The sequence below is a fragment of the Dipteris shenzhenensis genome, chromosome 26, assembly GCF_047967505.1.
Source record: "Dipteris shenzhenensis isolate YYH24624 ecotype China chromosome 26, Dip_SZ_1.0, whole genome shotgun sequence".
NCBI lineage: Eukaryota > Viridiplantae > Streptophyta > Polypodiopsida > Gleicheniales > Dipteridaceae > Dipteris > Dipteris shenzhenensis.
This window is the reverse complement of record NC_141621.1, coordinates 4,226,837-4,298,925: the sequence shown is the minus strand read 5'-3', so window position 1 is coordinate 4,298,925 and position 72,089 is coordinate 4,226,837. Positions and strand designations below refer to the sequence as shown.

General features: G+C 44.7%; 1 protein-coding gene and 2 pseudogenes across 1 annotated transcript; 1 reads left to right on the top strand and 2 right to left on the bottom strand.

Annotated features, from left to right (window-relative positions):
* Positions 1-22,329: 22,329 nt before the first annotated feature.
* Positions 22,330-58,973, top strand: LOC147884559 (vesicle transport protein GOT1-like). The gene is made up of 6 exons (XM_087397454.1): positions 22,330-22,573; positions 22,874-22,965; positions 23,106-23,186; positions 23,341-23,438; positions 58,111-58,192; positions 58,387-58,973. Exons 1-6 carry the CDS (start codon positions 22,543-22,545, stop codon positions 58,423-58,425), a joined length of 423 nt encoding a protein of 140 aa, XP_087253580.1. The 5' UTR covers positions 22,330-22,542; the 3' UTR covers positions 58,426-58,973.
* Positions 35,156-36,756, bottom strand: LOC147884561 (uncharacterized; annotated as a pseudogene).
* Positions 39,841-42,069, bottom strand: LOC147884560 (uncharacterized; annotated as a pseudogene).
* Positions 58,974-72,089: the final 13,116 nt, after the last annotated feature.

The window sequence follows — 72,089 nt, the reverse complement described above, 5'->3', positions numbered from 1 at the left end:
TCGATACGGAGGCTAACAATTTCTTTAATCATAGAAATAATAACAATCAAGGCAGGCGCCCCTTGTGAAAACTCAAATTTCCCAAATATAATGGTAGGGGAGATCCAACCTGATTCCTACAGCATTTTAATGCCACATGTCGAGCAGGTGGAGATCAATCCAATGAAACCAAGGTGGCCTAGTTTCCCATGGCCTTAACTGATGAAGCGTCAAAATGGTACCTAGACCTCCTAGTGGAAGAGAAGCCACATGGGACCTGCTTCAAACATAATTCAAGAGGCTCTTTCAAACAAAGAGACTACAAGATGATCCCGCTCTCCAACTAAGCAAGATTGAACAAGGCCGTCGAGAAGATGTACGCATGTATCTAGGCAAGATAAAAATATTAATTGCCAAATCTAACCCATGCCCTGATGCAAAGTACCTCATGGTCTGGTTCATTGCAAGACTAAGGAAGAAAATCTACAAGGATTTGAAAAAGATTAGAAGCTACAAAACATTCAGTGCTACTCATGTGGCAACCATTGACATCGAGGATGGCATGACCGACTCTGACACTAGCAGTGATGATGGAAGATGTAGTGCACAAGATAAGCACTCTAAAGAGGAAAAATCCAAGCTCACTACCAAAATGTCAAATGAAGATCGCCTAGAAGCTAAAAGATGAAATGTTGCAGGCCATGGAACAAAAGCTTCACTTGTCTCAATCGCCACCTCAGATTTATCCACAGCGAGAAAATGTATATGGTGCCCACACTGCATGGCCAATCATCAGCAAATGAGTGCCCAATCCTAAGAGCCAGGATCACTGCACAAGCAAATCTGCCACCAAGTTTGTGGTGCCATAAAATTAAACCTCCAAAGTTGAATAATAGCAGAAGATCCTGCAAGAATGTTGAAGGAGGAAATCGCAAAAAAGCCAAGGCCGAACACTTCAATGAATTCGAACAAGTCCAAACAAGGATCGTCAAATTGTATCTTGCAAAGCCAGCTCCCTCAAAATCAAAACCACTGCCTCTTGAATGGTCCCCTGAGGGACTAGAAGGTGTATGTGTAGCAAATGAACCCTTACTTGGGAACACCTTACTAGTGGAAAAGTTACCCCATAGTTCTCAATTTAAGAAGTTTTAGAAGTATAAGCCACATGTGCGAATGAAGCTCGATCAAGAGACTTCAGAAAAAAAAAAGAGCCTAACAAATTGGTAAATGAAACTATGCCACCCAGTACACATGGCAAATGTCAAGCTAGTTCAACACCATCAAAGGTCAATCTTCAAGAAGTGTCGGAGTACTTCAAGAATTACACAAGTGGTAGTGTCCCCATAGCAATGCCAAGACCACTAAGAGTCTCTGAAGTTTAAGAAACCGATAGCATTGGAGAAACTCCAATCTATGAGGGATCAGGAAAAACTTGCACAATAAACCTTGCCCTTGAAGGGGAGGAAGAAAAACTGGTTTTCATTGGGAAATAGCTTTGAGAGGAAGATGAAACCAAACTCAAAGCACTCCTAATGGAATTACATGACTGCCTAGCATGGTCATACAAAGAGATGAAAGAAATTTCACCAGACGTGGCAGTACAGATGATACCTATAAGGGAAGGTGCAAATGCTAGTTTATGGTCACCCATGGAGTTGTTTTGGGATGCATCATTTCTCAACATGGGATTGCCACTGACATGGACAAAATCAAAATCATCATGGAATTGCCTCCTCCTACAAATTCCAAAGGTGTACAAGTCTTTATGGGACATGCCGACTATTATAGAAGATTTATCTTACATTATGCCATGATAACCAGACCACTTTACAAATTATTAGTGGAGGACAGAACTTAGAAGAGTGCAACCAAGCCTTTGAGCTTTTAAAGTGGTGCCTAATCACAACACCCATCCTTATATCTCCCAATTGGGATATTGATTTTCATGTTCATACTGATGGATCCAAGTATGCAATTGGGAGTGTGTTTTGTCAACCTGGTGAACATAAGAAAGACTACCATTCTACTTTGCTAGTCAAGAACTCAATGATGCGGAGATTAACTATACCACCACAGGAAGAGAATCCCTAGCAATGGTGTATAGTGTTAAGAAATTTTGGCACTATCTACTAGCAAATGATTTTGTCTACACTGACCATCAAGCATTGCTTTATCTTGTGAACCGTCTATATACGAGCTATATACAATAGGAAGAATAACCGGATGGCTCCTCTTGCTTCAAGAATTAAACTTCAAAATAGTGGTCTACAAAGATGCCCAACACTACATTGCCAATCACATGTCTCATGTCAAGTCGGGAGAAGCAGCCACTAAAGTAGAAGATGACTTACTAGATGCCACCTATTTCAGATAGATGTTGTTCTAGATTGTGTGGAGATATCATTGGGTACTTCATGGCAGAAAGACCACCCCCTGAAATGAAAACAGTGGATGCCAGAAAACTTTGGGGGCTCAACTTTTGGGAGCTCGACTACCATTAGGGCATGCAAAATAGCTACGTCATTATCAAAGATTGGATCTTCAATTTTAGCATTCTCAGCCTCAGTTTCAAGGTTCCAAGTAAAATCTAAGTCATCATTGGTATGGGTACCTTCTTTAGGTTCATTATTCCACTCGAGATCAGCCCTAAAGGATGGCACCTCTAGATCGATTGGTAGTTTCATGTGTGAGTGGAGGATCTATCTATAGCACCTTAGCATCTATCTATGAGAAGACGAGGTCTAATGAATGGTAGTTGTCGATGGTTGCCAATGTCTTTATCCAATTATTGACATTGCTTTGTGAATCACCCGCTATGGCATGTTGTTGCAGGGAAGCTGATTTGCTTGAGATTGTTGTTGAAGATGTGTCATCCAATGCTCTAGGCACAATTGGTTTTATAGCTCCTATCCCCACATTCACCTTGACTATGGTGTCGCGATTCTAGATTGTCAGTCTATCAGTTCCCTAGTCATGGAGGACTGATGCTTCCTATAACCAAGGATGTCCCAATAAGATTTGATAGGATTTTTTGGAGAGATCCAAAACTATGAATTGAAGGGAAAAATGGACTCTTGTGACCTTTATTGACACACCATTCACTATTCCCAAGGGTTTAGCCCATGAATCATCGCCAAGGCGTATGTTGAAATTAGCCTTTTGCATTGGTGGGAGACCCCATTCATCATAGAGCTCCTTTGATAGGACATTTACACCTGCTCCACCATCCACTATGGCTTAGACTTCATTATATGCCTTGTGGATCAAAGGCACAGCTATGTTAAGTATGTCATCTCTCTCACCCATCCACACAGGGATATCTTTGATGTCATCCATAGGTGGAGGGGGATTTGTGAGTTCAATCCATCCTTTGAAACTCTCGCAAAGATTGGGACAATTTTTATAGGAGGATTCTGATGGGAATTGACACAGGGAACCTCAGGATGCTAGAGAGTGCGGCTCCTTCAAGTTGACATGGCGTTACATTATGTTGTGGAGACAGTTGTTGGAATAGAGGCTCGAGTACAGTATCAATACTTTGTGGGGCCAATTCATGGATTGGACCTAGTGCTTGGTTCTCAGCCTCAAATTGAGCTTGTTCCTTTTGTACCTCATCATCCAGCACCCCCTCTAGTAGAACTATTGATATCCTTGTCCCTAGACTAGACTTTGACATGTACATGGAAGAGAGTCTTAACCATGCAAGAGAGGAGATGGAAGCAGCTCAGGCATTGAGCCTACTTGAAGAGACCCTAGTAGAGCAAGAATCTGCATCAGAGACCACTGACCCAGACCACTGACCCAAAAGCAAAATTTTAGTCCTTGTCCCCCCTCATCTTTGATGGAGAAGAGTACGTATTTCTCCATGACATAGGGGTTCTTTCTGGACTATGAGAGGATGAGGCACTCAGAGTCCTATTTGGGTCTGATGTTGACACAAATGTCAAATATCCCATGGTTTTAGGTTCATAAGACCAGACAATGGAAGAGTTTCTCTTGATGATGTTGGTTTCAATGAGGGATGCAGACCTGTCCATATATGATGCACAACCCTCTCATGTAAAAACTTCCACCTCCAAGACAAGTTAGGAGAAAGCATCCACCTCCCAAATGGAACATCACACAGCACTTTGTTTCATCAACATTGCAAATGAGGAAGGGATAGAAGCCGACGACACTGTAGTGGTAAGTTCAAACAACTCCATAATATCCCATACACAAATAACTCTCACCCCATACCAAGGTATTTATAATTCATACCTATGGTATTTAAACATCCTCCTCTCCTACTACCAAAGACATAGCTTTTCCCATCAATCCCCTGCCGTGAATGTTCGATCCAAAAGCATTTTTTATAGAAGCCAGGCAGTGTACCAAAATCACTTTGTTGGCATTCCGAGTAATGTTCGATTATTCGATAGAGCACGACAATGCCTTGCACTTCAGAAGCTCCAAAGGCCATTGAGGAGGAAACTTATTGTGGAAGACCACAAGGTGCTCTGCGACTTTGCCGAGGTAATGGACCAAAGAATGATCTCGCCCAAATGGGCTACAAATATTACCTCATCGAGATGAGAATTCATCAAGCTAAAATGCATCTTGCAACTACCAAAAAGCTCACAGAAGGGGAGACTGTTGAGACATTCATCACAAGGATCAAGAATCTGCGTGATCAAATGGCTACCATGGGCATTGCAAAGACTAGCAAAGAGCTAGCATGAAGGTGCATTCTAATTCTTCCATAGAAATTTGATAGCCTAGTAGCTGCACTCAACACTCAAGTTTGAACTCTTGCACTTAATTTTGAAGAATTTTATACATTACTAATTGAGGAGGAGATGCAGCTGAAGAGTTGTGATGGTGAGAGCTATGCTGATTTCACTACTATTACCAAAGGCAAAAGTGCCAATTCTTCAAAAAAGGAGAAGTCGAAGAAGAAGAAGTTTCAAGGGTCATGTTACTATTGCAGTAAGAAAGGTCATGCTACAAAAGATTGCAGACAGAAGCAATACAATGAGAAGAATGGGACCTTGAAAGCTTCAAGGAAGGGCAAGGACATTGTCAACAATGCTGAAGTTGAGTTTGAGCTATTTGTGGCCATTGGGAAGATGTGCTCCATGACTCAACCTTCACCAGGCAACACTTCATGGGTATTGGATAGCGGTGTAACCCGACACATGGCAAGTATGAAAGAATGGTATAGTTCTCTTTAGCCTCTACAAGAACCCACAAATGTTGTGGTTGGGAATGATGAATAATGTTGTGGTTGGAAATGATGCAAAATGTGCAATTCAAGGGACCACTACCATCTCACTTGTGGCAGCCAAAGGTGAGTCTAAGAAGCTGATTGATGTACTTTTTGTTCCACAAATCAAAAGAAGTCTACTTTCTATTGCTGCAATAACTAACCAAGATCTTGAAGTTCACTTCTGAAAATCTGATGCCTAGATATTAGATGCAAAGGGCAATGTCATGGTCACAGGTTCTAGGAAAAGAAACTTGTATGAGCTCACTGCACTTTTAATCACTTCAGATTTGGAGACAGGAAGGCTTTTACACGAGCGGTTTGGCCACATAGGCTGTGCTGTGTTGACAGAAATGCAAAATAAAGGGATGGTTGCACATTTTCTTGCACTGACTACAAATAAGTGGGAGCCATGTGAAGCTTGTTTGATGGACAAGCAAGCCAGGAAGCCATTTCCACATGAGATGAGAAATTGAGCAAAGGCACCTCTAGAGCCGGTACATGCTTATCTCTATGGTAAGATGTCTACTACTACTTTGGGTGGATCTCTCTACTTTATGCTAATAGTTGATGATTATGGTAGAAATATGTGGGTGTATTTCCCTCGGGATAAGGCTCAAGCTCTTGAAAAGTTTAAATTGTGGCACAAGCTTGTAGAAAATGAAAGAGGAAAGAGGGTCAAAAAGTTTCACACCGATTGAGGAGGAGAGTTCATGTCAAAAAAATTTGACAAGTATTTCAATGAGCATGGCATTAAGCGGCAACTCACTGCTCCCCATACACCTTAACAAAATATTGTTGTAGAATGTCGGACTTGAACAGTCGTTGAGATGGGATGCTGCATGTTGAAGGCAAAGGGGCTGCCCAACACATTTTGGGTTGAGGCAATAAATACAACAATCTATATTCTCAATCAGTGCTATACAAAGGCTATCAAAGGGATGAGTCCACAAGAGGCCTACTCGGGTAAGAAACCTTCAATTTCTCATTTTCATATATTTGGATGTGACTGTTAAGCACACATTCCGGATGCAGTGAGAACCAAAGTAGATGCCAAGAGCAAGAAATGTATCTTCTTGGGATATAGCATGGAATCAAAGGCCTATCGACTCTATGATGTAGAGGCAAAGAAGATCATCGTAAGCTAAGATGTGGTGTTTGTTGAGCCACCACACATAGTGGTGGATACAGTTCCAGCCACTTCATCATCAACTGAAGAATAACTCTCTATTTGATGATCCAAAAGTACAAAGACACTATCAAGGAGGAGGTGTTCTCTAATAGCGAGGACCAAGAAATCCAGCCTGTTGCACCAATCACACCACAACAAAAGCCACAACCAAGGTGGGTGCAGCAACTCTTTGATGATCAGAACCCAGAATCTGTGCAAGAAAGTCCACAACCCGATGTACCTTAAAGATCAAAAGAGAATAGAGGAGTAACACTGATCAGCTGGTCTCATATAGTTAACATGGCATTGATGGCTGAGATTAAAGAGATAGTCAAGGAGCTAGCAAACTTGGAGGAGGCACTAGCAGATCAAAAATGGAAGGTGGCTATGCAGTCAAAATATGACAGCATAATGAAGAACGACACTTGGGAACTTGTAAGTTGACCTGCAAAGAGAAAGGTAATTGATACAAAGTGGGTATGGAAAGTCAAATATAAAGCTAATGGTAGTCTAGAAAAGTGTAAAGCTCATCTTGTTGCACAAGGCTTCTCACAGTTGGAAGGTTTTAATGTAAGTGAAACTTTTGCACCCACAGCCAAAATGACCACTATCCGTACGATACTTGCTATCGTTGCTCATAACAAATGGGTAGTTTTTCAAATGGATATTAAATCTATATTATTGAATGGGCATCTCAAGGAGGAGGCGTATGTAGCTCAGCCACCAGGTTTTGAGTTTCCCCATTCATAGAATAAAGTGTGCAAGTTAAAGAAGGCATTGTACGGGCTAAAACAAGCCCCACAAGCATGGTATCAAAGGATAGATAATTTTTTCCTAAACTGTGGTTTTCTGAGAAGTGATCCTGATGCTAACCTCTATGTAATGAAGAAAAATGGAAAACAAGTTGTTATAGTCTTGTACATGGATGATTTTGTCATCACCAGTGACCATGAAATGATGATCCAGCAAACATGCCAGCTATTGAGCTCTGAATTTGAAATGACAGATTTGGGGCTCCTGCACTAAGGAGGATGCCAACCCATTGGTCAACATCAAGAGTATAGAAGGCTTGTGGGAAGTCTAATTTCTCATTGCAATACCAGGCCTGACATCAGTTATGTAGTTGGTGTCTTAAGCAGGTTCTCAAATCATCCCCGAGAGAACCATTGGAACGCAGGCATGCGAGTTCTTAAAAGTACCTCAAAGGAACTCTTGAGTATGGCATCACTTATAGATTAGGAGACTCCTTGATTGGCTTACTATGACTCAGATTGGGCAGATGACGTTGACTCTAGAAAGTCAATTTTTGGATATTACTTCTTACTTGGATCTGGGATTTGTTCTTGGGTAAGCAAGAAGCAACCCACAGTGGCCCTCTCTTCTATAGAAGTAGAGTACAAGGCAGCTTCATTGCATGCGAGGTAGATTGGCTTTGAAGGATCTTAGCAAACATAGGAGTTACAGGGAGAGAGCCTACATCACTAAGGTGTGACAACCAAAGTTGCATGGCCATCTCTAAGAACCCTGTGTTTCATGCTCAGACAAAGCACATCGAGATTTAGTACCACCATGTATGAGAGCTGAGATCATTGATCTAGAGTACTGTTGCACTGAGAAGAACTGTGCTAACATCTTCACAAAGCTCTGGGGAAGGAACATCTTATTCAGCATCTTCATGAGCTTGGCACTGGGCCAAGAACCTAGTTCACCTTTGGGTGGACATTGAGAGGGGGTGTTGGTATATGTGCAATCCCCACCTCTCATATGTAACCACCAATGTTCCATAGTTCCCTTTTGTAAGGCCCCCATTATAAGGAGAAACAATGGTATGAGCAATGGACATTGGTGGGATCCTAGTTTTGACACTAGGTGAGGTCTTAAAGTGACTGGAGATGGTAGAATGAACATCGTACTCCATGGCGATTTGGGGGCAGCGCCCCCGATCTTGGGGTTCTAGGGGCCACACCCCTAGCGACGAGGTTCAAGGTCTACCACCGGTAGGCCCTAGCCCACGATTGTATGCCCTCCATTACATGCGTGCGAGCATTCACATGCGAATTTGCTTACGCGTGCATGGTCGATGGTCAGTGGTCAATGGTCTTTGGCCGGTGACGAAAGTCAAGCAAACATGTGCCACTGTCCTCACACTTAGTCAGGCAATGTGCTAAGTCAATATGCATGTGCCACTGTCAACCCACTAGTGTGGTGGAATTGGTCTACTATGAAGGGCTATATAAGGAGGCCACTTCTCAAGCCTCAACATCGCATGCCATCGTCTGTTTAGATCACCATCGAAGCTCTGTTGGAGAGCACATGGGTGGAAAACGCCATCAGTTGTATCTTATTTAGTTATACAAAATTTTATTTTTCTCTATTGTGTCTATTCTTTGGTTATCATACTATCATTTTTGTCAAACAATCTCTCTGCCCCGCTGTGTCGTATTTCTATAGCAATTAGAATGCAAGAGGACACAAGTGTAGTACAATCAGGAATCTTTATCCGATAGAAGAAGAAGTGGGCACAACAACTCACAAGCAAGGTAGAAAACAAAAAAGGTGTACAAATCATGCACACAACTTGTATGCAAGCAAGATAAGAGATGCCTTGCAGTATGCTTGCTTTAACTGGTGCTGTTGGTGTGACATTCCTTTCAAAATCAAAGGAAATGGCAAATATAGTGAAACAATTTCTTAATAAATGGTTGACATGGGATATTCCATGATGACATGCTTGCAAAAGAAGGGTTTGTCCACTATGTTTATGTCAAATCAAGAAGAATGAAGTCCCCCAAAGATGAAAACTCAATTGAGTTATGTCTAGTGTCAATCATAATTCCTATTGCACAAACTTATGAATTGAACTTCGATGGCCAATACAGCTTGCATGGGATTGTCATGAATGTCTTTGTAGATGTAGACATGGCACAATGTGATTCTTGATAGATAGTGCAATTGTTATGGTTGCATTGAAAGGGAAGCTTGAGTACAATCATAGTTACATGAGTGCCTCGTTGGACCAGCATTAACAATAAGAGAATTTCAAGAACTCATTGTTACTCCTCTTTACAAAGACACTAAAGTGAGGTTTAACCCACATAGCAAACTTGCAACGGCCACTAGAAGTACAGGAAAATGATCCTACTATTAAATTACATTAAATTACACAGCGCAGCGGAATAGAAACTGAATAAAGAATAGAGAGTACACAACAAACTGGAGAGGAACAAACTTTTCCTTCAATACTGATGTAGTACAAATGATGGCTCCGTCCACCCGTGCACTCCCACAGTGGAGCTTAGATGGTGATCTAGACAGATACTAGGTGAAGAGCTACTAGCTGGAAGATTTGATCTGATCTAAACTAATCCCGCCCCTGAACCCCCCACCAAGGGGGCCACTGGCAATCACCTTTCTACCATCAACAGTCTCATTGACCTCATCTGACATACAAGTCAGGATCCATCTAGTGTCCCGGGCTCACACATGGCTTCTCCTCATATGGGGGCCTTACAACTTGAGCACCTTGGACCACTAGTGGCTACCAGGAGGGTGGGGCATTGAGCATATCTAACACCCCCCCTCAATGTCCAGGTGAACTACCTTCTCGACCCAATGCTGAGTCTCTGAAGATGACCCTGAAGCTGATCCTTCTTGTATGTTATGTTGTTGTAGTGTGGTACATAATGTAAGAAAACAATACAACGTTTGTGCTCAACAGATACCAGGATCTCGTATGCAAGAGAGAAAAACAGATAGTATGGAGAATAAAAAATTTGATTACTGTAGAACTGATACAATAGATGGCGCTGCCTCCCAGCCATGCGCTCCTGTGAAAGAAGCTTCGATGGCAAGCTGGAAATAGTAGAGGACAGAGGCTGGATGCTAAGGAATCAGGGTTACTATAGCCAGTGATGAAATGGGCTTCACGGGCTTGCTCTTATATAGCCACCAGTCATAGTCGGTTAGACCCAATTGGGTGACCGACCCAGTCCACACAAAACGGCCGACTGGGGGTCGAAATAGGCCACCGACCACACGATAGAACCGGTGCACAAAATAGAGCAACTTACCTATGGTCTCGATTCGGTGCTATTGCAACTAGGTTTATATCTAGGAATCCACTAAGGGATTATCAATGTACTCAAACTAGCCAAGAAGAAAGATTTTTTGTGAGACCTTTTGTAAATATAAACATACATTTCAATGGATACACGACTTTAATGACTACATGTCTTTATTATTTGTTTTAAGTCATCGTTGCTCGTCATGAATTCATAATATTTATTCCATTGTATTTTTTTTAAGTCGTTGATGATATATTTTCTCCATACTTCTAATTGTGTTAATTTAATGCATTTCTAGCCAATTTATATGATTTTCACCAATTTTGGATATACAAACTTCAATTCTTGACAAATCCTAGAGGAATTTCATCGTGGCACAGAAGGGAAAAGTGTCTGAGATGTTGCGAGGAGCCTAGAATGCCTAGAACCCACCATGGCATAAATTTGGAATGCCCAAATTTGTGCCGTGGTGGGTTCTAGGCATTCTAGGTTCCTCGCGATGTCTCGGATATTTTCCCTTCTGCGCCATGGTGAAATTCCTCCAAGATTTGATAGAATTCAAAAGTTACATTAAAATGAATAGTAACTTTAGTCATAAACATGGAGTGAGAGTGCTCTCAATGGAATCAATAACGGAAGAGGGAGAGAGAGAAACAAAGAGCCACACAAGTTTTGGTGGGTGCAAAACACCCTATTGAGGTTGAGTACAAATCAGCATGCTTTGCTTCTTGTGAGGCAGTGTGACATGGGTGCAGTGCAGAACAAGCCTAGCCAGTTATCATGTGACAATCAGAGTTGCATGGCGATTGCAAAGAACCTTGTGTTCCACGCTCGCACAAAACACATTGAGATTCAATATCACTTTGTACATGAGCTCATAATGGATGGAGAGGTCAACTTGGTATAATGTCACTTGCGGGTGGACATTGAGGGGGGGTGTTAGATATCGATGCTCCACTCTCGTGTAACTATGCGGGAACCAGCTAACTCTACTTGTAAGCCCCCCATATGAGCAGAAGGCATTTGAGTAGCTCGGTTATCCGGTAGGTCCTGGTTTGGACACCAGATGGGGGCCATGTGTGGCCTGATGGCTGGACGACTTCAGATAGAGTTGGTACATTGTCAACTAGGCTACATGCAAGTGCAGGAAGGCATCCCATGACTGACCACATTGAGGGTAGATGGAGCATTTCTTGGGGTAGCCCACTCTCTGGTTGCGGGGCCCGTTTGGAGTCCCAGATGATCCCGAATGGCTATGGGCATATCACTCAGGACAAAGCACATTGATATCAGAGAGCACTTCATCAGAGAAAGAGTGTTACTTGGTGACATCACACTGCAGCATTGTGATATCAAAGAAAATGTTGCAGACATCTTTACCAAACCACTCGGTAAAGAGCTATTCGAGAAACACTGACTAGCTCTTGGTTTGATGCAGAGGAAGGACATTCCCATTAAAGGGGTGTGATGGAATATAATGCTCAGTCCTTCTTCGATTCCCCAGAATCATCATCTTGAGGGAAGGCCTACTTCATGATGTTGATCTTGAGGGAAGGTGTTGAGAGTTCACGCTCAACATCATGTGATCATGTGTGCATAGCACCATCACGTGATCATATGTGCATAGCACTAACCTTATAGAGTGCTATAAAGGAAAGGGTTAGATCCCCTAACCCTAACCCTAAAAGGGTTTGTATATATTCTATTTTTTCAACTAATTCTAGTGTACAGTTAGTCATTTGTGGTGTGCTCTCTAGCTGTGCCCTCTCTCCTCATCTCCACTCTTCTCCTCTCCCCTCTTCATATTTTGTCACAAACCTTTGAGACCCTCAAGTATAGCCCTACATACAAGCCATAGGTTTATAATTGGTGGATGAAAAGTTGCCTTGCTATTGCGACATGTATCTACTCAGCAAATTCGTCTCCACCTACGAAACAACCAATCAAGTTGCCACCATTCATGACAAGGCAAACCAACCCTGACAATACCAATTCAACATCAACATGATGCGGGTAGCTTTGGACCTCCCAGTGATACGAGAAAAGTATACCAACCAATGCGGCCTAGAGACAAAGCTGAAGGGGGTTGCCCAGTACTACTCAAGGAAAAACAGGGGTGAAATCTCATTTGAAGAGATTCTATGAAAGGCATTGGAGAAGGCAGCAAGGGTGGTGTAGCTCCTAACAAAGGTGGACCACACAAAATGCTAGTCTGAACAACAAAGGTGGAATACAAAAAGCACATGTTTTGTCCAATTTGCTAGAATGGATATCACTAGTAGTTGTCACACCAAAATTTGATATCTTTTATTTGGCTTTGATGTCGCTTTTAATTATTTGGATTCTAAATTGGGCACTTAATGTGATTGTCCTAAACTAGCTTGATGGTTGGAATATCATGCAATCGTAATTGGTTCAAGTCAAATACTAGTTATGTGATTTTATTAATCTAACGTGTTTTAACATATATAATTAGCAATATATTTCATAATAGAACAACAATATATTATTATTGTCTAATTGATGACTAGTGCGGTGGTTAAAATTGCTATGTTTTTTGGTAGTTAAATTAGTTTAATTTAATTTAACTATTGTAATACTATTTACTATACAATATTATAATTATATTATTTGTTAATACTATTGTCAAGAAAATACTCTACATCCTATTCTTTAGTATAGTACTATTGTAGATACCAGGTTTTACTATAGCAATACTATTTTTCTAGAGTAATATCTTTTTTATCGTAGTACTCTTGTTTATAACTATTGTTATACTCTTAACTATTTTTTAATACTATTTTTATTGTAGTAATACTATTATTTTATTATTATAATAATGTTTATTGTACTAATACTATAGTAATACTATTTTAATAGTAGTTTTTGCATTATTAAGAATACGATTCTTATAAATAAGAAATACAAATTTAGGATTTAATAGTAGTTTTTGCATTATTAGTACAACATTGTAGAGAAATATTTTGAAATGTATTATGTGGAAATGACAGTTCTAGAAAGTAAACTTTTGATTCTCAAATGAAATTTTCATAAAGTAAACTTTTCATTTGGGAAGGATTTTAAGGAATAGTCCAAAAGTAGACATATGAGTCCAAAATTAATGAAATAAGTAAGTGCACTGATACCTCCAAATTCTTTGCAAGCGAGCCCATATCCCTTGGAGTGGGAGGTTTTTCCCACGGTGAACATGTTATACAATTGGGATAGCCACAGTTGCTTCCTCATTTTGGTTAGAGACAATTAGTTGTCTCGAGTATTCTACGGGTTTATACTCCTATGGAGATTGTTGATGCATCTTCTATGGATAGTTATAGTTTGCTCCTAGGATGTGGAGCGCCTCTTGTAGATGAGGATGAGGCTATGCATGGTGAGCAGGATACCTGGACTAATGATGCCCAGTATGATCCATTGGCTAGTTATGCCAGGATAGATGTGGTTTCTACAATTATTGACTCAGGTCATATTGTGCATGTGCGAGAATCATTGATATGTTTGCTTCATAAGTGCCTCCATGGCCAGAAGCAATCCCCTTGAGCTTGGCTTCATAGGTTTGACACCATTATGAGAGCTCAAGATGTGATGCATAGTGAGATAGGTTATGGTCTCAGTATTCAGGAGGTTGCTATCCTTCTGAGGTTACTTGCCATATGGTCCTTTATGGACAGGGATGATTTGCAGTGGGAGCTGCATGGTCTTGATGATGTTTGTCTTCAGATACTTGGTTGTTTCAGTATGGAGAGGGGGAAGTTACTGAGTACTCCATTGCCTGCATTGGCTCCATACTTGAACGACAGTAGGTTCGACAATCATAGATCACTTGAGCAGTAGGTTATGGTTGATATGGTAACCATATTACTTCATGCATCCATGATTGAGACTTGGTTCTCACATGTTTGCCATTGCGGGTACACTTCCAGTTCTTGCTTTCATTGTAGTGGGAGTTGGTAGCATGATTATGGCAGATTTTGGTAGTAGGGAAGCGGTTGTGGACATTAGGTCCTTATGCTTCCAGGAGTAGCATGCAAGTGATGTAGGTTGGGTAGATCAGCAGAGGTCTACTGTAGGACATGTGCTTATGGTCACAGGTGGTATAGAGACATCTTATTTGCATAGTGATAGTGCAGGTGCTATGGACTTATCATAAGAGCACATGGTGGTGAGAGTTCACTCTCCCAGTGAGATCTAGCATGAGATCTTGGTTGACAAGCATCTACAGCTTGTTATTTTCTAGTTTGTAGTCCTGATGTCTGTTAGCAGCTTATCCTCTATGCACTTTGCACATTGTAGAGTGCTGATGGGCATAGGATGATGGCTTGGTCATCTTATTTTTTGGCCTGGGCTAATTGTATTGTATGTGTACTATACTCCCTTAAAGGCACATTACCTTTAAGTGGGATGTTGTTGGGGTAAAGGGCAGTGTGCCCGCCCACTTGTACAGTGCCCATGTATACTCATATATATACCAGAGAGGAATAAGCTATAGTAGCTTTTGCTCCACCACTTTTGGTGTCTCCTTATCTCTTCGTGCGTGCTCTCCTCTCCCTCAGATCATAACTCGAATCTAGCTTTTCTCTAAATCTCTTGGGCTCTCTTATATTTTGCAACCTTAATGTCTGCATCCAGAATCTCTATAAGCTGATGCAGAAAGTTCTATGGATTCTTGGTTTATATTGTTCATCGTTCAAAGCATTGCTGAGTTCCACATTTTTGTCTATGTGCTACATAGAATATTCCATTACTCACAGTCTTGAAGTCTTTGTCTCCTCTTCACTATGTTGGGCATCTTCATCTTTGTCTCCTCACTTTCCTTGTTGTCTAGAGTCCCAATCCTCATGGAACATGAAAAGAAACCCCAATCTAGCCCCACAATGGCAAATCGCTTGTGTTGTGTGATAGCTTTTAATGAAATTATAGATCTTTCCAAGTACACTTCAGTAGCCAAGGGAGCAAGATCAAGAGGAAGAGAGGTTTACAAAGAATATTACTATCTCCTAAGTGTACATGAAATCTATAATTTCATGGAAGCCTATGTTGTGTGCTAGCCTTTGATGAAATTATAGATCTTTCCAAGTACACATCGGTAGCCAGTGGAACAAGGTGAAGAGGAAGATAGGATTACAAGGAATATTACTATCTCCTAAGTGTATGGGAGATATCTATAATTTCATGAAAGGCTATATAGTGGGTTTCTTTTCATGTGTTGAAGATGTGGACTGGCATATGCTAGTTAATGCTAGTTAGGACTTGAAGTATGATGCTAGGGACTTTCTTTTGAAGTCCTTGAAAAAAATCATCATATCAAAAGCTTTTTGCCCAAGTCCTACCCTCTCCAAGTTAATTGTCTCTACATCATTCAAAGTCACAACTAGGAAATGATATTTTGTTAGCTTGACTAAGCAATTGATAGTGGGAACAATGAAAGTTAAAGCCTTTTGAGGTACGACTTGTGGGCTGAATAGAACAAATAGTGTGCTATAGAGCATACACGGTGTGACATGTCTATGTATATTGAAATTATATGCTATATAGGCTTGAGTAACACAAACAATGAGCTATACAATATACATAGTTCCACATCTATGTGTGGACTCAAATCATGCACTATGTAGTAGATTCTGTGGGGTGTATAGCCTTGTATAGCACAAATAATGTTGTATAGTGCATACATGTGCCCCATCTCTTGGTTCTTGTCTAGTTACCTCCTCAACTTCCTCATTGATTGTTCACAACATCACCAAGCTGAATTTCGTGCCTTAGTGAAGATATCTACTCCATTTTGTTTTGTTGGACAGTAGACCGGATAGTAGACCAATTCCACTATCCCGTCCTTGATCAAATCATGCACATAGTGATACTGAATCTCTATATGTTTTGTGCGCACATGAAACACTAGATTTTTAGCAATGGCCATGCAACTTTGATTGTCGCACCTCAGCACAGTTGCCTCATCCTCTTGCACTCCCATGTGCCATAAGATCCTCCTTAGCCACACTGCTTCACATGCAGCGAAACATGCTGCCTTCTTGTACTCAGCCTCGGTAGAAGACAATGCCACTGTTGGTTGTTTCTTACTGATCCAAGAGAAGATACTTGAACCTAAAGAGAACCTAAAGAGAAACCTCCCAATGTCTGCTAGTGGTGAGGCATCCTCCATAGACAACCTCACATTTACCTCCATAGGTGTAGCTATCTCCTTACACTCGGACATACCAAATGCCTTCAAGATCTCCCTTGCATATTTTTTATGCGAGATGAAGATCTTGCTTGGCTCTTGCCAAACTTCAATCCCCAAACAGTAGCGCATCAAGCCTAAGTCTGTCATCTCAAACTCCGTGCTCAATGCCTTTCTAGTCTGTTGGATCATGTTTTCATAGTCACTTGTAATAAGGAGATCATCCACATGTAGAACAATAATAGTAGTTTTTCCACCTTTCCTGTACACATACAAGTTAGCATCTGAGGCACATCTTTTGAAGTTTAATTTATGAAAGAATTTGTCTATCCATTGGTACCATGCTCTTGGGGCCTGTTTCAGCCCGTATAGAGACTTCTTTAGCTTACATACCTTGTTCTCAAAATGGGGGGCCTCAAACCCAGGTGGCTGAGCCATATACACCTCCTCCTTGAGGTCACTATTCAAGAATGCTGATTTAACATCCATTTGATAAACTGGCCACTTTTTATGAGTAGCGACTGATAGTACTGTGTGAATAGTGGTCATTTTGGCAGTCGGAGCGAAAGATTCTTGAAAATCAAACCCTTAAACCTGTGAAAATCCTTGTAAGACCAATCTGGCTTTGTACTTTTCCAAAGTCCCATCGGCCTTGTACTTTACCTTCCAAACCCACTTGGTGCCAATAACCATTCTGTTAGGTTGTCGATCTACCAGCTCCCAAGTTTCAACAATCTCGGTCTGCAAGTGCTTCCTCCAAACTTGCAGGCTCCTTTACTTCAGTAATAATCTCAGCCATCAAGGCCATATTGACTGTGTGAGCAGAAGCCCTCCTTTGCTCCTTTTACCCATCGCATCAATGGCTTTTCTGGTGGTGTAACAACAGGTTGGTGACTTATACCTTCATCATCTAATATTTCCTCCTCCTTTATAGCTCTTGGGACAGGTCCATAGTGAATTACCTCTTCACTTGATGATAAAGTGGAAGAGCTCTTCTCTGCCTCCACTGCATGTGACTGCTCCCTGAACACCACATCGCGGCTCACTATGATCTTCTTTGCCTCTTGGTCATACAACTTATAGGCTTTCTTCTCATCACAATAGCCTAAGAAGATACATTTGGTGCTTTTTGGTTGTAGCTTGTTTCTGTCGTTGTCTGGTACATGCGCATAGCATTCACACCCAAACGTTCTGAAGTGGGAGATAGATGGCTTCTTACCACTATAAGCCTCATGTGGTGTTTTACCTTTGAGTGCCTTTGTATATCTGCGATTAAGGATGTAAACCACAGTATTGACAACCTCAGCCCAAAAGAGGTTTGGCAGTCCAACACCTTTCAACATACACCTCCCCATCTCCACCGTGGTCCGCATTGGGCGTTCAACAACTGAATTTTGCTGAAGCATATGTGGTGTCGTCGTTTGTCGCTTGATCCCTTTGCTCTTGCGAAAATATCCAAATTCTGTAGAAACAAACTCACCACCACCATCCGATCTGATTTTCTTCACTTTTCTCCTTGTTTCATTTTCAACAAGCTGTAGCCATTCTTTAAATTTACCAAAAGCTTGAGCCTTTTCGCGAAAAAAGTACACCCACATCTTCCTACTATAATCGTCGACAATCGATAAAAAATAGGAAGATCCCCTCAAGGCCTGTGTAGGCATCTTACCGCACAAGTCAACATGCACCAACTCTAGAGGAGTGTTTGCTCTATTCTTGCTTTCTTGTGGGAATGCCTTTCTCTGTTGCTTGCCCATCATGCAAGCTTCACACGGTTCTTTGATTTCTGTGATTGTAGGTAAGTGAACAACCATACCTTGCTTCTGCATCTCCTTCAGCACTGCAAATCCAATGTGGCTGAATCTTTCATGCCAAAGTCTGCTTGTGCCCACTCCAGTGGTGGCTGTAAGAGCACTTAGCTCATATAGGTTGTTTCTCCTTACTCTTGTGCCAACAAGATTGCCTGCACTATCTATAATTTTTGCTCCTGTCTTGTTGAACCTCACCTCATAGTCAAGGTCAGTTATGGAAGCAACTGATAGCAAATTTCTCTTGATTTGTGGAACATATAGCACATTAGATAGTTTCTTAACATCTCCATTTATAGAAACAAATGAAACCGTACATGTACCCTCAACATGGCATTTTGCGTTATTACCAACCGTCACGGTGATGGGTTCCTGTAGAGGCTGCATGGAACAATATAGACCCTTCTTGCAGGTCATGTGACAGGAGGCACCACTATCCAACACGCATGAATCAGTGGTTGAAGCTTCTTGAACTGAGGAACACTCTTCCTCAATGCCCAGAAATAGATCCAACTCTACTTCTGCTGTGTTGGTTGTCTCTTTCCCCTTATCTGTCTTCTTCAGGATACCATTCTTTTCATCTGCTTTCTTGATCGGGCAATCTGCAATCATATGGCCCTTCTTTTTGCAGTAGAAGCATTCTCCCTGAAAATTCTTCTTGCCGCCCTTCTTCTTTTTGTCACCACTAGTAGAGGACTCATCACCTTTGATGGAGGAACCACCCTTGCCTTTCGCAGTGGCAGAGAAAGCAGCATCCCCATTGCTGCCTCCATCTTGAGCTTTAAGCCTCAATTCCTCCTCCATAAGTAAAGCACATAACTCCTCAAATAACAATGGTTGGGGTCTCACCTGAGTGTTAAGCGTTGTTACCAGCCCATCAAACCTTGGTGGACATATCCGGAGACACCGGCGAGCTAGCTCTTCGCTAGTTTTTTGTATCCCAGCACCAGCCATCTGGTCACGCAGATTTTTGATTCGGGTTATGAACACCTCCGCTGTCTCTCCTTCATTAGACTTCTCAGCTGCGAGCTGATTCTCCAGGTTCTGGATCCTTGTCTGATTCCGTGTCTCATACTGACTCTTCAATATGTTCCAGGCCACAGTTGCCTTAGATGTATGCTGAATCAAGGTTAAAACACTATCAGTAGTACTTGTAACCAGGGCACATAGGGCATCTGTGTTCCTGCGTTTCCAAGCTCGTAGAAGGTCTACATTAGGAGGTATCATACTCCCCGGATTTGCTGGGTCGGGGGTTCCTTGTGGTTCTGGGTCAGTCCCTAGTACTGTCTCCAAAAGCTCATATGAATCTAGAATAGCAGTAATTTAAAACTTCCGTAGAGTGTAGTTCGTACCATCTTGCTTGCCTTCAGTGAAGGCTGGTGGGCGAATCCTCAACGCTAGATTGTTGGTGCAGTAGCAGCTACTGAACCCGAGCTGCTTCCTGTTGCCATCACTCCGTATGCTGTTGAAGCCCTCGCCTCTCTTCTATTCTTTGATCCTTAGAGCCGCCTGGGCTCTGATACCATGTTAAATTACATAGCGTAGCGGAACAGAAACTGAACAAAGAATAGAGAGTACACAGCAAACTGGAGAGGAACAAACTTTTCCTTCAATATTGATGTAGTATAGATGATGGCTCCGTCCACCCATGCGCTCCCATAGTGGAGCTTAGATGGCGATCTAGACAGATACTAGGTGAAGAGCTACTAGCTGGAAGATCTGATCTGACCTAAACTGATCTAATACAATGGACTGGGGAGGTCACCTCTTTATAGCTATGAGGGCGGTAGTCGGATCAATGTGGTCGGTGGAGTCGACCAGTCGACCTAGTCGGTGGAGCCGACCAGTCAATCTAGTCAGTGGAACCGATTAGTCTTCCATGGAATATTCAAGGAATATTTCCTATAACATCGCCTCAGGGGCTCCCGCCCCCGAACCCCCACTAGGGGGGGGCCGCTGGCCCACCTAGGATCCCCTAGCTGGGGGCCAACTGGCCCCTAGGCCCTAGCAAGAATAAGGGGCTCCCACACAATCACCTTTCTACCATCACACAATCTCATTGATTGACCTCATCTGACATGCAAGTCAGGATCCATCCAATGTCGCGGGCTCACACATGGCTTCTCCTGATATGGGGGCCTTACAACTTGAGCACCTTGGACCACTGGTGGTTACCAGGAGGGTGGGGCATTGAGCATATCTAACACCTATAAGCACAAAAATACATTCGCAAGAGGACGTGAAAATAGACACTCTTGTCCATGCATATGCACAACCCAACAAGTCATTGACTTTAAGGACAAAGCAATACATATTGCACCCTCCCAAGGCTTCACATCGTACGCCTTTTAAGACATAGCATGGTACAATACCTATTGCACCCTCCTAAGGCTTCACATGGTATGCCTTTCAAGACATAGCATGGTGGGAGCTTACCAATAAGAACCAACACCTTGTAATGGCAATTGCAAATATTTTCTTCAAAACAATGAAAATATTTTTTCGACAAGTTCTCTCATCCTCATGGGTGTGTATGCAAGAAGGATAGCTATGTGCACAAACAATACAAGTGAAGGACGCATTACAGGACACACAAATGTGGAGAGGCTACTACAATCATAAATTGGCTCATCCATGGAGACCTTCAGATGACTTGTGCAATACTACATGCACAGAATTCAATCCATAAAGCGTCTTTTGAAACTAGGAATAATCAAGGCCTACTTCTTAGTTCCAAAACAAAGGAAGTCAACATAATCATGGATTGATTTGGGCTCAAAGTCTCCGGTCTACAGTGTAGCATCCAATGGCGACATATTGAAGTTGTTGAGAAATACATCACAACAAACTCATCATTATTACAGGTGGCAACCAAGGACCTACAAAATCACAATCACAAATGTCAATTTGGATTTTTGCATCCCCCAATGCGTACAACAAAGCTTGACAATGTAAAGTGCTTGACATCACGTATAATGGAGCTTACGACATTAATGTTAGACTTTGATAATTTCTTAGCACAACTATCCATCAATAAGTACAAGTACAACAACATAACTCCATAAGAGGGACCCTCAAAACATATACACAAAAAATTTTAACTCGTCAGTATCATGATTGTGAGTGGATGTGTAGTTCATATTAAACCCACATAGTGCTGCATCGTACAGCACTTCGCACATGACTGAACAGGACAAGGCCACTACTGAAGCCGTGAATAATGCCTTGTCACAATATCTTAAAACAAATGCACGTGCACACAACACATCAACTCATAGCAAGCAGTACATGCAAGACAAACTCGAAATGCATGGGAGCACGGATAGAAATGAAGAAAGAGAGCACAACCATAAGAGGCCGACACATGAATTGGTAGCTTTGATTTCCTTTCAAACATGACATCATTACCAAGATTGTCAACAATAGGGGTCGACAGAATTGTACTCTTGATCGTCGATCTGGGGGACCTTTAATCATGAGAAAACATGCGTCATACTTTCACCACCTAAATTACCTGCACTGGATAATATTGACCGACAAAACATTAAATGACAGCTGCCATGCCTACCACGCCTAATTAAGCTGTTAGATCCAAGAAAGATCTAATAGCGCACATACAATGTTTTTTTTAACGGCTCACATGATTCTCGGGGTGATAGTCGGTAATCGCCTCTGGTCGGTGATTAACGCTCTGAACCGGCTGACAACATACCGGCCGGTCATAAGTCCAGCCACACTAGTTTCCTCATGGGAATCGCCTCTCCTTCCGAAAGGTGGGCAGGCCAAAAAATTCCACGTGAAGAAGAAGTCCAATACTTAGTCCTCAAGGCAGGCTTAATGATCTTTAGTATAAAAGTATATTAGGTGGCATATTAGAGCCACAAAGGATGCTGATGTGGACATGTAACGGAGAGATTATAATTGGTGTTCGTGAAAACCCATTCATACATGTAGATCGCCTGAACTTCTGATGTGCTTTGCTGAATTGTGGAGGAAATTCTCAAGCGATCTGCTCTTCTTTCTTCCATCACGACACCCCGCTTTCTCCTTTGCCTGCTCATCTTGTTCCGCATTTGTTCGTCATGGTTTCCTTCGATATGAACGATCGTAAAAGTAAGTCGGACGCCCGGTTTCAAATTACACAGTAGATAGTCTTCAAACTAGGATGGATTGCGGATTCTTTCTTTTGGGAGCTTTCGTACTGCATCTTACGGTTTCAAACTCATGTACGAACATTCACTGCAGGACTACATGTCACATTCCACAAGTAGCTTTAATGCCCGTATAGATCTGTGCGCATGATCTGACCCGATGAACTTGTCGAGTGTCCGTCCAGTACTTAATGAATTGGGGCATGATCCATTCTGTAGAGAGAGGACGGCTGACATGTTGGCTTCAATGCTTTGCTTACAGAAATTGGGATTGGTTTGACTGGTTTCGGCATACTATTCACGGTTCTTGGAGTAATATTTTTGTTTGACAAAGGCCTTCTAGCTATGGGAAATGTGAGTAAGTGAGAATTGTTTCAGCTAAATGGTTTTAGGCAATTGAATATTCTCGATCATGACTGAGAATGGAATTTGTCGAGTCTGACAGCTGCGAGATGACTTCTACTGATATTGGAATGCTAAAAATGAAACATCAGATTCTTTTCCTATCAGGGCTGGCGCTTACCATTGGGCCCAAATCTACAGCTTCTTTCTTTATGAAGCGCAGTAACTATAAGGTACTGTTGATTTTATTCTCAATTCTCACAGATTGACTCCATATGTTGTTCTTATGTTGGCAGCTTTGAACGTTGCTTTTGATCGCTTGCAGCGTTTTCTGTATCAAATTCTAACGAAAGAAGAATCATTTAACAAAAGGATTTGTATTTGCAGGGTTCTATTTCGTTTCTGGTAGGATTTTTACTGGTTATTGTTGGATGGGCTTTTCTTGGCATGATCATTGAAGCTTACGGCTTTGTCGTCTTGTTCAGGTAGGCTGCGTTGTATTTAAAGCTTCCTTCATTGTCATGAAATCTAAGATCATTATGATTTTGTGGATTATTCTGATGCTTAATCTGGACGATGCTTGTGTGTGTTCATGTGCATGTGCACATGTGTGGGTGTGCATGACCGTGTGTGCACGTGTGTGCATGTATACCTTTGAGTGTAAAAATAGCTCCAAAGGCTGAATTCAAGAAATCTTTCTACATCTAACCTATATACCGGGCCTGAATATTTAAATAAAGCTCCAACAATTCCGAGGTTCTCTATTGTTAAGTCTAATGCTTCCGGAGGAAGTTGAGAAAGACAGCTTAAAGAAACAGTTGACTTGCAATGTAGCGGTCAAAACTGACCATCACACTCTTAAATACTTCTATCGCAGTAGTTCAGACAAAAAGTTGGCCATGACACCCAAAAGCCTTGGGATATATGGTTATGCTTGGCAAAGTATTGTTGTAACAGTACCAATCATACGTTGATCGGTTATGAGCGCTTGTATGGCTGCAAACCTGTATTCCCTTTCAGCGTTGGGAATCGGGCCATTAGGATTCCCTTTGTGCAGGAAATATTGATTGAAGGAAAGCATTGCTTCAACATGCAAAGCAAAATATGGCCAGGTCACAAGAGAGGATGAAGAAAAATGCCAATTTGACGAGGAGGATGTGAAGTTTGAAGAACAAGATATGATAAATCTTGGACTGCACAAGCATAGATGTACATCCTTGAAGGGCAGCAGTAATCTCATGCTAGCTCACAGGTTTTACGGACCCTATTTGGTGATTAGAAGGCAGGTTTAGTAGCTTATGAGATCACCACCAACATAGAATATTCATGATGTGTTTCATATCTCTCTCCTCAAGAAACATATTGGGCCTGATTTGCCAATTTTAGAGGAGCTGCCATCTATGGATAATGATGGAAACATTCAATTCATACTGAGAAGATCTTGGGGTTCAGAGATCATATCTTATGGAGCAAAACTGTTACTTTAAACTACTGGGTTTAAAGTTAAGTGGCAGGGCTTACCAAGGACAAGGCTATGTGGGAACCCTCTTCTATTGAAAATCAAGACCCTGCTCTACTGCTGTCACATGCACCCCTGCACTTGGGTGCAAGGTGACACACTGGCTACATCGACAAGTGTATTATAATTCCCAGATAGGAGATTTTGTTGTATGCTGTGACCCTTTGTGAGCCCTTGTCCAGGGACAGTCAGGCACAAGCTACGTAGGTCAGTCTCTCAGCCTTAGGTCAAGTGAGTAGTCAGTTCTTGTTCACTAGTACCCACTGTAGAACAGTAGGTTAAGTGTTTCCATCTTATAGTTTAGGTCTTAGCCTAGGTTAGGAGTCCCTTTAGGGTCCCCAAAGGCTGGACAGGTAAGCAGGGAAAGCAGCCTGCAAAGGCTGTCCAAAAACTCCCCTGGCAAATGAGCTAGGGAGGGCTTTTTATAGGCTGGTTGTAGGCCAGCCAGTCTGTAAAACAGACTGAGTGTGTAATACAGACTGAGTCAGTCTGTTTACAGACTGGGTTGGCTCAGTCCAGCGCTATAAAAGCGCCCCTTGGCTGCCCTGTTTTCTTATTCAGTTTGCGCCTGCCTTCAGTCCTCCTACAGCTCCACTTCAGCCTCCTGTGCAGCCCCTGAGATCCTCAGATCTGGCCCTGCTCTAGCCTCAGTCCCTTGGCCATCAGTTCAGCCTGATCTGAAGGTGACCACGCAGCACAACAGTCAGAGGTTTGGACCAGCAAACGGAAAGAGGTTTGGACACTGTTTCCTCAGCTTTCTCAGCTCTCTTTTACAGTTTACACAGCTCACTCTCAGCTCTATATTTCCGTCATCTCTTAGTTCTCTCATAGGATCTATCACTTCTAGCTTTTCACTCTCTCACTCACGTAGTAACCCTGCATTCTGCTAGACAGCACAAGCCTCTTCCTTGCCTTGCAGAAGCATCCTACATCATCAGTGTGGACAGCATCAAGGTCTCGGTATTGGTGGGCGTTGCCTCTCAGGTCTTTGGGTCTGCTATACGTGTGCATAGTGAGCTCTTCAGAAGCGTGTTCCGTGCTCTCTTGAAGAGTGTTCTTTGTATTTCTCAGTTCTCCGAGTATAAAGCAAATTCTCCCCTGATTGGGGGAGGGGGCCCTCAGTGGGTACAAGGACCCAATCGGTTGTCGACTCTACTCTCTCTCTACCCTCATCTCCTTCCTCTCTCTATGGTAAACAACGCTTATTCCTCGCTAAAGTTTAAAGAAGGTCTTGCTATGAATTACACGATCAGATAACCGTTGCATGTTACAACTGCCTTTAGGAGGGTGACAATTTGTGTTTTCCAGCTCATATATGATCACATTCTAGCTATGTGGCTGCAGGGCTTACTTGAGGATGAGCTATGTGGGAATCCTCCTCTATTGAAAATCAAGACCCTGCTCTACTGCCTTCGTGAGGGTGACAATTTGTGTCATATATGTTCACATTCTAGCAATGTGGCTGCTGATTTTTGTACTGCAGTTACACTTTTTGTTGTATACCTTGTTGCCACGTCACGTGGCACTTATGCAATAATCCCATAGACATGTTGGCGGGCTGGGCTCCTTTTACGCTTGCATCACAACACATGGAGTTAGGCATATGTTTGTCTGGCATGGACTAAACTCATCAAAAAACAAAAACGCCAGTCCTCATAGTAGAGGAGAAAACATCGTGTGCAACACTAAGTGCCTTTGCAGCATTCAAACCATACAGCCCATTGTGCTCAGTGCCTATGGCGAGTATTTGGTTACCACTATCTAGCAAGCCTCACAACAAATGGAATTAGGCACATGTATGTCTGGCATGGACTAAGACTAAGCAAAAAACAAAAACGCCAGTCTTCGTAGTATAGAGAGAAAACATCATGTGCAACACTAAGTGCCTTTGTTATTGTTGCAGTATTCAAACCATACAGCCCATTGTGCTCAGTGCCTGATTTGGTTACCACTATCTGGCCACTATCTTGGTACCAATAGATACATTACTAATGACGGATGTGTGCCATAAGAACCATCCATAAAAGGGCACAGGACAGGACAAAGAAATGGAGGCATAGGAGGGTGTGCTTGGTCTGCCTTTAGGATAAGCCTGAGAATGGTTGAAGGACATGGTAACATGATGTGATATAGTTTGCATTTGGAAAAGACGGACAAAGGTGGAGAGAGAATGCTTCAAGCTTCTGTCCAGCAAGGATCATTGCATTATATCCTTTGTGTAGCATAAAATCTTTCAAATGTTCCTTGCGTTGGCTACGACCATATGCACTGCTTGGTGATTTTTTTGGATCACCAATCGACGCTCAGCGCCAGGCTTTGGAGGTGCCTGTGCTTCATTGGTGTCTTGTCATTGCTTGTTCGATTGCATCAGAGATGCTGGCATAAGCGATGGAACCTGAACGCAATAAGACCTGAGCTCCGGGACACCGTGAAACGTGAACACAGGGCACGTGCAGCACAGAGAGTCGCACATTTTTTCTGTGAAAGCATAGTAAATCTCTGGTGCAGAAAGTGTGGCACCGAGAGTTGGAATCCATTGTTCGTTGAATTGGAAAACTAGATCCATAAACCCCGTAGATCCTTGAAATCCAAGTTGATGCTTTGCACTCGTTGTGCTCGGAGTAATGCGATCTAGCGTGTGACCTGAAGTGGGGGAGCGGGACATGACAGCCTCGCGTATATGCTTGTTCTAATGTGTGCTGGTTCAAAAGCAAACTTTTGGCAGTATTCATAGCAGCTCTCATGCTTATAGAGAAGGCCCAATTCGGGAATGCAGATGGTTCTCGTGTAAATTGCATACAACATGCAGCCCATGATGAGCAACTTTGTGTTCACGATTTAGCAGGTTATCTGCTAGTTCCGGCACCGTACTCCAAGTTGGAGATGGGATCGCCATCCTTGGTCTGCAGCTGTTGAACAGTGTGTGACTTGACGATGAATTGCTGTTTCAACGATCGACGTTAAGGGCAGAGGGGTCTAACCAGACAGCTGATCTAACTAGACTGTACACAGTTAACTGGTCTGGTCAGCTTCACCAGACCATAGCTAATTAGTCTAGTCAGCCTAACCAGACTGTAGTTAGTTAACCAGCCCACCCAAAAAAAAAGGGACAGCAGATCAGAGTGACTGACTGACAGACAGACAGCAGATTAGACTGACAGGCAGCCAGTTAGCAGACTAGAGTTATTTAATGCCTAAGAAAAAGTAAGGGATATGCCTTGAGCAAACAAGAAAATATTGGCACAAGGCTGGGTTAAGTTGTGGTTGCAATAAACGTCTTGTTGAGGGATTTTCACTGTGAACAGAAAGACTGTGAGCATTCACATCACTTCAAGCTCATCTTTAACATGAATTTGTGATAGCTTCTTTAGAACATGCCATGCCATCTCGTGGAGACACTGAAAGAGTTGCAGAGACTGGTTGGGTTAGACCAGGAATTCCCGAGAGGAAAACTTATACAAAGAGCTGCTTGAACAGCTTGCCCAAGCAAGAAGGGATCCTTTGTTTCGCAAATTGGAAAATCCTCATGTAGAGGAAAAGCCAGAGAGTTTCTTCTGGAGCAACCCAGAAGCAGAATGGCAGGAAAAGGTCCCGCAGTTCAACCCATTCTCTTTCCTCAGATGATACATCCAGGAAGAGTAAGAAGTCTCGCCATGCGATTCAGAAAAAGAGAAGAAGGGAGACCCTAAAGAGAGGTCACATAAGAAGAAGGTCAAACATCATCACAGATCTCCAAGCTCTTTGTCCTCTTCTTCCAGTTCCACCTCTTCATCTTCATCTTCTTCTAGGTCATCGAAACCCAGGTCTGAGAAGAAGAGGTCATCGAACGGAAATCATGCAGCTACGACAACAAAGACTGAAGGTGGGAAGTCTGTCAGATTTATTACTTTTAATGGCCAATATGGTCATACAGAGAAAGCCATGTAGTTTATAAGGTAGTTTGATGCAGCATTTGGTACAAAAAAAAATTCTGAGTCCTCCAAACTGCGCATAGTCAGCTTACATTTGACGGGGACAGCCAGTGCATGGTGGAGTGCACAGACCACAGATAAGAGGGTTGACTTCAGGCCCTATAAGGCTTGTACTTCACTTCTCTCATTTAGTGATATCAATGAATGAAAGTCTTATGGATTCTACGTTTGTCTATCATCTCTTCACTCCCTAGCCTTTCTCTCTCTCACCCTCACACCATGTTTCTAACATGGTATAAGAGCAAGTTAACCTTGCCAACCAAGACAGTCTAACCTCGGTTGGAGAGACTTGGCCATAATTAAGGTGCCTTGACTGTTGGTTAGAGCCCCTTAATTATGATCAAGAGGGTTGACTTGAGCGGAGGGTGAACAAGAAAGAGCTGTAGAGGAAAGATGGTCCATAGATTTGCCCCGAAATGATTGCCTCGGGATCTGTGCCTGAGTCCTCCTAAGAGGACATGCCAAAAGCAGCAGGGAAAGTTCCTCTTGCAGCCTGCACTGGTCTAGAACAGCTCTAGAAGCCACCACGCAGCCAGAAACACATGCAAAAAGGTCCAGCACAACAAAAGACAACCCTGGGCACCTGCTGGAGGCAGCTATACATGTTCGCACAGATTCCGTACAGCCGTATGGCGTTCGCATGAAAATTTTTAGAAAGTTTCAAAATGACTTAAAACGGCTGAAAACAGGCTTGAAACAGCTCGAACAGCTCAAAAACTGCACAAGAACAACTGAAAACATCCAGCACCTCAGGGAGAGTGAGGGAAGAGAGATGGAAGGTGGGGGAAGGGCATGCATACACATGCATGACAAATGGCACCACCTCCTTGCCATTTGCCCCTTCATTAAAGTCCTAACCCCCATACCAAGGGCAACGTTGGTTGTCCTTGGGCCCAACTCTTAGACCCCTGTTTTAAAGCCTTTGCCTTGCCCCTAGGACCTAGTGGTGCACCTAGACTTTGCCCCTAGGAACTTCTAGGAAGTGTGCACTTCCTCTAGCTAGTCCCTCACGCCCAAACCATTACAACACTTAACCATGGTTAACCTTGAGTTAAGCGTAGGTTGAGTTACGAAGATACTTTACATCACTTTTCACATCCTCGTGACATACCCTCCTCTTAAAACAACGAACTACCTACGTTGCTGCTAAAAAAGTACAAATAGGCAGAAATAGCCCATACAGAATATACATCATCTGTAAGATACAACCTGCAATGATAATATTGTCAAGAGTGGCAGCGGAAGATGTAAGCAAACTGAAGCTCCAGAATCACACAGAGAATACTAGAGACAACAAGATGTGCCACAAACAGATCTGCTGTAACTTAGCCCATAAACCAGGGCAGCAACTGTAATACAAGGAGTCCTGAACAGGATGAGAAACATGAGCTGCAGAAGGGGCTGAACTGGAGCAGAGGATCTGGGCACAAGGAGGCTGGAGCCTGAGAGCACGGAGGCTGGAGGAGCCTGGAACGAGGAGGCTGAAGGAGCGTGGAGCACGGAGGCTGGATGAGCCTGCAGCGAGGAGGCAGGAGGAGCCTGGAGCGAGAAGGCTGGAGGGGCCTGCAACGAGGAGGCAGGAGGAGCCTGGAGCAAGAAGGCTAGAGGGGCTTGCAACGAGGAGGCAGGAAGAGCCTGGAGCAAGAAGGCTGGAGGGGCCTGCAACGAGGAGGCAGGAGGAGCCTGGAGCAAGAAGGCTGGAGGGGCCTGCAACGAGAAGATCTGCAGAGGGAGCGTGGGCAGTAATACAGAACAGCTGAAGGGAGGCTCCGGTGAAGATGGCCAGGAGCAGGCTGAGACAAGAGCCTTGAGGAGCTGCTGGAAGAAGTGCATAAATGAGGAAAAGGGAAAGACCCTTTTATAGGGAAGGCCAGGAGGGTCGGCCAGATGGCCTAGACCGACCAGCTTGGTCGGTCAGCCAACTGGGCCGACCAGCTGGTCGGCCAGGGGGAGGTCGGCCAGCCTACCCCCTCTGGCCCCCCCTGCTGCGTGGGAGCTGGTCGGCCAGCCTTGGCCCTGTCTCGTGGGTGCCCCCTCTGAGTGTAGGAATAGCCTCCGACCGATGGAAAGTAGTGTCAGATACAAGTGTGGAACCGGGAATGAAAGAAGCTCACGAGGGGCGGGCACACCCACAAAGAAGCCCTCACTCAGAGCAGTGTGCACACAAGTACACTGTAGACAGGAGATGCATATAATGCTAACAAATATGGGCTAGGAGAGCTCGAGAGTCCATCCATACATCAATGCATTCTCTGTGTCGAGTGTCGCGAACACCTATCATGGAGACCTCACAATCGGTGCCACCAAGCGATCTCCAGATACATGAGCAGTCTGAATCAAGGAAGGGGAGGTACTACCCTCCTCTCAAGCACCAGGAAATGCTCTAGATCTCTGCTCTGCTCAACCTGTAGGAGTCTATACCGTAGTGGGCGCAAGTTGAAGCGTGTCAAGGTAGAGCTGCAAAATCTGAGGTGACTCTACTAGGTTGCCCTCCTCCATCTACCTTACATCTAGTGCAAGATAATTCCTGAACTTCACTAGGTAGCGACGGGAAACTCTACCTTTCACTTTTCTTTCCATATATCTGTTCTGGAACCAAGATTTCATCCAACTCTTACCTCGGGCTGCATGAAGTAGGTTAGTAGGCACATCACCCTGGAAAGGCTTCAATAAACTCACATGAAAGGCATTGTGTATGGTCCAAGTGGTAGGTAGCTTCAGCCTGTAAGCTACAACATTAATGCGTTCAGAAACCTGAAAAGGACCATAGTACCGCATCCTCAGCTTTGTGTACACTTTGGTCTTGCCTTTCATCTTCCTGAGTCGTGCTTTCTGATAACGCAGCAGCACCCAATCACCCTCTTTCAAGAGTAACTCGCGGAGATGCTTATCTGTTGCCCGTTTGTGCTTCTCTTAGTGGAATTTGCTTCTTCGGACTGCCCATCTGTAGAGAAGGGGAACGGGGAAGGAGAGGAAGGCCACGGAGGGCAGGGTGAGAATGAGTGGAAAGGGGGGGGAGAGGGTAGAGTGAACTAGGTAGAGGAAGTGCACAGGAGAGGAGGAGCAGAAGTGATGTAGATTAGATGTCAAATCAATACGTACCTTACAAATCTTATGGGGTTGACTTATATAGTCCCCCTCATTCCCCACAATTCCCTTCCTATTTTCCCACCTATTTCCCACATAAAACCCGTCCTTTTCCCACCTTCATTACAGCCATCCCTTCCCAAAGAATTTTGCCCTCAAAATTTCCATGAGGCTGCCTAAAATGGAAAAATATAGCAGAACCCGATCAGCTTTGTAGGAGATAGGGGTAGTCCTGCACAATGCTCTCGGGTTGCCAAGAATTCTCATCTTCAGATAAACCTTTCCATTTGATAAGGTATTCTATGTAAGCCTTGTTCCTGAGCACATGATCTCTGAAGCCTTTGATTTGCTCTGGCACATAAATGATGTGGCCCTCTTCATCCATAGGGGGCAACTGAGGAAGAACCTGGACATGCTGTCCTACATGTGGTTTCAGCAAGGATACATGGAAAACATTATGGATCCTGGAGGTCCTGGGTAGTTCCAACTGATATGCTACCTTCCCAACTTTGCGGATGATTTTGTAGGGACCATAATACCTGTGGGCAAGCTTTGTGTTGGTATTACCTTTCAGCGAGGCATATCGATTCTTATGGAGATGTAAATGCACATAATCCCCTTCTTCAAAAGATAAGTACCTCCTTTGTTCATCCGCATACTTCTTCTGCTTGGCTTGGGCATCCTGCATATTCTTCTTAGCCAACTACAGAAGGGCATCCATACTCTCCAAGTCATTTCTTGCTTGCTGATTTTTCACAGCCAAGTCTGCAACCCTAGAAGGCATTCCCACTTTGCATCCATACGTTGCCTCAAATGGACTCATGCCAATAGAGAGGTGTTTGGTGCTGTTGTAACAAAATTCAGCCAATGCTAACCATTTGTCCCAAGACTTCTGTGTGTCATGACAGTAATGCCTTAAATACTCCTCCAGCCATTTGTTCACCCTCTCTGATTGTCCATCCGTTTGGGGATGATAAGCAGTACTAGGCGCAAGGGAAATACCAACTGCAGTGAATAACTCCTGCCAAAAGTGACCCATAAACTTAGCATCCCTGTCACTGACAATCTCTTGAGGAAAACCATGGTGCTTGAACACATTCTCAATGAATTGCCAGGCAACCTGTGAAGCGGAGTACCGAGTCCTCGTCGGTATGAAATGGGCCTGCTTGGTAATCCTGTCAACCACTACGAATATGCTATCCCAACCCTTATCTGTAGAAGGCAAGCCTGTAATGAAATGCATGGCAATGTGAGTCCATTTACCTTCAGGAATGGGTAGCGGTTGCAGAAGGCCTGCGGGTAACCGGCTGTCCACTTTATTTTGTTGGCAGGGCAAACATTCACTGACATACTTAACCACATCTCGCCACAAGCCATCCCACATAAAGCTTTCTTTGACCTTCTCATATGTTTTGGTGATACCCGTATGCCCTGACATAGGAGATGAGTGCATTTCCTGTAAGACCAACAACCTGTACTTGGAGTCTGGTACAAGATAAATTCTATCCTTGCACCATAACAGTCCGTTGCGGAGCTGAAATCGAACATGTTCTTGGCTGGATGGACTCTGTAACTCCACAAAGATAGGGGCTGCATCAGAATTTTGCATGTATTCCTCCTGAATCCCAAGTATCCACTCCTGATGAAGCGTGGAAATGGCAGACAGTTTGCATGACCACATCCTGGACAAGGCATCAGCAACCACATTCTCTTTCCCTTTTCTATACTCAATGTCAAAGTCATACGACTGAACTGCAGCCAACCATCTCTTCTGCTTCATGGATAAATTAGGCTGCGTTAAAAAGTACTTGAGTGTCCTGTGATCCGTTTTGATCTTAATCTTGCTACCGTACAGGTAGTGGTGCCATTTTGCAAAAGCATGCAAGATTGCCAGCATCTCCTGATCGTAGACATGATAATTCATTTCCTTGGCATTAAACTTCCTGCTCTCAAAAGCAATCACCCCATGCTCCTGTCTTAGGACAGCCCCTAAACCTTTGCCACCGGCATCCGTCTCAACAATGAAAGACCGTGAGAAATCAGGGCACACCAATACAGGTGCATTACTAAGGGCATCCTTGAGATTCTCAAAACTGAGTTGTGCTGCTTCTGACCATTGGAAGGCATCCTTTTTCAGCAAATCAGTGAGAGGGGCAGCCCTTTTGGCAAATTGTCTGATGAACCTCCTGTAAAAAGAAGCAAGACCCAAAAAACCCCTGAGCTGCGTGGTATTATGTGGTTGCGGCCACTCCTTAATGCATTTCACCTTAGTTGGGTCTACCCTGTCATCTGCCATAAATGTGCACTTGCTGGCCTTGGCATAAAGCTGATGCATCCTCAAGATTTCTAGCACTTGTCGGACATGGCCTATGTGTTCCTGTGCATCCTTACTGTAAATGAGAATGTCATCAAAAAATACCAGCACACATTTGAAAAGAAGGGGGTGTAAAATCTTGTTCATGAGTGCCTGGAAGGTGGCTGGTGCATTAGTCAAACCAAAAGGCATCACCTTGAACTCTGAGCATCCTTGAGTTCATCCAGCAGGTCATCAATCCTGGGAATAGGAAACCTGTCCTTAATGGTGGTCTTATTCAAATCCCTGTAATCAATGCACATGCGGAAAGAGCCATCCTTCTTCTTCACCAGGAGTACTGGAGATGCAAATGGCGAGGTGCTATGAGCAATGAAGTTTTTCTCAAGCAAATCTCGCACCTGTGTTGCCACTTCTTCCCGTTCAACCTTAGAGAGTCGGTACGGGGCCTTGTTTATTGGTTTACTACCATGTTCTAGGACTATGGCATGATCAACATCTCTTTTTGGGGGCAACTGAGATGGCATATCAGCAAACACATCCCCAAATTCTAAGAGCAATTTCTGCATTTCACAATTATCCACATGGGGAATGCCACCCTCGTGAGGTACAGAGACATTCAATGCATATATGGCACTTTCTTTCTTGAGCTCCCTAGCTAGCTGCCTTGCTGAAATGACCTGAAATTTCCGAGTTACCACGCCCTGCAATGTAACCGATCTACCCTTGTGGCAAAATTCAAGAGATAAGGCATTCAAATCTATGCTGTTTTTCCCCAATGATTGCAGCCAATCACACCCCAGGACAGCATCTATTGGCCCCATATCCAATGCCAGAAGATCACCTGCAAACTCATAGTCTTCAGAGAACTTGATCCTGGCATCCTGGCAACAATGTCTGCTGATCATATGCTGTCCATTAGCTGTCTCCACTTTCAGGCCATGGTCTATCTTAGTAGCAATCAATCCCACTCTTTGCAATGTCCTGCAATTAATGAAACTGTGAGTGCTACCGCTGTCTACCAATACATGAACAGATCTGCCATTAATCATTCCTTTCAACCTGATTGTCTCAGCACTTTTGGCACCCATCAAGGCATGAAGTGAGATGGTATACAGCGTAGATTGGGCATCCCAATAAATCTGCTCATCATCCACAGGAACATTACCATTAGCATCACCTCTGACATGAAAAGGCATTGTAAGTTGATGCTCCACCCGAGAGAATGTTGGCTTACAGCCTTTCCTGCCACATGTAGGCTGAATATCAATCTCATGCATCACATGAGTGGCTTGCTCAGTAGCCCCACCCGGGTCAAAGGGAAATGCAGTCCCCTTTGTGGCTGCTGTGTCAGGAGCTTCATCTGCATCATGAGCTCCTGTCAATTCCTCATGAGGGACATCATGGGGGTCTGCAACATCAGTGACTTCCTCATCATCTGAGAATTCAATTATCATGCTGAGTTTGGCTGAGCTGACATTCTTCATCTTGCACACATCTCGATGCTCAGGTGTCCATTTCTCTCCACATCTAAAGCATAGATTAGCCTTTTTCCTACTGTCCATTATGGCCCTGGAGTGTTGTTTAACATCTGATTTGTCAGAACTTGCACTGGGTTTGACACTTGGCATTGTGTCCGTGGGCCGGTATGGCTTGGCATATGGCATTTTACTCCCTGTAACCGTTGGATATCGTGGAAAGGGGGCAACTGCTGATTTCCTATCAGCCCAATCAGCAAACTTTGACTTCCTGTCAGCCTCATAAACAGCACCATAAGAGCTACCTGACACAAGCTTGTACTTGCCCGCATATTTTGGCTCAAACACCTCAGCTAGCTGGGCTGCCCGCTCAATGGTTTGGGGATTATGAGCTCTCACATCAGCAGCCAGAGGGGAATTTAAGCCTTGAATAAAACGCAGCAGCTTCCCCTTCTCAGAAATGTCCTGTACAAACAAGGAAAGTCTCCAAAAACGTTGCAAGTACTCCTGGACCGTACCCGTCTGAGATAGTGCATAAAAATCAGCAAGGTACTGCTCGAGGATTAGGGCCGAGACGAAAGTCGTGACCATAAGCTCCTTGAACTGTTTCCATATGGTCGGCTTCTGAGGTGACTCTCTCATGTACCGCCACCATGTATGTGCATAATCCTGTAAATGCATACTAGCAAAAATGATCCTGTCCTCATCGTTCTTAGGGTAGAAGCGGAAATAATCTTCCAGCTTCGTGAGCCACTCCTCCAACTCATTGGGAGTGCGAGTGTCCCCTTTAAACTTGTGCACAGAGAGCTTGTCTTTCACATCTTTGGCTGCATTATTCCTGAAGTGACCACCAGCATATCTAGCATCCTCACGCTTAAAGCTCACATATTGTGAAAAGGGCATTTCATCACGTACATCCTCAGGCAAGGCCCTGTATGAACGTAAGGCATCTGAGAACATATCATCCATGTTTGCATGCTGCCCAATCCCAGCATCCTGCTGGATAGGAGAACCACTCCCCTGATGCACAAAATGCGTCTGGCTGAAAGCATTACCTCTCTGATACACAGGCTGAGTTTGACTGAATGTGTTCACAGGAGGTGTCATCGAAGCATGCAATCCCTGCTGAGTCTGCCTACCAAAAACATCACGGTGAGTGGGTGGCATAGAGAAAGGCTGAGAAGAGGACTGGCCTCTCTCCCAACTGCCTCGAAAACCAACACCCAATCCAGGCATGCTCGCCGTGGGCGGAAATGTGCCAGCAGGCCGGCCCAAAATGGATGGCTCAGCCAATGAAATCTGCGAGCCAAATGGCGGCCTGGCATCAAACAATGAAGTGCTCGGCGGCATGGGCAAGGCATCACCCATATCAACATAATCCCCATGCTGGGGTGCATGCATAGAACTAGAATCATAAGTGCGACGGGCATCAGCCATAAACCCCCTGCGCGGGTCAGAAAAATCACCCTGGCTATCCGACTGATCCCCGTGCTGGGGTGCGGGCTGCTTGCCCTTATCATGCATAGTGATGGCATTAGTGATCTGCTGCCCAATGTGCTGACCCATCTGGGTGATAGCTGTATCGTGCATAGCCATAGCAATGGTGAGCTGCTGCCCCGACTGCTGCCCCGACTGCTGAAGCATCGAGGCCAACGCATCTAGAAACTGTGTCTGTAGGCATAGCAGAAACTGGCTATGAAGGAGATGCACCCTCTGTGACCGGCATCTGCTCCTGCTGAGCAACATCGTCACCGTGCTGAGATGACTCATCCGACCGGGGTGCACGCCTGGGTGCCATGAGTGACACGAGGAAAATGTGCCAAGTGTCGAAGACTCGATGTAGAGGCTCGAGAGGTGTCAGTAAAGAGGCTCAAATGCAGTCGTTGAAGAGGTTCGAAGAAAGCTCGGTGAAGAGGCTGGAAACAGGGCTCAAAATGAGCCACGAAGGTGGCTGAGAAAGGCCCAGAATAGGGCTGTAGGAGTACCCTAAAAGAGGGATTTTATTTATTTATTATTATTATTATTATTTTTTGGGGAGCTTAGGACAGCTAAGACACCTAGGGTAGTCCCAACTAAGGCCAATAGGGCAGCTAGGACAGTTAGGACACTAGGTTAGAGTGACCTAACCTAGGTAGGCTGACCTAACTGTGGTTAGGTGAGAGTCCAACCAACCCAAACCAACCCGGTTGCCTTACCTTCTAGTAACCTTAGGAAAATAAAGATAAAAAAATTAATCTAAGGTGCGATTGAGGAAACGGCGGTGAAGAGAGGCGCGACAGCGGCCAGCGAGGGAGGCGTTGTGGCGGATGGTGGTCGCCCCTTCTTGCTGCGTGGTGGCTTAGCGAACGCAGGGCAGCGAATAGAGATTCGATGCCCACAAATCTGTTTGTCGTCGATGCCCCTTTTTACAGGTCAATCGTTTCGCTGAGAAGACCCTTGTGTGGAGACCACCAGGCAGGCTCGCGGTGTTGACGTGTAGCGGTTACGAGACCACAGCTGCATTGCAGAAGGATTCGGCAGAGAAAAGATGACGGGGAGGAGTCGAGTGGTGGGCGTGGGCAGTAGAATCTCAAGGGATGGAGGAGGGAGAAGATGGCGCAGGTGACAGAAACGTGAGGGGGGTAGTAGCAGGCTGAACTGATAATGCTTCGTTTTCTTCAATATGTGGCTTGCTTGAGAGGTGCCAGGGGCTTGGGCTCTGATACCAATGTAGAGAAGGGGGAAAGGGGAAGGAGAGGAAGGCCACGGAGGGCAGGGTGAGAATGAGTGGAAAGGGGGGGGAGAGGGTAGAGTGAACTAGGTAGAGGAAGTGCACAGGAGAGGAGGAGCAGAAGTGATGTAGATTAGATGTCAAATCAATACGTACCTTACAAATCTTATGGGGTTGACATATATAGTCCCCCTCATTCCCCACAATTCCCTTCCTATTTTCCCACCTATTTCCCACATAAAACCCGTCCTTTTCCCACCTTCATTACACCATCAGATTCAGGATGGAAAGACGACGATAAATTAAGCGTGGTACCCATATTCTCAAAGATACCTCTCTAGAAAAGACTTGTCATCCGCGGGTCTCTATCACTGACAATTGATTGAGGCATCCCGTGATGTTTAAACACATGAGACATAAAGCGTCTCGCCATCTGGTCTTTTGTAATTTTCTTCCTTATGGGAATTAAGTTGGCCTGCTTGCTGAATTTGCAAATAATGGTCCATATCCCATCTTGTCCAGATGGTGTACGACGAAGATCAAAGATAAAATCCATGGCAATGCTTTGCCAGGGTCGATAAAGAATAGGTAGAGGCTGCAGCGGTCCAGCCGGCTTCTGCCCGTCATATTTCACCTTTTGGCAGGTGATGCATGTCCTGACATATGCCTCGACATCTTTCCTCAATGATGGCCATGCTCCATAGCTTTGATGGTGGCATCAATGCCTTTGTGTCTTGCATAGGGTGGAGCATGACTCTCTGTCAACACTTTGGGCCTCAACTGTTTCGTGACACACAATCTGCCATGGATCATCAGAAATCCCTCGTTGAGAGTATAGTGCTCATGCCTCTGTCCATCAACCAACTAGTCATAAACCCGTGAAAAATCAGCATCATTGGCATATTGATCCTTCATGGCATCAAGCTCATCATGATATGCAATGGTCATTGCTGAAACTTGTGGCTTAACAGGCGCTACATCTGGAGTGGGCTGGCGTGAGAGTGCATCTGCAACAACATTCTTCTTCCCAGGCACATGCACAATCTGAAAATGAAACATAGAAAGAAAATTTGCGCACCTCATATGCTTCTCATACAACTTTCTTTGAGTGAGAAAGTACCGCAATGATTGATGATCGGTCTGAACATGAAAATCAGCACCCAAAAGATAATGCTTCCATGTCGAAAAAGCATGTATGATAGCCAACATCTCTTTCTCATAGATGCCAAAATTCATTTCAGCATCCTGGAGCACTCTACTCTTGTATCCCACGACTCTTCCATCGTGCATAAGTACCCCTCCTACGCTGTTCCCACATGCATCTGCTTGGACAGCGAAGGGTTTGCAAAGATCTGGCAAAATAATTACAGGATCTGAGTAGAGTCTCTCCTTTAGTAGGTCAAAAGCTGCAATTTCCTTGGGACCCCATTTGAAAGTGACCCCTTTCTTTTGTAAGGCATGTAAAGGAGATGCAATCTTTGCAAAATACCGAATGAACCTCCTGTAGTACGAGCACAAGCCTAGAAAGCTGCGTACTTCATGGATGTTCTTCAGGTGTGGCCAATTCGTGATGGCCTCTACCTTGGCAGGGTCCATCCTAACTCCATCCTTGGACACAATGTGCCTGAGAAAATGGATCTCATGCATGAAGAATTCACTTTTCTTGGCATTGACAAGCAGCTCATGCTTCCGTCACTCCTCGAGAACAATTGCCAGGTGCTTCCTACGTTCAGCCTCATCTTGAGAGAACACGATGATGTCATCGAAGAAAGTGCCAACAAAGGCTCGGTGTTCTCTAAAAATCCTGTCCATCATGCATTGGCTAACCCAAACGGCATGACAAGAAACTCGTACAGACCAAATGTGGTACGGAATGTTTTTTTGTGAACATCCTCTGGCTGAATTCTGATCTGGTGATAACCACTCTTCAGATCAATGCAGCTGAACATTCCACACCCCTGTAACCTTACCCAAAATATCATCTATCCGAGGTATAGGGAATTTGTTCTCAATGGTAATCTTATTGAGGGCTTTGTAGTCAATGAACATCCGCCAGGATCCATCCTTCTTCTAGACCAAGAGCACGGGTGAGCAGTAAGGTGAAGAGCTGGGCTGAATCAGCCCCTTCTCCAGCAGGTCCTTGACCTGGTTTATAATTTCCTCTTGCAGGGCTGCAATGACCCTGTAAGGAGGTCGGTTAGGAGGACTGCTACCAGGGATTATATCTATTGTGTGGTCTTCTGGCCTTTCAGGGGGCAACTCCTGTGGAAGTGAGTCAGAAAAACAGTCCCTAAACTGAAAAAGAAAATCTGTCCGCTGTTTTTCCAGCTTAGAAAAATGAGACTCTTCTTCTACTGACTTCCACACCAAGTATGCTGAAAGATGCTTTTTCATTACGTTGCCGATGGCAGAAGTAGATACAACAGGGATGGATTCTCCCTTCAATTTAGCATCCAAAACGTGGGTCTTGCCACGGTGAGTGATTGTGATTGTTTTATTCTTTGTATCCAAAACAGCTCCAACACGAAAGTGCCAAGGTATCCCTAGTAACACATCACAACCATTCAATGGCATAATATAGAACTCTTCTGTGTCCACGTAGCTCTGAATATGCATCCGCAGCTTGCCTATCACAGGAGTAATTGACTGGCTAAGTCCCGGACAAGCCATATCTACATCACACAAAGGACCCATCTCTTCTGCCCTTATTCCTAACTTTCTAGCCAGCTCTGGAGAGATGAAATTGGCCTTGGCTCCCGGATTGAAAAACATCAGAGTTGTCTAGTCTCTTATCTTGCCCCATGCCCGGCATAACTCTGTAGCATCTATATTCTGAACAGCCCCAATCAAGTCTGGCAAAAGACCAACAATGGGCTTGGGCTTTTTATTCTTCTGATCAGTCCTGTTTTCCTCCTTGTGCTCACCCTGCTCAGTAGGAGGGAACTTCCGCTTCTTATGTGGGCATTCAAAAGCCCTGTGGCCTTCCTCCTTGCAAATATAACACTTGTTGGCATCATAAAGAATTTGCTTTTCCTCATCAGACATGCAGGTCGGTACTCGCCTCTGTCCTCCAACAAACTTTGCCTTCATGGGCTGCGAAAACTTTTTGAACTTCTTAGGGGATTCCGTCTTGCTTCCCTTTGACCTTGATGTCTCATGTGAGCTTCCTTTGAACCCATAAACTTTCCCTTGCATTAGTGCATAAGCTGTAGTGGCATTCTCAACCAACTGAGACATATTGGAAACCCTTGTCTTCGTGCAGTTGTCCCGAATCTCCTTTGGCAACCCGCAGCAATATCTTTCAATTTGCTCGGACAGCAGCACATGTCTGCAAGAATTCATTGGTAGTAGGGCTTCCCAAAACTTCTTATTGTAGTCCTCCAAATTTCTGCAATTTGCAGCATCCAACTTGTACCAGGTGGTCATGATATCCACCTCAAAAGTGGTAGTGAGACATGCTGCTGAGAAGACCTGCTTGAATTCGACCCAAGTGGTAGGTGCTCTGCCTTGCAAGAGGGGGTTGGTCCACCATTGGTTGCCCTTCAAAAAGGTGGCTGCCTTTCGGACTTTGGAGGATTTGTGAAGTGTCCACCTGAGTACGAAGCATCAAATTGTTGCACGAATGTCAAAGCCTTCAATCTGTCCTGCATCCCATTGAAAGTCTCAAACTTGACAGTTGCCCCTCCCTCCTTGTAATCTGTCAATTTGCTTTTAGGGGTGAGATTGCCATAAACGGGGGGCTGTACAAATGGTGGGGGCATCACTGCTCCCGCATTCTGAGCCATTCCAACCGTACCCATGGTGGGGTTTGGCATTCCAAGTCCCAGTGGCTACATCTGTGGCATATTCCAAGTATTGCCCATTGTCCTAGGCATTCCTGTCTGCATTCCAAGCTGCATCCCAATGTTCTAGTACATCATATTGGCATTAGTAGGGGGCATTCCACCCATCAGAGGTTGCTGGAAATTCTGCATTCTGGGCTGCGTGCTACCCATAAAGCTACCTGGCATTCCGGGTGCCTCTGCGGATGGTGCCACCATTGCCTGAAAAACTGATCCCCCTCCGAAATATCCTGGATGCATCATGGGCTGAGGAAGGGCTTGCTGTCCCTAATTGACCGAATGAAAGTTATTGGCATTACCCGCTATAGGGGTGATTGAGGGCATCTCTGTTAGCTGTCCACTGAAAGAAACATGCCTAGGAGTCTTCTTATGCTTCTTATGTTTCTTTTGAGCTGACTTTTTGCTTCCAGGGGAAGCAACCATAGGGGAAGGAGCTTGCATAATCTCCGTGATAGCATGTTGCAACTGCGACAGGGCTCCCGCTACACTTTGCATTCGTAGCTGAAAAAGTGCATTGGGATCAAGCTCCTCTGCCTCATCTACCTCATCCTGTGAGTCCTCCGTGGCATGCTCAGGAGAAATTGGATGTGCCCCACTGTCCTGCTGGTCATCACCCCCGCCGATATTGTGCTCCTCTTCAAAGCTCTCTGATGCTCTGTCTTCGTCCTGCCCCTCCTGCTCTGAGATGGTCAATGACCTCACGGTGTGACATGCTTGCTAAGATTGATGGCTATATCAACAATTGCACTGAAGGTGTCCTTCACCCAACACTACCAGGGCTCACCTCTGTAGGAAGATGGTGACGATCTTGGCAATGGAACCACTGAAACCGGCCTTCGATAAACAAAAGGGCAGTGATCTTCTTCTACTTCGTCATAAACTTCATAAATGGCCACAATACAAGCTTCAATCACTTCAATCACTCAGCACACTTAGAAACAAACTTCAACAACAACAAAGGTGAGGCTAGAATGCCCCTGCTCAATGAAAATAGTACACAGTGCACCCACTGAGACCCCAAATGCCTTGGTGCCCCTTAACGGTATTTGTTTAATGCTTCTGAATGGAAATGCTTTACAACAGGGGTTCAACCCTGCACCGTTCCTCTCTGCAAATCCTCTACTTGTCTTCAAGGCATCTAATCCAAGTGCACGACTAGGATTCCCACTGGTAAGGCATACTTAGGCATCCATACCTCTGACAAACTGAGCCCAAGGCAGCCTCAAGGCTATCACATGCATCCACATTGTCCTTCAGCCTTCCACAGGATTACCCTTGCCTTTGGGTTCTTGCTAGAACCTGTAGGAGTCTTGAAAGGACTGCAAACAACACGCATGCACTGCAAAAAGTTGCAAAGCAAGAAAGAACAAGGAAAAATAGAACCTGGAACCAACTTGTGCTGTCTGTGGTAGAGGGGCGAGCTCCTTCCTCGCACCTATCCTCTGTCCAGGCTCCCTGCAGGGTGCAGGTGTCTTCCAGCAATCGAGAGAAGAGAGAAATGAAGGTAGAGAGTGGAGGGTGAACAAGAAAGAGCTATAGAGGAAAGGTGGTCCCCGAAATGACTACCTTCGGATCTATGCCTGAGTCCTCCTAAGAGGACATGCCAGAAGCAGCAGGGAAAGTTCCTCTTGCAGCCTGCACTGGTGCAGAACACCTCCAGAAGCCACCACGTAGCCAGAAACACGTGCAGAAAGGTCCAGCACAACAAAAGACAACCTTGCGCACTTATTGGAGGCAGCTGTACACATCCGCACGGACTTCGTACAACCGTACGGACGTATAGTCCGTACGAAAATTTTCAGAAAGTTTTAAAATGACTTAAAACGGCTGAAAACAGGCTTGAAATAGCTCAAACAGCTCAAAAACTGCGCAAGAACAACTGAAAACGTCTAGCACCTCAGGGAGAGTGAGGGGAGAGAGATGGAAGGTGGGGGAATGGCATGCATACACATGCATGACAAATGGCACCTCCTTGCCATTTGCCCCTTCATTAAAGTCCTAACCCCCATACCAAGGACAACGTTGGTTGTCCTTGGGCCCAACTCTTAGACCCCTGTTTTAAAGCCTTTGCCTTGCCCCTAGGACCTAGTGGTGCACCTAGACTTTGCCCTTAGGAACTTCTAGGAAGTGTGCACTTCCTCTAGCGAGTCCCTCACGGCCAAACCATTACAACACTTAACCATGGTTAACCTCGGGTTAAGCGTAGGTTGAGTTACGAGATACTTTACATCACTTTTTATGTCCTCGTGACACCAGTGCCTTCCCGGGCAGGAGCAACAGGAGTCTCAAACCCCCTAGATGATCTCTTCAGAAGTGGACTGGACCCAAGTTAAAAAGAAAAAGAAACCAAGCAAACAGGCCTGCAAGCGTCGTAGGCAGAGGGCTAGAGAGAGAGAGAGAGAGAGAGAGAGAGGGATTTTTGAGAGGCACCTGTGGAGGAGCAGCAGGAGGAGCCCTACGTGGAGATCCACCTCCCCCAGCGGAAGGGGCCATTGCTACCCAGCCATAGGATCCTCATGTGATGAGTGAGCCCCAGGAGCTTTCGACGCTGCAATGGTGGAGGCGGCTGATGCTAGTATGGGAGATCAGATTTCACACATGATGGACGAGTGGATGGCTAGGGACTGGACCTTTAGCACGCCCGCCCATGGTGCGGAGGTGAATTTTCACCTGGGCTTAACGCGAGAGAAGTTGATGTGTGGTTTGGCGGTAGGAGTTATAAGATTGCCGCTTGAGGCAAAGGTTGTTAGGCATACTATTGGCCACTCCAGAAGTGTACGGAGTTGTTCGGGGTGGAAGTCTCCTTCATGATGAAGTGGGCATGAAAAATTGGCACTCAGCTGGTGTCCACCTTAGTACATCGACGTACAGACATGGACTACTCGCCCTCCAAACCCCCGGCAAAGTCACATAAGGCAGTCTTTTTGGAACAGGCACCCACTCACAAGAGAGCCTTGTTTTCTGCATCCCCGTCCTCATGAGCTGGACCATAGTGAGTTGGAACGTGCATAGGCTCCACGACCATGTTCGTAGTCAACCGCAGTACCTGATCCTTCGACAGGAGTTGCAGAGGGCAGTGGTAGGGCGGACAGTGGACATCCTTTTGATTCAGGAGCATATGTTTTCAGCATCAGACATCAGGCAGCAACACCATCTTCCCCAGGGAGAGGTCCGGAGGAGTGGTCCCCTGCAGTAGGCCGGAGCGGAGGGGTCTGCATCTCGGTCTCACAGACAGTGGCTCCAGAGGTCTATGATCAGGGCGAGCTTATTCCAGGATGGGCAGTTTGGATGGGAGTTAGGATGGGAGAGTCCAAGATTGGGATCCTGAACGTGTATGCCCCAGCGTGTAGACAGCACCGTCCAGCCTTTTGGAGGAGGCTATCAGAGTATCTTTTGGATGTAGACTCCTGGATTGTTGGAGGGGACTTCAACAACCTAGAGTTTGGGGAGGACACACAGGGCGGCGCCTCCTTCTTTGAGATGCCAGCAGCAGAGCGGAGCACTTTGGGAGCAGTTCATTTTCATGATCAGTGGCAAAGACCGGTGGCGAGAGCCAGATTTCAGCAGGATACCTGGCAGCCTCCTCTTCTCTTTCGGATAGAGGAGACATGATGGATTGCTTGAGAGGCTAGACCGCTTCTACGTTGGGGACTAGGCACTGCACAGAGGCGGTTCTACTGGGATTCTAGCAGGTACCATGATGTCAGACCACTCTCCAGTAGTACTTCACTTAGAGCAGCCCCGCCGAGGTCATACCAAAAGGGGGTCCGCATTCCAGAGGACCTCCCGCAGGACGAGGAGATTGAGCAGGTCATGGCAAGGATTTGGTAGCAGTTAGAGATGACACCGTGTGAGGGTTGGGCTTCGTGGGTGGCCGATGCGATCCAAAGGAGCAGTGAGGAGTTGCACGCTCATGCCCTTAGGCGGAGGACTCTTCAGGAGCACGAGCGGGCATTGAGGAGAGACCTCGCCTCCATAGAGCAGCTCAGGGAGCAGGACCCAAGATCTCAGTGGCTTAGTGGCAGGTTCGAGAGCACTCGCCTTGAGCTTCAAGACACATAGATTTGGCGGGCTGAGTTCTCCTATCACTCTTCTCGAGCCCGGTGGGTACAGCAAGGGGACAGGATGGCGAAGCAATTTTTTCACACCACTGGGCTTCGATCGGTAGGCACGCAGCTATAGCGTCTCCGAGATCCACAGGGTATCATGCACACTGATCCGCATGAGATTTTAGACCTGACCACAGGTTTTTACAGCCAGCTCACTCCAGCTAGTCTTGTGGCCCGGGAGGTAGTTTGGGATCACGTTCCGACAGTAGTCTTGCAAAATTTGTGCAACAGTCTGGAGGAGCCTTTCACAGATGAGGAGCTTTGGGAAGCCCTCAAGGCTCTCTTGACCCAGAAGTGTCCTGGTGAGGATGGCTTGACTTCGGCCTTCTTCCGAACTTCTGGGAAGTCATCTCCACCCCTTTTCGACTAGCATGCCAGGATATTTTTGACACGGGCTCCCTCCCTCAATCCTTGAGCAGGGGGTCGATTTGTTTGATCCCGAAAGGGGGAGATAGGTCAGAGATCTGGTAGTGGAGACCGATCACTTTGCTTGATACTGCACACAAGATCCTCGCCAAGGTCTTGAGTTTGCGGTTACGGCGACACACAGACAGGGTTTGTCCAGGAGCGCAGCATCCTAGACAACATCGTCACGTTCTGGGAGGCAGTGGATTGGTCTAGAGAGGAGTCACAGCCGCTGGCTGTCCTCTTGTATTTTGAGAAGGCCTACGACAGGGTGGAGTGGTCCTTCTTGGAGGATACTATGTGGAGATTGGGTTTCTCAGACAGATGGATCAGAGGATTTTATGCAGGGAGCTTTATGCAGGGAGCTCTAGCCAGATGCTTGTATGTGCTTGGACTGAAGCAACACTAGTGCAAAAGACACAGATCTGACATCTCAAATGTCTGCTGTAAGTCAGCTTTTCCAAATCACAGCTGAACAAATGAGTCCCTAAATAGCCTATAGTGACAATATGAAACTACAGATATAGTGAAACAAATTGTTTGAGACAACATGGGACAGAATTGCAGCCCCATAAAGGGCCATGTAAAATCCGCTTCGATGTGCACAGGACAGATCCATGCAAGCTTAACGGTATATGTAAGATCTAGATTGAAGCACATCCAACATTTCAAAGCAACAAGTATATGGGCATGATGAACCTAACCGTGAATCTAGCAACACAAGCAAAAATAGCAAGACTTGTTATATATCAATTATGAGGCTTTGGGCTCTTACTTGACATCACCTTTGGTGGGCCTCATAGGGTTGAGGCTCCCAATCAGGCAGGAGGAGGAGCTGCTAGACTCTGAGTTTGCAGATGACACGGCCTTGTATGTAGAGGGCACCACAGCGCGTTTGGAGAGAGTCAGGGGAGCTCTGGCTATCTACTGTGAGGCCTCGGGTGCGCGGATCAACTGGACAAAGTCCATAGGTTTCTTCACAGGCTCTGAGGAGACACAAGAGATTCGTGAGTGGGGGAGCGACTTTGGCTTCAGATGGATACCGTGGGGCCAGACAGCGAGAAACCTTGGATGCTAGGTTAGTATTGACATTAGAGCAGAGCAGCAGATCGCCCCGGTCCTTGAGACTGTTTGGCGCAAGCTTCTCTACTGGAGCTTGGTCAAAATCTCCCTAGTAGGTCATGCCTTAGTGGCAAACCAAGTCCTTGCTACGGCCTGGTATATTGCCTCTTGCTAGTGTTTTCATAGAGGGTGCATTGGGCAGCTCCGACGGTTGGTTCGAAACTTCCTTTGGGCAGGTTCGGACGGCACGAGAAATAGTAGAGCTCGGGTCGCTTGGCCGACAGTGATCATGCCGTAGCAACTGGGAGGCTTGGGTATCATTGATTCGGAGATGTAGAGTAGAGTCCTCTTAGGCAAGTTGGTTGTTCGCGGCCTCACCCCAGGTGCAGAGCCTTGGAAGCTCCTCTTATAGCGAGGGCTTCTCAGGAACACCCCATGCATTGGGGGGCAGTGGTAGCTTTCACACAGATGGATTTTCTTAGAGGCCCCCCTTACGGGGAAGGGTTCTCCCTTGATGAGGAGCCTCCATAGGGTCTGGTAGAGATTAGCAGGGGGCCTCATTTGTGCTCAGCCGAGATGCAGAGAGGAGTTCGAGCGTCAGCCCCATGTGGATGGGCAGCAGATGGTTGGGCCAGTTTTATCGGATTGGTGTCCCCTTGAGGATGTTGATGCAGTGAGGCAACACAGAGCGTGATTTTTTCCGTGTAGGACCTAGAGGCCTACTCGAGGCATTCACTAAGAGAGACCTAGAGATGGATGGGAGTCTTGATGGGATTCACTGGTAGATGATCAGAGTGGTGGGACATTTGGGGAAGGAGTGGCACATTGACCCTCCCAGTATCTCAGAGCAGGATGCCCCCAGATGGCGCGTCTGGCTTTGGGAGGGTAGGCCCTTCAAGGAGGTCCAGTGGGATCCGGGAGAGTGGTTTTGGCCCTCCAGGGGTGCCCTTGCCGAGCAGGTGGACGAGGTGCCCTTCTTTTCCTATACCACACGGATTGGTAGGAGGCTTCAGATGGACTCTTCGATGTGGACCCCTTCAAGGGAGAGGCATTGGGTGGCCCAAAGAGTGCCCTGAGATGTTCGTTCCAGGTTTTGGACGCGGTTATGGTCTAGTTTGCGGCCGAGGAAGATATCCTACTTCTTCCGGCTGACCGTCCACGGAGGCTTGCCCATCGGCCCGTGGTTGGCATAAATGCGGGTGGAGGGGTAGTGTCATTGTTGCTCTGTTGGTTTTCTGGAGACAATCCCACACTGTCTCTGGAGCTATCGTAGTGCAGCGAGGATTCAGATGGGAACCCTTAGGATCATGACCCGTATGCAGAGTGTTCAGAGGGACTACACTTGGGCGACGGTGGCCTGGTTGACTAAGGGAGGACACACGTTCCAGATTGATGAGATCTCCCTAGCTTACCGGATAGAGGGTCAAAGCATTCAGAGGATAGAGCTCCATGAGGCGGTCCCTCGTGATAGCCTGGCTCCTCCTCCAGAGGATAGCGTATGGGAGGTAGTAGCCAGTATCACTGTGTGGAACATTTGGGTTGCTCGTTGTAGTCTAGTGATGGGTGAGCATTTGGCTCCACCCTCGGCTACCTTGGTCGCCATCTGGCAGGATATCTACACCCTCCGCTCCACCTGGGAGCGTGGGACCCCATGCTCTAGGGTGACTGTCGCGAGGAGTGCTCGATTCTGCAAGGCTTCGCCTGCAGGAGTTTTCTACATTTTCACTCCGCGAGGGATTCGCTGGTTGTTCAGTGCCCCCACCTGAATGTTAGCCCCACTACCAGAGATCCCCTAGGCAATGAGCTGGGGTTTCTCTGGAACAGGCTGGTTTTTCTTTCAGCCTTTTTTCAGTTTTTTCCATATACAGCACCTTCGGGGCTGCTGTTTTGTATGAAGTCTTTCAAGCATTAATAGAAGGTTCCTTTCTTTGGGAAAAAAAAAAAACTTTAGCCATGGATTAGAGTTATGTACCATAGAGAGAGAAAGGAGATGAGGGTAGAGAGAGAATCAAGAGGACAACCGATTGGGTCCCTGTACTCACTGAGGGCCCCCTCCCCAAATCAGGGGAAAATTTGCTTTAATACTTGGAGAACTGAAAGATACAAATAACACTCTTCGAGAGAGCACGGAAATGCGCTTCTGAAGAGTACATTGTGCACACATATCGCAAACCCAATGACCCGAGAGGCAACTCCAAACCAATACTGAGACCTTGATGCTGTCCACGCTGATGATGTAGGGCACTTCTTCAAGGCAAGGAAGAGGCTTGTGCTATCCACTGGAATGCAAGGTTAGTGCGTGAGTGAGCGAGTGAAAGCTGAGAGTAATAGAAGCTGACAGAGAGCTGGGATATGACTCAAAGTTAGAGCTGAGAAGTGAGCTGTGCAAACTGCAAAAGAGAACTTGAAAGAGCTGATCAAATAGTACCCAAACCTTACTCCGTTTGCTGCTCCAACACCCTGCTGAAGTGCTGCATGTACTTCTCCCACAGATGGCTGAACTGATGGCCAAGGACCTGAGGCTGATCAGGGCCAGAATAGGGAAGGCACAGAGGCTGCTCCGAGGGCCGAAGGAAAGTGGAGGACTGCTGAAGGCTGGAGGGAAACTGGATGAGCAATGAGGGCTGCAGGCCCCCCTTTATATACGGGGCTGTGGGCTGAGCCAACCAGCCCTAAACTGGCCGACTTTTAGTGGGCTGGTTTGGGCCCTTTGCCCCATAAAGGCAGCCTAGGGAGGGGCACAGGGAAGCCTATAAAGGCAGCCCTTCCCCAGCCCATTCTCCCTCGTTGAGAGCTCATTGGCTCAGCCCTAAGGAGGCCCTTCTGGCTCCTATCCTAGGCTGAGACCTAGACCTACCTAGAATCCTAAGACCGAAACACTATCCTACTGTTCTTCAGTGGGTACCAGTGAACAAGGACTGATCTTCTGACCTGACCTAAGGGAGAGACTGACCTACATAGCTTATGCCTGACTGTCCTTGGACAAGGGCTCACAAAGGGGTCACAGCATACAACAAAATCTCCTATTAGGGAACTACAATGCACTTGTCAATGTAGCCAGTGTGTCACATTGCACCCAAGTGCAGGGGTGCATGTGACATTCCCTCTTCCTTAACTTGGTGGTAGGTTCATTGCTTCCAAGTAGTCCGCCAAAATTTGTGGGAACTCTTGGAAAAAGCTTCATCCAATCACACTGCTTTATGGGTACCTCAATCATGGAACTTGGTATAAAACTCCTGGATCATGCGTCCTGACCCATGCTTCCATTTGTGAAGAAGGATCTGCTCTGGCTGCAAAACTGCTGCTTCATCAAAGATTTCAGGTTGCTGCTCGTCAGAAATCTTGGTAAGAGGAGGTCCAAAATACGGCTTCAACCAAGCTACATGGAAAACATTATGCATTGTCCAACTACCTAGTATAATGGGGAATGGTCCAAAGCTCCTAATGACAGCTTAGGGCTTTGCTTGCCCACCTGCTTCAATCTTTGCTTGTGATTCATACACCCATTGACCCTCTTTATACTGGACATCTCATTTGGACTTGTTGGCCTCGCGCGTGTACGATGCTTGAGCTTTGGCAATGCCGGTTTTAACTTACTTTGTAATCTTTGCCATAGATTCTGTGGTTTTGTTGGCTTCAAGAGATGGAGACACCACTCTAGTGAGGAGTGATGTAAACCGCCTTCCAAATGCCGCTTCATAAGGTGTGCAACCAATGCTTAAAGAATTGGTATCATTCAAAATGGGCTGCACAAGTGGAAGAAATTGCTCCCACTTTCCCTGAGCATCATGACAATATGATTTTAAAATATCGAATGCCATACCATTGTACTTCTCCGTCCCTCCATTCGATTGCGGATGGAACGTGCTAGATATCTACAGCTTAGTACCAAAATTATCAAACAGGGCTTGCCAAAAATTAGACGTAAATTTAGAATCCCTATCAGATGTGATGGTCCTTGGCAACCCTCCAATGGGGTACCAATACTTTATGAACAAATGAGCTACATCTTTAGCGTTGGCCGTCTGCTTGCAAGGAATAATCATACAAAATATACTAAATTGACAAACTATAGCAAGACATTGAGTGTTGCGCTTACTTGCAGATGTTGGAATTGGTCAGACGAAGTCCATGCTTATGTCCTGGAAAGGACCATCTGGTATTGGCAATGGCATAGGTAAGCCATCCGCCTTCTTATGGGAAGCCTTGACCTTTGAACATATCTGACTTGTGAACATATCCATACACGTTCTTTTGCATCTTTGGCCAATAGAAATAGCGCTCTAACTTCTCCAAATTGGTACCTCTACGACCATCGGTAAGGGCGTCGTGGGCATCATGAAGAAGTAGCTACCGTTTGTCTTTGAGCACACACAACCTTTTCTTATAGAAAAGCCAACCGGTCCTCTACTGAGTAATGGTCTGGAGCAAGAGCCGTGGCTAACTGGAATTGTGTGCCAAACTCTGTTGAACCCGCGTATTGTGCCTTCATAATATCAAGATCTTTTCCCTGAATTTCGAGCACAGTGGCCTTCTCAATGGTCTAGATTGAACCTTTCCGACTTAGAGCATCGGCAACAGGGTTATTTTTTGTGGGAACGTACTTAATCATTTGCCCAAAATGCTGGAGTATTTGGCTCCACCATTGCTGCCGATCACTCCATTGTGAGCTAGGCATTGTTTGAAGCTACTTGAGGGCTTGGTGGTCTGATTTGATCGTGAAAGTCCATCCATAGAGGAAAGGCTTCCAATGTTTTAATGCCTGAATGACACTGAGTAACTTTCTATCATAAAGTGAACACTTTTTTTCGGCATCGTTGAGATTTCTACTATAATATGCCACGGGCCTATCCTCTTGCTGTAAAATTGCCCGGATGACTACATTGCTTGCATCCATGATTACCAGAAATGGATGATCCCAAGATGCGATCTTCATGACTAGTGCTGTTGTATCCAACCGTTGCAAATCATGGAAGGCTTGCAAAGCTTTGCTAGTAACTTGAATCTTTTGTCTGCGTGTCTTTACCCCCTTTAGTAAATCTGTAAGAGGAGCTACGTATGTTGAGAATCCATCCATATGCGAGTTGTAGGCTTGAAATAAACCCACACAGGACCGGATCTCCTGAGCCATCGTGGGGACATTTTAATTGGTTATAGCTTGAATCTTCTCTAGATCTAATCAAATACCTTGATCACTAATGATGTAGCCCACCAAACTCACTTTTTTTGTGTGTTGAGATATAGCCGACTATTGCACAATAACTGTAGGGCACTTCGCACATCGTGAATATGCTACTGTGCCCATTAGAAAAAAGATAAGGATGAATATAGAAAAAGACAGCATCTTGTTGAAAGTGGGTGGTGCATTCTTCAGATCAAATGGCATGACTACGAACCTGTAATGAGCTCCCTCTGTCCGGAAACCTGTCTTTGGAATATCAGCTTCAAAAATCCGGACTTGGTGGTAGCCACTCTTGAGATCGATTTTTGAGAAGTTCTTTGCACCATTGAGTCTCTCCAAGATATACTCGATGCGGGGCATAGGGAACTTGTTACTTATTGTAAGTTTCTTGAGTGCTCTGTAGTGAACACATAATCGTGTTGACTTATCCTGCTTCTCCACAAAAAGAATAGGTACAATGAATGGTGAAGATGACGGTCTTATAAACCCTGCGCGTAGTGATTGAGACAACAGCTGCTCTAACTCCCCCTCCATAAACTTGGAAAGTCGGTAAGGAAATTTACTCGGAGGTGTGGAGTCCCGAATCAAATCGATGTGATGGTCTTCTGATCTAGATGGAGGTAGTTAGGGTTGTAGATCATCCCGGAGCATAATGTCTTGGAACTCTTGGAGTAGATCAACTATTCCTTGCCCCATCGAGGAACGACTTAAACCAAAGTGATCTGGTAATAGACATAAACAAGTGCACACACTGCACCCTTGCGGACGGCATGATCTGCTTGGATATGAGATATTAACGAATCCTTGCTATGCTCCGATCACTGCGTATCACGGCGGGCTCAGGGAGACCTTCCACAATCATGAAGGTATCATGCCACAATCAGGAGTCGGCACATGCTCATGGAACTAGTGAATTCCAAGGATCATGTCGCACCCCATCAAAGGTGTCGGTATAAAGTCCTGCGTAAAAACGACCTTTTGAATTGAAAAAGTGAATTGGATGGCCTTATGTGTGATGTGTGTGCGCAAGCCGGGTGTGAATCCATCGACTGCAAGCTTGCGAGGCACCAAAGTGCACCCATTGTCTCGGCAAGCTGAGGAGAGATGACATCTTCTAAACTCCCCATATCAAATAGGACTATGAACTGATGTCCTTTAGTTGTGCCATACGCTCAATTAGAGCCTTCTTTTGGTCTGAGATGTTGCTCTCCTTCTTACCTTGAAACACCACTGAGGGAATGGCGTTCAAAGCAGGCAAGACTACATTTGAGACTAAGGCTGGTGGTGGGGTTGGAAGAGCCAATGCAGTGGCACCAGTAGAAGTGGGCGCTTTCGTAGCCTTTTCGGCAAGCCATTTAGGATAATCCTTCTTGCCGAGCCTAGCAATGTGGTGGCAATGAAAGCAACGATGTACTTGGTGGTACCGCTTTTATTCGTCGGTTTATAAGTAGCCTCCCGTAATGCCCGCTTTAGCCTTCTCATCTGGAGTCATCTTGGGCTTGAACTCCTACTGACTAGAAGACTAGCCGTCTTTCTTTTGGTACTGGTTGTCCTTCCGATCCTTACCCGCTTGGTCGGTTGACTACTACGGGGCTTTGGAATCCTTCTGGACTTTTTTGGAATGATGCTACAGCATCATTTCTTGATTTTGGGCGAGAGTCAACGGCCGCTCGTAATTGGGCCGATCGAAGTTCTGGATGGAAAAACGAATGTCCAATCCTCTAATGAATTGCTTCAACTTGTCACTTTCAAACACGCCCAATTGCTGTGCCAGTGTGATGACCTTGTTACTGTAAGACAACATAGGCAACCCATTTTGGGAGAGACGAGAAAACTCATCCTCCATGTTAAGCATATACTGCGGCGGTAGAAAATGGCTTCGAGATCGGTAACAAACGTTGCCCAAATGAAATTCATCTTATAAGTTGTTGGGTCAGTATGCTTACTAGCCTTATGTTGCCACAAGGTAACTGCCTCACTAGTAAGATGAGGGGCTGCTAGTTGGACTTTGTCTTGCTCATCTTGAATCCGCGCTAACAAAAAGTGAGCGACGAAATGATGAATAAACTGAAGGATAGCTGAGTGGTCACACTTACCATCATACTTAACAAACTTTGGCGTGGACCGGGTAAGAGGGGTTTTTTTGTCGATGACGAAGTTGTGGCAGTGACTGCTGCTGCGCTCAACAAACTGGCCTGCCTAGTGGCTAACATCTGTTTGTGCTGGAGAAGCATTGCCTCTTAGTCTAACACGTGAAGGTGACGATGAACGGGGTGTGATGATCTGAAAAAAGCACAGGGCTGATGGACGATTAGCTGAGCGGAGAGCTAATGGGCTGATCGATATGAAGTGCGAGTCACTTATTTTCTTTTGGGCTGTGGGTTTGTTACCTTTAATCACGCACAAGTGTGCAGGCTGCGTGGGGGAGCTTCGCTGGAACAAAAGACAGGTTGGGAGTTGTCGCTGCTGGAAGCACTTGTGATGTGGCTGCTCACAATTCTGAGTATGACGTACAGCTTGTACGCAGATGCAACAGTGACTGAATGGAAGTCATGATAGGGACTTTGATTGTTGAGGTTCCATGAATCTATAGGTGGAGGGGATGACCCGATGGATGAGCATTCTTGGGGGTTCTTTGTGCATGAGGATTCTGTACGAGAAGCATAAGTACGAGCTGTTTATCATATACAAACTGCTGAAAGGAGGTGTTGTAGATACATCATGTGTGGTTGATTTGTCGTACAAAGAACAACTGTGTGTATGAAGCACCTGGTTCATAAGCTCATCATCTACGAGCCCACATTGCAGCTGATCCCTATGAAGTCTCAACTATCTGACATGGTGAAGTACATAATTCCTGGTTGTTTTTCCTTTTTTTTCCTGATCAACGGAAATATATTATTTTGCTGCTGTCGATGATGATGATGATATTGATGACGATGCTGAGATTGATATATAGTCGACCATCGACATGACTATGTTGTACTTAGGACTCAGTATTGCCATTTGGCATTTTTGCATTTTGCATTGGTATGGACGCTTGTTTAGTAGCTCCACTACCACAACTTGTTGTACCAGGATTTTCACAGTCTCATAGACCCATCGGTCTTCCGAAGACTTTAATAAACTTTCTTTCTTTCTATTTGGCTGGTTCATTGTCTATTGATGAGTTTGCACACCTCTACTATGCACATAAGTTTAAGAAGTTTGTGATTCCACTCCCCACACCACAATGTGTGAGCTCCCTATCAGTCTTCCGCTATGGGTCGATTTCTAATAGGTCTTGCTGTGATTACACGATCAGATAATCGCTGCATGCTACACCATCAAGGTTGAAGGAAAGAAAGATACAGATGTACACATTGAGATGTAGACTTTGGGAGCAGTTTAACCAAGACTAGTGCTAAAACACCCCCAAAAGGTTAGTTATAACTAGCTTGGAGGCTCTTAGCTCTAGGACCAATTGTATCGTTGAGATAACATGCAAGACCACCGAAGGTTAGATTACAAACACAAGGATACATATGGTGTGTAGGCTAATGCATCATCAACCCATTGTAGATCCCTCAGGATCACCTTGGTCCCTAACTTGGACCACCATACTCTCAGGTAAGACTATGCGTTGTGATTGGATATTCACATGTCAAACTTCATGTAGAGTGAGGTTCTACTTTTCCATAGTGAATATAGTGAATGCCACTCGTGTATGGATGGACATAAAGTAGGGACAAAATTCCGCTCTTTGTGGTGTCTCTCTCTAAAAGCTAGTTTGTATGCAATGTTTACGTAGGTTAGGGCAGCCATGATATCCTTCAAAGGAGGAGAGAAAAGAAAGTTAGGTTTGATTTTCTAGGGTCCAAAATTTGTAATAAATATTACCTTCTGGCATGTCTTGAACCCGACAAAGGTCAATGATGGTCCAAACAAATAGTTCATCTTGTCATGGTCTATACTAGTATGGGCCACTACAGATACTATCTATAAAATTTCTACTATTGAATTCAAACTTAACCAAAGAAATGGAATATGGTGGTTTAAGTTTTTGACAAGGTGAAATGAATACCTTCTAGAATATCAAAGAATTTGCTAAAGAGAAGCAAAGGAGAGTCTTATTACTAATTTGCTTCACTAAGAAGGAGATATATTCTTCAATTTGCTTCATTGACTTATTTGACTGGTTTGCTTCACTGGGAAGAATAAATATTCTTCAAGATCACTTGGCTTGTGTTTTTACCTTGGGCGAAATGATTTTGTTGAGGTTAAGTAACCAAAGATGAAGTTGACCAAAGTATTGGACAGCTTGTCTTGAAGTTTTCTTGGGAATTACACTTGTGATAATCATATGTGATGTTTTCAAGAGACAAGCTCCATCTAGAAGCGCATTTTTGGAAGCAAGTGTAGGAGACACTCCGTCTTCTCCAATTAGTAATACTTTCCACCCCCTGAATAAATGCATATCTATTCTCCTTGGTTGCAGACAACCATGTCATAGTCTTAAATTGACAGCATCTCAAGAAATTTTGTCTTGGACTAAGTAAATTTTCATGAGATGTTTTGAGGAGTTTTGTGTCTTTCTGTGTCAAGAGGAATGAATGATTACGTGTTATTGAGGAGGAGAACTACTATGCTTTAGGAATCGAATGGGAACTTGAAGGAGACAAGTCTTTAGGCATCATGGATGAAAGTAAGGTATGGCAAGACGGCAATATTTTTCTGTGAAAAAATACTGTTTAGAAGATGAAGACTAAAGCAGAGAATGTAAAAGAATGTAAAAGTGGCGGTTTTTAGATCAACAAAGGATTGGCAAGATCCATGATAATCAATTTTCCTTTTGAGGTCGAGATGTAGGGGCAGACCAAGAGCTTTTAAGACACATGAACCTTGGACTTTCATCATACTTGAGTCTTGTTTTGTCTGCACCTATTTCATTTTTTTCTTATTTAGCTCTTGCATAGGACTTTCATCTTGTATATTCCAATTGATTAACGTGTGCTACAACATATGCTAATCTTGTTGTCAATTAGCCCTTCTTGGATCTGCCTGAGTATTGAACCACATCCACTTAGGCCACACATGAATCTTTCAAGGATTAACAGAAATCAGCTTGTTGCTATCAAAGAGAGGTGGGGAGAAGAGGAATATTATATATTTTTTGTTACATTTAGGAGGTGGGAGGGAAAGTTGAAACCCTCCAAAAGGCATGTCCACTTGTTGATGATCCCCCCCCTTTCCCTGCCTCTCTCTCCCCTCGTCCCTGCCTCTCCCTTCCCTCGTCCCCCTCTTCCCCTGCAATGTTTAAATGTATTTTGTAAAACCTTTGGCATAGTGAAGCATCTTTGGAAGGGTCCGAATTAGTTACCAAGTTTGTAGGGATGCTGTATTTGGTAAGCTGTCAATGTCAAATAGTTTCTTTTACACTGAAAGCAATGAGCTTGTCTATGACTACTGATTTGTTCGTGAATCGCTCTATGATATGTGCAGTGGTTTCCTGCCTACCGTGCTGGTTTTCCTGTCTAGAATTCCAGTGATTGGCTGGTTTTTCCAGCAGCCTTTCTTCCTATCGGTGAGGTTCCAATCCTCAAGGGTGCATTAAATGAGCAGTAAATATTGTTTGAGGTGATCATGGCTGTTTGGGCTTCATTGATGAATCAGCTATCTTTTTAACGATCAATCATCATGGATGGCTATTTTTCAAATGATACAATGGGTACATCATGGCAAACCCTAAGACTGATGTTATGGGTACTCTATGTGCAGTTCTTTGACCGTTTTCGGCAGCGGAGGGTGCCAGTATAGTGGTAAATGACAGTATGAAGGGGGAAAAGTACATGTACATTGAACTGGTAAATGATACTTTGAAGGGGGAAGAGTACATGTACATTGAATGAGTGCCGGAGTAGTGGCAAATGACACTTTGAAGGGAAAAAAGTACATGTACATTGAATTTCAGGTTTAGGTGACCTCCAAAGTTTTGGGGAAATTTAATTTCCCCTTTTTCTGTGTAAAAGATGATTTGTGGTGGTGCTTGGTAAAAGATAGACTTGGGATTGGGCTAGACTATAAAAAGAGATCTGGAAGTCTACTCAATTCACTTTTCAAAGAGGAGTTATTGCATCTCTTAGAAAACAATTTGTGGTAAGGTCACTGCATCCCTAGAGACAAACTGGATCCCTAGAGACAAACATGTGCACATATGTTACTGAGAATGTAAATTGTGCTCAGTACACTAGGAGTATTTTGTATTAGGAATAACATGTCTCAGATGTAAAGGCTTGGAGTAAACAGCCTAATAGGGTTCGTTTTTAGGTTTATGTATGTATAAACGTTGTATCTCTTCGTTTTGGAATATCGAGACGAGTGTCCAACTTTGAGATTGTAGCATGGCGGCTACCGTCCTCTCCTCCCCTTTCCCACTTGTTGTGCTTGTCTAACATGATATCAGGGGTTAAGGTCTGGCTCTTGCCCTCTTGATCCCTCACATAGGTTACAGCCATAGCTGCCAAATGCTGATTAAGCTGCTGCTATAGTTGTAGAGCACATTTTCTGGGGAAACTGGTCTTTAAAGCTTCTTATTGGAGTCCTGTAGCTTCATTTCAAAGTTTTCATGCTTCTTCAGCAGTGCAAGCTTCATTTCGTGCTAAGCACAGTGTTCCAGTTTTCACTGCACTTGTATGCCATGCCGAATTTCAGATCTAGACTCTTAAGATAGTGTCTAGGAGTTGAAAAAGCTCGAAGTACATATGTGTCCTGTCCCTCAGTTTCAGTTGAGTGGTTTTTGAAGTGCATGAGAGCGACTGTACTACACTTAATGCCAGTTCGAGATTTTGAGGCCTTTTAATATTGTCTTGCTTAGATTATGTCAGGTAAGATCTCAAGTTGGTCCGCTACTTCTTGTGTCACCTTGTTTAGAAGGATTTATGTATCAGTTTCTCATTGTTGAATTCATAGAATGTCTTTTGGAACTTGGTGTGAGAGCTAAAGGTTCAAGCAGGGATAAAAGTCGTTGCTATTTGGGCGAATGGTGAGGTGGCATTTCAAATAGCTCTGAAACCTTATTGCTACACAAGCTAGAGTTTCTCTCATTCAGCAAGCAAAGCATCTACACTATCAAGGCCATTGCAAATGAGAAAGGGAAGCTACACAGAACCTAACATCAGCGAGCCGAGGTATACTAAGACAAGGCCAAGGCAAAATGAGCACTTGCAACCAAATCAGGGAAGCAGCGTCAGACGAGCAACAACCAGTAAAAGCTATGAGTGACATCAAGAGATCCTGTGGAACGCCTGACAAGCAGTGAGCAAAGGTCAAGGGTAGCCTCAAAGCCATATAACATAGGCTTTAAGACTTCCAGCAGTAATTATACAACAACGGCATAGTCCAGTGGAACACCAGTAGCACGTGCTGCATAGCAAGCTGCCACTGACCACTCTAGACGCTTGAAGAAATACTTATAGTGAGGTACCTGGACAACACTAGCCCACAGTACAAATCATATTGCAGCATTTAAGGAGACCATTGCAGCTGCTACCACTACTAAATAGTAAGGAAGTTTAGTCCAATTGTAAATGCCTAGTGAGAGGCAACCTCAGTAAAGCACAACAGTGCTATGCAATGAGATAATTTGTATGCCCCTTTTGTCGACTCTTTTGGTGCTTTTGAGTGACTTGGGGGAGTCTCCACATAGCTATAGGAAAAGTAAAGCACCAAACTAGGGGGCCTACGCCGAAATGACACATGGGTTTGCCCCTTTTTTATCAGAAAAACCTGGGGCTTTTGAGCAGCCCTGCAGCTCTACTTTGATCTTTTGTATTACCCTTTAAATATAAAAAGGCTAAAAGATCCTTCTTCGTTTCAGGTTGGAGAACTTAGTCGACTCTTGTGCAAGTGCCAAATGAAATCCATCAGAATCATAGTTGAAGGTTTAGTTTCCAAATTGTCAAAGCATGATCATATTGTCTTTAAATTATAATAGCAAAGTTGATCACAATAATTATGGCACTTGGAACTTCAATATGGAGAATCTACTTGGCTTGAAGAGGCTATGGGCATAGTTGCACGTCCTACCATCGACGATAATGATCATCTGAATAAACACAAGGGTTGATCAAGCTTGATATGTAGTCAAGGTTATTACTAAAGATGAGATTAAATCAATCATCCATGACAAGAAGGCCCCAGTGGATGCTTGGAAAGCACTTGAGAATTAGTTGGTATAATGATGATGTTGGAAGTACATTGCCACTTCAATTGTACAAATAGCATCTCTTTCGAGCACAATGGATTCAACACAATTGGTGATATGTTGAGTCTACTAGTTTAGTGGCAACACAAGATTCCCATAGACTTGTCACACTTACAAAGACGTGATCACAAGCCACACACTTGCCAATGGCTAGGGCTCAGAAGCATACATTGCAAATACAACTACATGATGGTCCATGGAGTACAAAGGTGGAAGGTCAAACTCGGTTAACAACCTCTTAGAAGTAAATCATTTGCATATGTGAAATGCAAAAGCAAGTGTTCCTATCCTTTGAGTTGTGGACAAATTATGGCTTCAATTTCTCAATACTCTACTACCCAATACAAATGTCAGGATGAGTAGTTGTGAACCTCAAGGAAAAGCTATCTGGACATCCATGTGCAAAGGTTAGCAAAAAAGTACAAGGTTAGCAAAACTCTTGTATGTCACAGAAAAGGACTTGTGGGCATTAGGTGTGCTTTGAAGCACTACATACCAATCATTAAAAAAAAAAAAAGTGCCATGAGGCACATCACTATGTGCTTATAGCAAATTTCAGTGTGGACATCAGGTTTGCTTTGAAGCACACAAATCAATCATAAGTGATGCACAAAAGATTGTACATTGTGCCACTAGGCACATTACTATGCTTTATATAGAACATATCAAAGTAGATATATGATGTGCTTTGAAGCACCATTAATCAATCATTAGTGATGGATAAAACATTAACACAATGTGCTTTATAACACATTATAGTGTCCTTTATAGCATGAGTAACTTGAAGCAAGCAAAGAGCATGTTTAGCACAAATTCTATAGAGCACAACTAGTGTGCTTCTAAGTATATTATACTAAGCTATGAAGCATAATATAGTGTGCATCAAAGCACTGTGCAATGTGTCACTCATGCTAGCACATAATAGTGTGCTTTAAATTATATTACAGTGTGTCTCAAAGCACATTACAATGTGTTACTCATGCTAGGACATAATAGTCTGTTTTACAACACATTACAATGTTCTTTAAAGCATAATCAACTTCAAGCAAGCATAGAACAGCTTCACAACTTCTATTTGGCACATCGAATGTGCTTTTAAGCATATGACATCATGAGAAGCACATGTAGCACATGTATTCTACACTTTTAACTGATATAGGTCATCTACACTACTACAAAATATGCACATGCTTTGGAGCATGTCAAAGTAGATCAGAACTTGCCTATGATGATGAGCGTAGCCTTTTCTCCCACTCTAGCATTGACATATGTCTTTCTTGCTTGGTGGACCCACATATGTTGTGCATTAAAATTTGACCTGAGCATGATGGGGTTGTATAGTGGTGGTTAAAAGGGACCTAGCTGAAGACTCGTGAAAATGATGGGGTTGGTATAGTAGTGGTTAAAAGGGACCTAGCTGAAGACTAATGGGAGAGTGTTGCGACAAGTAGGTGATGGCATGGATTTCTTAAAGGGTATACTGAGCAATGTAGCAAGATTTAGCTACATTAAGCAAAGGGTTTTCAGAAGGTTATTTGGGAGATAAACATTGGTGAGGTGGATAGGAAAAACCTGTGGGAGTGTTACCAAATTGTGCTCACTCAATTGTTGGATAGCATATGTGGTTACACTAAGACTAATATTTATTGTCTTGAAAACAAGAAGATTGTCATGTTATTGTGGAGGATGTGTGCACAATGATGATGCCTAAAACTTAACATCATTTTGCAAGCAAGGTGTTAACATCCACAGGGTACAGTCGCAGAATGCAGGGTAATCTGTGATTAGAGGTGATTAAGCTTCATGAATTACTTCAATGGTTACAGCCATGGAAGGAGTACAGTGCAAGCTTCATGGGGTTTGAACCGCAAATAACTCAAGCGGTTATAGGCCTTAGGGGTTTTGAGCCCCAAATAACCCAAGCAAGGTGCAAATTGCCGCAAATAACTCAAGAAATTACAGGCTCAAGCCACAAATTGCCACAAATATCTCAAGTGGCTACAGGCCTCAGGGGTTTTGAGCCCCAAATAGCTTAGGCCTTGAAGGTGTGAGGCTAACACAAGCGCTATTTGGCACTCTTATATGGTTAACACAAGTGCTATTTCTGACACACAAGAGTGGAATAGTAGAAGAGAGATGGAAAGGATAGCAAAGATGCCTTGGCACCCTATGGGCCCAAGAGCTTTATAAATGTAAAGAAAGAGAGAGTGCTAAAAGGAAAAGGGTTGGCCCTTCCTTCAAAAGGACCAAATGGTTGGCCCTCCCTTCAAAAGGTGACTCGTATAAAAGACCAAATGGTTGACTTTGGTCTTCATTGTTGTATGCACAAGTTTGGAATACAAGCTCCCTCTTCTCTTCCAAGAGTGTCTTTGGGTGTTCTCTTGTTTCCTTTGTAGTGCCTTTGTGTTTGCCACTCCATCCCCCCTCACTTTGCTCTTCCCTTGTCCTTCTCCCTCCCTTCTCCCCTCTCTTCTCCCTTCTCCCCCTTCCCTCTTTCTCTCATGGAAACACATTGCAACAATCCGGGAGCTGCCTGAGTGTGACACATGCAGACGGCTCGTGCCTTGCATTGCTCTCACAAGGAGTAGCTTGGAGTGGAGGCTCTAGGTAGTTTAGCATCCCCCCATCACAAAAAACCTTGAACAGAAACTCCAAAACTGTCAAGAACCATCAAAAATCAGTCGGCCACATAGTGTAGTCCTATCCCCACGGGTCGGCATCTTAGTGCTATCTCGTTGACCCTCACCATAGCACGATCCCGTCGATCAAATTTTGTTAACCTGTGGCCTTATCCCTTATCCCCACCATGACCTTATTTTTGACCACCATCTAGCTCGTTGCCCTAATTAATGCGTTGACTCGTTGCCTTAGTGCTATCCCACCGATTGGCACTGTAAGCTATCCCCATGCCTGTCGCCATACTTGTATCCCGCCGATTGATGCTATCCCCACGCCTGTCGCCATATTCGTAACTCGCCGACCAGTGCCTTAATCTTATCCCCGTGACTGTTGCCATACCATTATCCTGCTGACCTCATCATCCCTCTACCCATAGTATTAGCTTATCCCCACGAGTGTGGGGATACCCCTTGTGTCCTATCCATCGACACGTGGCACTAGCCAATCCTATGACCATTGCCATAGTCCTATCGCCACGCCCATTGGGATACATCTGGGGTAGTCCAAAAAATGTAGAATTAAAGTTTCAGCTAGAGTATGCCCTTTTAAAGGTCTTATGCATGCACTTGCGATCTAGAAGAATTTTGTCCAAGGAGCCCGTGCATGAGGACATTGCTTCGAGCTACACTCAACCCACCTTTCGCCACCGGTCCAACCCGAAAGCTCGGTTCCTAGCTCCCACTCCATAGTAGGACCTCGATAGGAAGATCCATCTAGCTCCAACGAGACGGAGAGCTTGAATGAGGAGATGCAAGTCCCAACGGCGGGTCCAAGGGCTTTCGAAGCCCCCTTCACTAATTTGGCTCCCCCCAACTCTCTTGCTCCTTCTGTAGTGTCGAGGTTCAGAGGTACAATCACCAACATGTTTGGATGTCTAGGCTGAACAAATTTGGCAGACGTGGAGAACCCCTTCATTAGCATGTGTGTGGGAAGGGAAGATCAGCAACAACCAGCTCTTAAACCACAGACAGGGGCTGAAACCACCTTTGTGGATGCAGGGCCCACAACTTTTGCAAGGCACCCTCAGTGGGAACGTATGGAGGATGAAGACCCCTAGATGAGAGACTTCATGGGATAAGACCCTAACTAGGGAGATGCGAGAGGCTCCCAAGCAGGGGCGTCTTATGAACTCATAGCCTTCCAGGTACACCTGACCTTCGCCAGCTATGTGGCACCACAAGTTCCATCCTATCGCCCATCGAGGTGCTCAAAGAAGCCAACTATGGAATTGCAAGAGGTCCTTTTTCCGCTAATGTTACAACACGTAAGGTGCTCCAGGCTAGCCTTTGGTGGCTGAATCTCTTTGGAGATGCAACCGAATTTATCTAGCATTGTGACCCCCGCCAGTGTGTGTAAATCCCACATAAGGTGGACATGATGCCCTTAACTGGAATATTAACTGACCAGCCCTTTGAGAAATGGGGCATAGATTTTATTGGACCTAGAAGCCCAGTGGCTAAAGGAACCGTGGCCAGATATATTATCTTGGCCATAGATTACTTCACCAAGTGAGTAGAAGGGAGAGTCACTGTGAAGCAGATGCGAGATCCACCACTAAATTCTTATATGAGCAAGTTATCACGCGGTTTGGATGTCCATTAGAGCTAGTCAACGAGTGAGGAACTCATTTTCTCAATGAAACTATAGCAATATGGACAAGTGAATTCATGATTATACATTAGGAAATCAACGCCATACTATCCCAGGGCGACTAGCTTGGGTGAGAGCTCCAATAAAACTTGCTATAAGATCATAACTTGTACAGTAGAGGCTAGTCGTACTGACTGGGAGCATAAGCTCATCGCAGCCTTATGGGCCTCTCGAACATCCTACAAAGTGGCCACAAAATGCACCCCCTTTAGCCTAGCCTTTGGAGTGGAGGCAGTTATGCCAATGGAATATGTAGTACCTAGCCTCCGCCTTACAGTTAAAGAGAGGCTCATTGAGAATGCCTTGGAAAAAGGCTTGATTGACCTTGAAAAGCTGGATGAGATGAGGTTCCATGTAGCCTACTGCCTCCGGTTGAAAAAGGTGCGATGCAAGAAATGGTTCGATATAACCTCAAGAACAAAGACCTTGTAGAGGGTGATCTTGCACTCCTCTATAGTGTATGCAATACCAAGAGAAAGAGCTCAAGTACCGAGGCATGGGTCCCTACCTCGTGGTAGAGATCACTCCATAAGGAGCGTGCCAGATAGCCACCCTTGATGGAGTAGAAATGGAAGGCTACCTTAATGGGAGCAAATTGAAGAGATATTATTGACCACTCACCCTACCTGCCCTTTAAGCCATCCATAGAGAAAAAGAATTCAAGGCCGACGTAGTCCGGATGAAATGCCAGGCTATCGAAGAAGCCATGGCATGTAATGCCAAACTCAGACAATGTAAGGAAATGGCATTGCTTAAGGCAACGCTTGAACACCCAGGACTAATTGAGGAGCTAAGTGTAGAACCAGCCAAGTTGCATCTTTAATTGCAAGGTACGAAATTGTGCATCCGAGCACTCGTGGATTCGGGAGGGAGCCACAACATCTCCCGTGATGTATGGGAGAAGCTGCAGGTACCCCTAAACCTCACCGTCACTTCAGTACGCACTATCAATGGCCAACTCTTAAGTACCTTAGGATTTGTGAACTTGAGTCTAACGGTTGTTCACTAGGTAGTAGACATCCGTTTTTATGTTCTTACCATAGAAATGATTGGCGAACATATAATTTTGGGAAGGACTTGGTGTTATGTTGTAAATTTCCAAATCGGCTAGAGGACTAGAACAACTTTCCTCATGAATGGTGGGAGAACAGTGGTAATTCCGCTTTGTGAACCATGTCCTGCTCCTGCTGCACCCTCGCCGGCCCAAGGCAAGGAAGTTGTACGGGAGGGCGGACTCAAGCTCCATCCACCTCCAACCTGCCAAATCTGGACCCTCCAAAGAAAGTTCGACCCCGAAATGAATAGATGACCAATTGTGGTGGCAACCAGATATGATTGCCCATTACTCTACCACTGCTGTCACCCACAACAAGACAAAGCACCCACAGACGTGCACACAGACGTGTATCCTGAACTAAAAAAAAAACTTACGGGCGCATCTATTTGCACGTCTATTTCTGTGTCTAGAGACCCGCGTCTAACAGTGCATCTATATAGCAGACAGACGCACGTATAGATGCGCATCTAGACACGTAAATAGACGCTCTACTAAAAAATTTAAAAAACAGACAGACGCATCATTAAACGCGTGTATAGACGCGTTTATAAACGGTCTTATAGACGCATTTATAGATGTGCAAATAGACGCTCCTCGAACAAACAGATCACATATATAGACGCGTTTATAAACGCACTGATAAACGTGCTATATAATATATTTTTTTTAATTTACAGAATGCTGTGTATGTTGTGTATGTTATATAGTTACAAGAATCCCATTTCCACATTGTGTAATTCAATTCTTACAGCCAACCGCATTTTAATTACAATTCCAAATAAAACATTACAACTCAAAACTCAAAAGTACTTGTATGTACATATAGCACGAAGCTAAGCCATGTCATGTGGCTTCAAGTACAAAAAATAAGAGAAGTGTATATACAAGAGGCACAAAGCCAAGCCAGTGGCTTTAAGTACAAAAAAGAGTAGCTAGCACTACTTCTACGACTAATCCTAGCTCCCTTCCATGCTCCCTTCTGTGCTCCCTTTTGCGCTCCCTTCTCCGCCTCCTTCCTCGTCTTCTTCCTCATCTTCTTGTGCAGGGACCTGTAAACAAGGGACAACATATATCAATGTATGAAAAATCAAATCTTTACTTATAATATTGACATTATTTAATTACTTTCAAATACCTCGGGGGCCGCTCAAGTAGCCTGGATATACTGCTTCTCAGTAATCAACCCATCATGATAGAAGTGCTTCCATGTATCTCCTCTATGATGGTGGCGATGGTAGGCTGTCTCGACAGGAGTAGGGTATCTGCCCACGATATCAAGCTGCAAGACGGGGTTAGTACAAAGAAACAACCTCCTAATAAACTATATAAGCAATATAATTTGAGATCGATACTTACAAATTGGGCCTCCCATGGAGCTCCCATGAATCAACACCCCCTGCTCCAAAATGCATGCTTCCATATTGCTCCATCTGGATCCTTTGTGCCTCCACATGCTGCAGACTGGGGTCTTCCACTCACGCTTGTGAGCGGTGTGGGGCGGGCCCCTTGGTGGTTGACCTCCCTCGAGCCTAGCAAGCTCCACTAGTGCCTGCCTCTTAAGCGAAGATCTTTTATTGCCAAGTATCGTAACAATCTTTAACTTGGCCCATTTATCTGTGAACTGACGATTGGAGGGGTTAGGATACCTAGAGCAAACATCAGCGAGGGTCTCATCAGCCAACCTCTTTGGCTGGTCTTTGTAGTGGATAAAGCAATCTCTGTAATTGTTAGCAATTACAGAGCGCATGGAGTCCATGATGTCCTTCCCCTGTGCATCCATCAAGATGCCTCCTGTCTGAGTGATGTCATAGAATATCGTACCATCACCCGGAGGCACGTCTAAATCATCTGAATCATCATCGTCCCCACCACCACTCCTCCCAAAGCACTGTGCCATGCATCCCCACCGCTCTCCTTGCTACTACGCCTGCTACCGTGTTGTGTCGAGCTAGTACGTTGGCCACTTATAGCTGGAGACTGCACGAGACTACGTGGACCACTCGTAGCTAGAGAACCGAGTCTCGACTGCATAGGAGTACGTCGACGGCTCTGCGAGACAGAAGGACCTCCTGATGGCATGGGGGAAGGGGCATAAGATGGCATGGCGGAAGGGGCATAAGACGGCATGGGGGAAGGGGCATAAGACGACATGGGAGATGGGCCCGTGCTGTGTAGCCGGTTGGGCTGTGCTGACTCCGCTAGGGTAATCTCAGCTGGTGTGGGGTGGTTTGGAGTCTACAGTGCCGACTCCTGGGGGGTGTTTAGATTACCTGTCATATACTCGTATAACTCCGCAGGACTAGGAGGGTGCCCTAAAAGGTTATATAAGTCCCTAAAAATAGACTCCCAGAGATCAGGTGAGCCCGAAGAGCTTCCTGGCCACATGATGAACTGGAAAAAAGAAAAAAAGATGATTACTGATGAGCTGAGAAGAAAGGGGAAGGGAAGAAAAGAATACCGTCGGAGCGCGTCTATAGACGTGTCTAAGAAGTGCGTCTATTTTTGCGTATAACAACGCATCTATAGACGTGACTGTCTGTGTCTGCAAATAAGCTAGACATGCATCTAGATGCACCTGTAGATGCGGTTTTAGACATGCTTTGAGATGCGCCTATAGATGCGCTCCGACAGACGGACTTTTTTAAAAAAGTAGAAAAGGACATGCGCCTGACACAAAAACGTAACACTGATACCAAAATCATGAGTTTCTTGGATATGAGAAAGTACAAATCCAAAGAGAGCAAACTTCCAAAAAAGATCAACTGTAAAAAGACACCTTGGATAGAGGTATGGAAGGTTCTCCTTTTTCAAAGTTGCTTCTCTTCCTTGTTCACCCTCTTCTCCTTTAAGCTTGGAAGTAAGTGTGGGTGCCTTCCTCTTAAGTGTAAGCTTGGAAGTAAGTGTCGGTGCCTTCCTCTTAAGCATCGAGACTGTGGATCTGCTAATAGCAAAGCAAGCAATCCATGCAAAGTATAAGTAATGTGAAGAAAAGCAAAGTGAGCGTGCTTAAAGCAGATTTAAAAGCCGTGTCTAATAGCGGGTCTATACATGCGTTTAAATACACAGAGCAGACGCGGTTTTAGATGCGCTTGTAGACACACACCACAAAATAGATAAATGCAATTTTAGACGCGCTTGTAGACGCGCACCACAGAACAGACAGATGCGGTTTTAGATGCCCCACAGAGTTTAAAATTAAATATTTGAAGAAAAGCAAAATTTTTTGGGTTGTTTGTTCATAGGATGTCCTCATCTTCAACAAGTAGCTCTAGTGAGGATGAATCCCTCCGTATCCACCATCGCGAAATGTGGTTGGAGCAAAAAATCAAATGTATGTGTGATCGATGTCGATGAAACATGTATCGTGCATCTAGGATCACTCAATCACATCTCAAAGTATGGAGAATGGGATGCGACCGTAAAAATGGTAAGTGTTAAAGAGTTAAGGTTGATTGAGATACCTATGGGTGTTCATATGTTTGAGTTATGATCCCATTTTAATTTGATACAGGATGCAGTGCCAGACCCGCATATGTTGCCCTATGCTCGCCGCGAGGAGGCGAAGTGTCAGCGATATGAGGTGGGATCTTTAGGAGGGACAGTTACAGATGCATGGAGTGATGGTGATAGTAGCCCTCCGCCATTACCTCATGAAGCCGTGGAGGAGGTGTTTGATGATATGGTGTGGGATTTATATGTCCATCAAGGGAGGGATGATAGCATGGAGCAGGATGATCTTTTTACTGCAGCATCGACTCCACTGTTTGAAGGGTGCACATTCTCTATTCTACGTGCCTCCCTTGAGTTACTAAACTTGCAAACCATCTATGGATGGAGCAATGCAAGTTTGAATGCATTACTCAAGTAAGCTTTAAAGTCTATTTTGCAAACATGGTGAATTATTCTAGTGGGTCAATTACTCGAATGCTTTTCCTCATTTATGGTCTTCACGTGCAGGCTATTGTGTAAAATGCTTCCAAGGAAGAATAAATTACCGACCTCAAGAGATATGGCAAGGCAACATGTGACCTCTCTTGGAGGATTAGATTACAAGCACATCCATGCATGTATCAACGATTGCGTTTTGTTTCATGGACTACATAAGGATGCAAGAGAGTGCCCTACTTGTGGAGAGGCAAGATATAGAGCATATCTCAAAACTTTGGACGTGCCTCATAAGGTTCTGCAACATTTTCCCATAATCCCTCGCATCCAACATATGTTCAAGTGCAAATCCATTATAGAGCTCATCTCATGGCATTCCTCCCATCGATCAACCGATGGCAAATGGAGAACTCTCGCAGACTCTCCTACGTGGAAGCATATTGCAGACATTTGGTCTCAAAAGCATATTGAAGACATTGTGAACCCATTTGGTCTCAAAAGCATCTCTTACAGTGTATGGCCAGTGATATTGGTGAATTATAATCTTCCACCCTCTATGGCTATTAAGAAAGGACATGTTATGCTGTCCCTTCTAATTCCAGGGAAACATTAAGTCAAAAATCCTGATGTTTATTTGGAGCCTTTGATTGACGAGCTAGAGATACTTTGCAGAGGTATCGAGGTGCATGATGTGAGCAAGCCTCCCTCATCACGAGACTTCAACTGCAAAGCAGTCTTGATGTGGATGATGCATGACTTCCCAGGCTATGGTGAGTGTTTAGGTAAGCATTGCACTTCTAATTATGAATAGGCAAAGGAATCGGCATCCTAAACCCACCTTCAACTCTTAATTGCATCTATTGTTTAGGTCTCACTACATCGGGTTACCATGCATGTCCTGTTTGTGGTCCTTCGCTAGTTGCCTCATAGGCAGATGCATTGAATAAGGTCATCTATGAGAATCACCATCGATTTCTCCCACCTGATCATCCTAGATATGTTGCCCCTTGGAATGAAGTCCTCCCACAATTACTCACCGCGGGAGATTGGATGAGAATTTGGGACGATTCCAAGACTCCTCCACCACTTGGCATGAGCCGGTAAGGGTTTGTAACTATTGTGTGCTATATTGGCTAGAAATAAAGATTGCCCGCTAACACTTTATTTTGTTTAGATACTCCATCTTTTATTGTTTACCATATTGGTCCCCAATCACCTGCTTAATCCCATGCATATCTTCAAGAATGTGGCATCTACCATTTGGGAGCATTTGAATGGGACATGAGATTCCGTAGGCATAAGGGAGGATCTATGTACCACAGGGAGGATGCGTGAAGCTTGGCCATAAGAGAGACCAAATGGGCGTGTTTTTTTACCTTGTGCACCGTGGAGGTTATCAAAACTAGAGATGGCGGCGGTGAAGCACGCTATTACTACAATTCATACTCCCATTGGATGCATGAGGTGTTTGAAGGGAGCCTTTACAAAGAGTAAGAAAAGAGGTGAAGAGCAATTATATGGCTTGAAATCTCATGATTGGCACAAGGAGGGCACAAGATGCTCCAAGTAAGTATTTTATGTGCATAATATCTTTTTCCTTTCAAATTTGTGAGTGAATAATTATAAGCAACTAATCAACCACCTCCTCGTGGGTTCAGTTCATACTACCTACTAGCATTTCACTACTCCAATCAACACCACTCACACATCCACTAATAAATACAAAGAGAAACTCTCTCTCTCTCACTCTCTCATGTACTACTTAATTGATCAAATGAACAACGTACACATCACGCAACGAGAAGCGAAGGGAAACGACAGAGAATTGAGGAAGCAAGAACGTGCCCTCATGGAGCACCAGATCGTCCTTTATTGAACCGCCCATTACATCCGTCTTCAACCGCTTGTCTTGACCAGATCATGACCATCACGATTACAATTAACCTG

What these genes read in the sequence shown, in the direction of transcription:
- LOC147884559 (XM_087397454.1), top strand. Translation starts at nt 22,543, where the DNA reads ATGGTTTCCTTCGATATGAACGATCGTAAAA. An exon ending in CGATATGAACGATCGTAAAA is followed by an intron (nt 22,574 to 22,873) that starts GTAAGTCGGACG and finishes CTTTGCTTACAG; the next exon opens with AAATTGGGATTGGTTTGACT. An exon ending in GCCTTCTAGCTATGGGAAAT is followed by an intron (nt 22,966 to 23,105) that starts GTGAGTAAGTGA and finishes ATGAAACATCAG; the next exon opens with ATTCTTTTCCTATCAGGGCT.